Source organism: Xenopus laevis, chromosome 4L, assembly GCF_017654675.1.
Source record: "Xenopus laevis strain J_2021 chromosome 4L, Xenopus_laevis_v10.1, whole genome shotgun sequence".
NCBI lineage: Eukaryota > Metazoa > Chordata > Amphibia > Anura > Pipidae > Xenopus > Xenopus laevis.
Window position 1 is genome coordinate 54,876,828 of NC_054377.1, and position 72,089 is coordinate 54,948,916.

The 72,089-nt window shown below is 39.4% G+C and overlaps 2 protein-coding genes across 4 annotated transcripts in view; one reads left to right on the forward strand and one right to left on the reverse strand.

Moving 5' to 3' along the window:
* Positions 1-2,614: 2,614 nt before the first annotated feature.
* Positions 2,615-51,405, reverse strand: wwp2.L (WW domain containing E3 ubiquitin protein ligase 2 L homeolog). Of its 3 annotated transcripts, none has more exons than XM_018257926.2 (22): positions 51,255-51,405; positions 48,534-48,595; positions 30,851-30,976; positions 30,103-30,163; positions 23,824-23,903; positions 23,222-23,399; positions 18,466-18,555; positions 18,148-18,322; positions 16,906-16,960; positions 13,069-13,150; positions 12,277-12,405; positions 10,953-11,031; positions 9,543-9,614; positions 9,157-9,245; positions 8,314-8,473; positions 8,101-8,234; positions 6,859-6,999; positions 6,505-6,625; positions 6,186-6,290; positions 4,734-4,830; positions 3,442-3,514; positions 2,615-3,236 (listed from the first exon to the last, which is right to left on the reverse strand). In XM_018257926.2, exons 2-22 carry the CDS (start codon positions 48,583-48,585, stop codon positions 3,137-3,139), a joined length of 2,199 nt encoding a protein of 732 aa, XP_018113415.1. In that variant the 5' UTR covers positions 48,586-48,595; positions 51,255-51,405; the 3' UTR covers positions 2,615-3,136. The 3 variants fall into 3 exon arrangements, with proteins under 3 accessions (XP_018113415.1, XP_018113414.1, XP_018113416.1); XM_018257925.2 differs by lacking the exon at positions 51,255-51,405 and adding an exon at positions 50,941-51,212; XM_018257927.2 differs by lacking the exons at positions 18,466-18,555; positions 51,255-51,405 and adding an exon at positions 50,941-51,206.
* A 19,991-nt stretch (positions 51,406-71,396) lies between these two features.
* nqo1.L (NAD(P)H dehydrogenase, quinone 1 L homeolog) overlaps positions 71,397-72,089 on the forward strand; it is a 13,198-nt gene continuing 12,505 nt past the window's right edge. The window contains exon 1 of the mRNA XM_018256336.2: positions 71,397-71,430. Coding sequence (XP_018111825.1) covers positions 71,412-71,430 — 19 coding nt within the window. The 5' untranslated portion in view covers positions 71,397-71,411. The remainder of the gene's footprint in view (positions 71,431-72,089) is intronic.

Consider the following 72,089-nt stretch of genomic DNA (forward strand, 5'->3'; position numbering starts at 1 on the left):
AAACTTTTACAAACACAAATAAAACCTTTAAATATTGATGCCAGTATCCCCTAAGGGTCAGGCCACACTGGGCGTTTTGGGGAGATTTGGTCGCCTAGTGACTAATCGCCTCGTCTTTGCGGTGACCAATCTCCCCAAACGCCTTCCCTCACTCTGCGCGGCTAAGATGAAAAAATGCCGGCACTAATCACACGGTACGATTCGTTTTCCAAAGTCGTCCGAAGTTTCCTCCGGGCGACTTCAGAAAATGAATCGCCGCGTGTGATTAGCGCCAGTGTCTTTTCATTTTAGCCGGCGCAGAGTGAGGGAAGGCGTTTGGGGAGATTGGTGACTAGGCGACCAAATCTCCCCAAAACGCCCAGTGTGGCCTGACCCTTAAAGTCAAATTACCAGCAGCACACCAAGTCAGTTGTAATGATGTAAAAAAGTGATTTATTTAGCCCAAAAACACATACAAAACAGGCAACATTTTGGCCCTCAAGACCCTTTATCAAGTCTAAAGTGAAACAACATTATGGGGCACATTAACGAAGGATCAAATTTCGAAGTTATAAAAATTCCAAATTCGACCAACGAATTTGATACTTCGATAGTCAAAGTATTTTTGACGTTTTCGCTCAAAGTAAAAATCGTTCGATCGATCGATTAAATCGTTCGAATCAAACAATTCGAACGATTTTACAAAAAAATACTTTGACTACTCAAAAAGTTTATAGGAGGTCCCCCCATACACTAAACAGCAATTCGGCAGGTTTAAGGTGGTGATGTGTCGAATTCGAAGTTTTTTTTAAAGAGACAGTACTTTGATTTTCGAATGGTCGAATTTGTGAAGTATTTTCAATTCGAATCGAATTTTGGCCTATTCGATGGCCGAAGTACCCAAAAATTACTTCGAAATTCGACGTTTTTGAATTCGAAAATTCACCTCGACCCTTAGTAAATGGGCCCCTATGTGTTCAATGTATAATTTTGAACACATAATATTGAACACATAGGTCCATATTTACCAAGGGTCGAATTGAAAAAACTTCGAAATTCGAATTCAAAAAGACCAACCGAAATTAAGTTGAAGGTTCTTTTTTGGTCGAATAGGTCCTTATTCGGCCGAATTTGAATCATACGAATCAAAGGAATAGCGCATTCGATTGAATTCGATTAGAAGTTTTTCCCAAAAAAAACTTGGATTTTTTCAAAGTCCACCAATTGACTCCAAATAGGTTCTAGGAGGTCCCCCATAGGCTAAAACAGCAATTCTGCAAATTTTAGATGGCCAATGGTTGAATTCAAATTTTACTGTCTTGAGGGGCCAAAACGTTGCCCGTTTGATATGTGTTTTTGGGCTAAAAAAAAACAATCACTTTTTTGCATTATTACATCTGACTTGGTGTGCTGCTGGTAATTTGACTTGACATATTTATGACTCTGTGGCAGTCGTGGATCTTCCAGTTCAGCACCAGACACCACTGCTTGGATGTTATTTTCTAGGAGTTTGAGCTCTTCATTCCTATGACTAGTATCCCTTTAAAGGCGTTGGTCACCTTTGAGTTGATTTTTTTAGTATGATGTAGAGAGTGATATTTTGAGACACTTTGCAATTGGTTTTCATTTTTTATTATTTGTGGGTTTTGAGTTATTTAGCTTTTTACTCAGCAGTTTTCCACTTTGCAATTTCAGAAATCTGGTTGCTAGGGTCCAAACTACCCTAGCAACCATGCATTGATTTGAATAATAACGAATGTGAATAGGAGAGGCCTGAATTGAAAGATGAGCAATAAAAGGTAGCAATAACAATCAATTTGTAGGATTACAAGCATTTGTTTTTTTACATGGGGTCAGTGACCCCCATTTGAAAGCTGAAGAGTCAGAAGAAGGTAAATATTAAAAAAAACTATAATTTTGGTTAGGGATGCACCGAATCCACTATTTTGGATTCGGCCGAACCCCTGAATCCTTCACGAAAGATTCGGCCGAATACCGAACCGAATCCCAACCCTTATTTGCATATGCAAATTAAGGGTAGGAAGGGGAAAATTTTTTTACTTCCTTGTTTTCTGACAAAAAGTCACTCAAATTCCCTCCTGTCCCTAATTTGCATATGCAAATTAGGATTCGGTTCGGCCGGGCAGGAGGATTTGGCCAAATCCGAATCCTGTTGAAAAACTGAATCCTGGATTCGGTGCATCCCTAATTTTGGTCTTAACAGAGAATTTGTTTTTAGAATGGGGCCAGTGACCCCCATTTCAAAGCTGGAAAGAGTCAGAAGAAAAAGGCAAATAATTAAAAAGCTATAAAAAAAATCAAAACAATGAAGACCAGTTGAAAAATTGCTTAGAAATGCCCATTCTATAACATACTAAAATGGAATTTAAAGGTGAACTGACCCTTTAAATAATGGCTATGGAGCATGCCAAAAATTCAATATTGTTAAATGACTAGTTCCATCATCCTTTGCTAGTTATTTTGTCAACTAGAGACCAATCAAAAAGATTTCCTCTATATCAAAAGTTTAGGTTGACAGATTTGCTCCCTTCAGGGGCAGAATTATCTGAAGATAATTTTTTTGGTAAAACATCAGCTTTCTACTCATGTTTTTCTCTTTTATCATCTCTAGATATTTTCAGGCTGTCCCTGAACTGTGCTACACTGATTGGATTTGGTTGATCCAGTATTAAAATGTCCTCAGATCATATCTAGACTGGCAGTCTCAGGCAAAATGGAGAACAATACGTAACCATAAGCTGTAGAGAAAGCCAAAATGGAAGCATTGGTGCTGGATACAACAGAAGCTAATTGGCACAAGTAAAATATCGACATATAAGCAAAAGGTCAGGAACAGGCCTGAGGAAGAGAATTGCCTTCATTGGCCAAAATCCAAACGAAATCCAAATAACGCAACATTCACGAGTCCCTTGTGATTCCAAATATAATGGAACTTTTGATTTTGCAGAAACATTAGGAGCTGCTAATAAATGAAATGCATTGTGCTTCCAAGGGATCCGAGTGGTTAAACAGACATAATACACCTATAATATACAGAAATGTCTGTCTGAAATACTACACATCAAGGTGCACTTATGCAACCATTTAGGTAGGCTTCTTTTCCCCCAATTTCTTTCATCTTAGATGAGCAATTTGATCACTCCTGGCCAAATCCTTCTGTCTCTTCAATGGCAAAAAGCAACTTCTCTTTAAGCTGCTCGTAACTCTTGTAAGGAGGGAGATCCAAACGATTAAAGCTGAAAAGATATCAATGGCATATTGAGTGTGCATCATCTCTAGATGACATTGCAATACAAATGATCCATACTGTAAATAAAAAATTCAGTAAATCGATTTTCTTTTAAAATTGTTAAGTTTGTGCATTGCCTGGACTACAGTAATTCTACACGAGCCTTGTGTGGTGCTGTGCGCATTGCCAGTACTACATTGTGGAACTCTTACCATGTGTGACTCCGAGGCAGCCAAGTATCTTTACCAACTCTGTCAATGCAAAACTTCTGAGGTCCGTTGCTACCTGCCAGTTATGAAAAGGCAAAAGGGTGACACTTAGTGAAGGTTAGTGGGATGACAGGACTATTCATTAAAGGGATTCTGTAATGATTTTTATGGTGTAGTTTTTATTTCTAAATTACCCGGTTTACTCGGCAAATAATTCACTCTACCATGTAAAATGTAATTCCTAAACCAGCAAGTGTATTTTTTTTAGTTGTAATATTGGTATGTAGGCAGCCATCTCAGGTCATTTTGCCTGGTCATGTGCTTTCAGAAAGAGCCAGCACTTTAGGATGGAACTGCTTTCAGATAAGCTCAATGTAACTAAAGAGTCGCAGTGGGACCTGGATTTTACCATTGAGTGCTGTTCTTAGATCTACCAGGGAGCTGTTATCTTGTGTTAAGCTGGCCATAGACGCAAAGATCCGATCGTTCGAATCCTTGAACGATCGGATCGGACTTCCCCATCTCCAGACCTGCCACTAACCATTCAGATCAAATAAAGTAGTAAAAGAACAGATCAGCCAATGTTCTGCCCCTACAGCAATCGTACGAAAGTTATGCCTAACAAAAGCTAGTGACAGTCTCCAACTGAAAATCGTCCAATCGGCAATACATGCAGAGATATTATTGGCAGCCGACAGAAATATTTTAACCTGCCCAATCGAACGGGCAGATTAGGCAGTTGGGACGAAAAATGTCGGGACTCCACACGTTTCGAAAATCATACGAATCAAGGATTTGGACGATCGTATCTTTGCATCTATGGCTAGCTTAAGGGTGCTGCTATCTGGTTACCTTCCCATTGTTCTGCTAATGGGCTGCTGGGAGGGGGTGGTATCACTCCAACTTGTAGTACAGCAGTAAAAAGTGACTGAAGGTTATCAGAGCACAAGTCACATGACTGAGGGCAGCTGGGAAACTGACAATATGTCTAGCCCCATGTCAGATTTCAAAATTAAATATAAAAAAATCTGTTTGCTCTTTTGAGAAACAGATTTCAGTGCAGAATTCTGCTGGAGCAACACTATTAACTGGTACGTTTTAAAAAAAAAAAAAAAAAACAACTTTTTTTTCCCCATGACAGTATCCTTTTAACAGAACAAATGAGGGAACATAGTCAACAAGCTAGAATGAAGAGAAGTTTTTCCGAGGGTGGCCAAAATGTTGTGGAATGGTTTGCATCAAAGGTGAAATACATGTATCAGTTTCAGGGGAGATATCACATAATAAAGACTTGCCTATTAACTCTACAAATCCACCCACTGGAAGGCGACATGTTCCAGTTACAAACTGCAGCAGCCGGATCCTTTTTTCATTGTCCATCTCTTTCACCACCTGTGATAAGACAGATTTCACTTTAGGCTAGAATATCAACCTACAAGGTAAGAACTAACTTATGTTCCTGAGTTATATGAGGAATTCAACGTTTTGTTTTCATTTTCTAACCTATACAGCTATGGGGCCTGTCATCTAGAATGTTCGGGACCTGGGGTTTTCCAGATAAGGGATCTTTCCGTAATTTGGATCTTAATGCCCTAAGTCTACTAGAAAATCATGTAAACATTAAATACACCCAATAGGATTGTTTTGCTTCCAATAGGGGTTCATTCTATATTAGTTTGGATCAAGTACAAGGTACTATTTTATTATTACAGAGAAAAAGGTAATCACTTTTAAAAATTTGGATTTTTTGGATAAAATAAAGTCTATGGGAGACGACCTTCCCGTAATCTGGAGCTTTCTGGATAACGGGTGTTTTTGGATAGCAGATCCCATACCTGTATAAGAGTATCAAATTGAAGAGCTGATTGATTACTGTGTTTAACTGCACTATTGCAATGTAGAACCTATGTAAGCCTTGAGGTCTCATACCATTCTCAATGATTTAGACTTAGGTCTTACCACGTGAACATATTCAGAAAGCTTCATATTATTTACTTATATAAAATCGTTTTTTTACACTGTAGTTTCTGTTAAACTCCAGGTTTTGCTTGGACTGCAAACAGAACAGCACTCCAATATGTTCTGTGTGCTGTGCTTAAAATGGATTATGGATTACTACAGGCAAGACCAGGCAGTAGTTCTTAAAACTACTGTATTAATTGTTCTTCCTTCATATTTGCATTTTTTAGAATTCCTTTAAATTAACTTGATGGTTATGTTACAGCCTACAACTACAATATTTCATAATATAATAATATAATAATATAATAATATAATATGCCATCCACAAAATAAAGTAATTGCGATACTACAGGTATGGGATCTGTTATTTGGAAACACGTTATCCAGAAAGCTCCGAATTACGGAATGGCTGTCTCCCATAGAGTCCATTTTAATTTTTAAATATGATTTCCTTTTTCTCTGTAGTAATCAAACAGTACATTGTACTTTATCCAACTAAGATATAATTAATCCCAACTGGAAACAAAACCAGCCTATTGGTTTTATGTAATGTTTAAATGATTTTCTTGTAGATTTAAGGTATGAAGATCCAAATTCCGGAAAGATCCGTTATCAGGAAGACCCCAGGTCCCGTGCATTCACAGGTCCTATTCCTGTACTTTCTTCAATCCCTTACTCTTTATCATTTGTGTGTATTACTGCACCCATAAATTACCTAATGATGAGCAGTTACTTTTTAATTTTACAGGTCTAATTACGTTGACAAGTATTCATTCATTACTTACTTGCCAAAACCATTGAGCCAGCTTGCTGTTTTTGGTGTAGTGACGATATATTGTATTCTTCTGCCAATCCGCAATATCAATCTCTTGCATACCGCATAGCATTAGCTGCAAATAAACGGGGAAACACTGATTAACTACCACAGACACAAATTTGTGATGCTCATGTCCGAATCACTCAGACATTTAAGCTATGATTAATACTGGCATAATAAACCTAAAAGTTAAGATGGCCACGTATTATTTGGCAAGGTTGCCAAACGAGCAGAACTTTCCCCCAATATGCCCACCTAAGGTGGGCATAAATGTGCTGTAGGATTACCTCAAGTTCCTTCTCATCAAAGTAACGGAGCCACTCCAGGGGAACAACCTCTTTGAAGCCTTCTAGGAAAGCATTGGTCTGCTCCTCAACTCCTCGAGTGAAACGCCAGTCAGTAAGCAGCCTACAAAGGACAGAATTATAATCAGCCAGCAAAAAGGTATATTTGTTAAGCCTTCTCCAAAAGTAATAGCGATGCATGAGTAGAATGGCAATACTTGAATGAAAGCAGCCACTGAAGTGTGTGATAATCTTTGTGAGGTTTATGTTACGTAAATTAATCAGCCTATCTGCTGGCAAAAGGATGCCATTAAGGGAGATTACAGGTCACAGTTTATCTGTTGTCTGCACACTTACCCAATAAATTCCTCTTTGTTTTCTTCAGTCACACGGATGTTTTCACCTCCCTCCTTCAGCTTATGAGATGTCACTTCACCCAGAATCTCCATGTCCTGCACAAAGTAAAGCTCCAGATCACATTCCTCAAGGTTGTTATCCCTGTAATAAAATGATGGTAAGAAAACATCAACAAAGGTTATTTCACAGAAAACGTGTGGAATACTTTATGAATATGAAGAATGTAAGTAAAGCACAAAGGAAAATCTGCAAGTGAAGGGTGAGCACATAAGAAAAAGAAGACACATTGTGATTACATCAGAAGGCAGGATAGAAGGCTTAATATGTTGAATGTAAGGGGTACAGAACACACTGCTTAAAACACAGGAATTTACTAGCTTATACCTTATATACATTACTAGGTATATTTACTCAGTATACCTTATATACCTTATATCAGGTATAAAGTTAAGTAAGTTAAAGAAGAGGGAAGTTGGCTCTAGGTGTTTACACTGGGATAGTAGCAAGTACTAGGCAAGTATGAAAAAAAACAGAAGGAGACAGCAGGTAAGTACAAAGGAAAAGAACCCAGAGTTGAATTAGTACACAGCTAAACAGTTAGCTCCTTGTTATATACATGAGAGAGAACAGGCACGGAGTACAATAGGTGAATACAGGGAAAGGTTAATACATGGGAAGAGGCATACAATATAAGTGAACACAATGGAAGAGAACAGATGCTAAGGTTACACAAAAAGAGGTCTGATGAATGCACAGGCATAGAATCAAGCAGTATGTACATTTGTAGGCATAAGGTGAGTACGTGAAGAGAGAAGTGAGTACTAGATGAGTAGATTTAAAGGGAAACAAATACGTAGGGAGATAATCAAACACAGTAAGAGAGAGACATCTGGCAGATAAGTACACGGGGAGAACATGAAGCAAGAGTAAAGGAGTACACTGGGACAAATTGGATGATGTTAGTACATAGGAATGGGGTGGCAGCTAGGGAAGAAACTGGTAAAAAACAAGTCAGTATGTTTTTTTATAATTATATAAAGGAAAGGATTTCTATAAGAAATAAGTTGAGTGTATGGAAACTTGCATGCAAGGAAATAAACGGACATTCTCAGTGGATGAGGTCAATGTGTACAGACTGAAGAGTGTTGAACAAATTATGTCAAAGTAGTATCATTTAGTATAGCAAAAACTAAACTCAAAGTCGCTAGTCTCCCCTGTTGTCTTCATTCAGACTGAACTTACTTGATCCACATAATGGAGTTGTAAAATTCCGGATCGATGGATTCAAGGTCCCGCAAGGTTGGTTTCTTGTTTAACATCCTCTTATAGAATGGCAGGGTAAACCCTGTGTCAATAAACTTCCCATGGTAAAGAGCCTATAAGAAAAGACAGAAAATCACTCAAAGAAGGAACAGTGATGAAGAAACACCAAATCCGCACTGAGTTCCTACCTACCATAGCAATAAATCGACCAATGAACCGGAAGTAAGTAAGGTGATCAGGGTTAATGGATGAAGCAGGGTTGATCTGCAAACAGTAGTTGTTCTTGCCGGCGTATTCAAACAGACAGTACATGGGGTTCAATACCTCGTGTGACAACAGAAAGAACCACTCCCTGTAATGAGAACACGAGGAAAAGAAAGGGGTAGATAACGAAAGCATAGAAAAGACAGTGAAGACATAAAAAGTTTTGAGAAACAGTAGTGGGAAAAAGAATAAGTTAAGATAAAGCACAAACGTAAGGAAGACAAGACAAACAGAGGAGAGTTAGTGGATTTGCACAGTTATACTGACTTACAATATTTTATAAAGCAGCAATTGAATCATATATTCCGTACAGTAACAGACAGTATTATGTGGGATCTCTGTGGTATTATCAACAAGCTACAGAGGCAAATCATATCTGCTGTAAAGCTGCACAGTGGGTGGAGAGGTAACTGCTCCATGTTGAGAGCTCCCCATATCCTGTCCGTGGTTCTACCCTGTGGTAGAACAGCCTGACGTAACCTACCATAGGGTAAAACCACTGGGAGGACACAGAGAGAGAGGGATAGCAGCCAGGAGCACAGGGACCAGACAGTGAAACAGGAGGCAGACACTAGAGGAACCCAAAGACCATCAAACCAAAGAGGAATATAAGCTAACAGGCACATATGAAAAGAAAATGAAAAGCTAAACATATATAGAATCTGCACACTAATACTTCCTAAAGTCAGGGAAGTCTCCTGCATCCTACCATAACTGTATAAACCACTTAGTACAATTTCAGGGGTATCCTATGTACAAAAGCCTACGAACCTGGCAATTCCACCATAGTCCAGACCTTCCTCTCCACGCATTATGATGTAGAGACGTCTTCGGAGATCATATGGCTTCATATTCATTATCTGGTCATACAGTACGAAAGAAAGAAGGCATCATTTACAGATAACACGAAGCACAGAGTGCTTGTCAGTAACTTCACAGGTGAATTGAGAAATAGCTTTATGTAATATATAATTGGTTTTGGAGCGGACTAGGAAATCAAATCATTGTGCATTGGCTTGCCATCTAGGCCAGTGAATTATGCTGCATGTTAATGAGCATACTGTAGCAGCATTAGCTTTCAGTGTCTCTAACAGTCAGAGAGTAAATGGTGAAGCTGGAGGTTATACAACATGTGCTAAAAGGACCTTTTCAATTACCTGCTGGAAGGAATCCTCAAATAGCGTCTGCCGGGACACACTGATCTTTACATGGCTTGGGAGAGCATTTGACTAAAAGAAAGTAAATATATTTCAATTAGCAGATATTCAAATACAAAATAAGACGTTAGATCCAAGGTGTCACAAACAAGATGTGATGACTTCTAAAATGAAGACCTAAACTAGTTGTCCCTATAATCTTTAAAGTGCCCACCCTACCTATATGGTGGTTCCAGAAAAATGTAGCTACAGTATATGTTATGGATGTTTTAACGTAGGCTTTATAATGGCATTTACTCTTGCATCAGATGCATCAGCTATCAGGAGAAATCAGTATATTTCCTTTACACTCTTTATTTGGAAAAACAGATCCTTGACATATTATTAACATCATTAAACTTATATAACAGAATTGATTATATAGTGAATAAAGTACCCCCTTGTAAAATATAAGGATATTCTAGGTTACAGAGGAGTTCCATGACCATATAAGGCCGAAGGCCGAGTGTTTTATACAGGTCATTGAACTCCGAGGTAACTTCTAATATCCTCAATATTTTGCAACAGGGTGTACTTTATTTATTATAATACACAAGTTTCAGTGAGTCAAGTGAAATGACATCACTAAGCTCTGAATATAACCAATGACATCACTAAGCACCATTTATAAGGATATACTTTACAGGATATTCATGGCTCTTGTGTTTTATATGGAGATTCCGTGCAGAACTTTTATGGCACAGCCACTTCACACAGCAGGCACTTTATAATCGAAGATGAAAGTGTGTGGTTGGTTTAAAAACAGGTAATTGTAAAAAATATTTGCTGTTTGGTCTTTGTTACATTCTCTGTACTACCATAGTAATCTGTATTACTATTGTCTGGCACAAGAGGTACTGGAAGTTTGGCTTTCCAATAACCACAAATAAAATAAAAGGTATACAAGAAAATCAAACCAAAGGCATTTTTATTATGCTTTATGTATAAAGCACATGCATATTTTTCAGAGCTTTACAGAGATAAATGAGTCCCTGCCCCAGTGGAGATTGCAATAAAAAGTACCTATCAACTTTACACACGCTATAGTGAATATGTTTCAAGAGCCAATTGCCCTTCCTGTACTTGGAGGAAACCCATGTAGACATGGAGAGAACACACAAGCTTACTGCCATGGCTGGATGTGAACCAGGACAGTGATTCAAGGCAGCAATGTAAAAATGCTAAGCCAAGTAACTTAATTGAATCGCTACTATAAAGCAGCATAAAAGGAGACTATGACACCTATCCAACAGCAGAGGGATTATAATCATCTTTTTTTTTTGTAAAACAATTTAAATAAAAAAATATATAACTTCAGCTATATCATTTATATCGTTTTTTTTTACAACACAAGCTGATTAAAGAACTCACATGGCACAGGAAGCGGAACTGATGGTATTTCCAACGGAAACTTCGGTCATATGCTCCAGGTGAGTCGCCCTGCTTGACCCTGAAAGAATGAAGTGAGTAGTAAATATGGCTGAATATACCTCAGGTATATGAGTGCATAAACTATACATGGGTTTCAAAAGAACAATTGGCTGCCCATCCATTCTTTATGTGCATCTCAACACTACCAAGTTGTCTTCATAACTTGCTCCTCATTCCACATAAACATATATATATATATATATATATATATATATATATATATATATATATATATACACACATATATATATATATATATATATATATATCTATATATATATAGATATATATATATATATATATATATATATATATATATATGTGTGTATATATATATATATATATATATATATATACACACATATACATACACATATATATATGTGTATGTATACACATATATATATGAACCCAATTCATCTTTTACACTTCCTTATAATTATTACTTTCTCCTTATTTTCATCCACAATGTGGATGCCAAGCCAAGCCTGGTACTGGCACTATAGATAGAGCAGAGCTGCAATCCTCGTTCACAGTTGGTAGAATTATGTTGATTGAAATTTTACAAAATATGCACTAAATGTTGATTATCCCTTAGTGCCTATCTTTATCATTCATTGTTTTTTAAATTGGTCTGTAGGTCAAAACTCACTGTAATCACCCATGTATTGTGTCTTACTATACTGAGTACATAGGTTGAAGACCCTTTTAAATAGGGATGCACCGAATCCACTATTTTGAGAAAAGATTCGGACGAATACCGAACTGAATCCAAATCCTAATTTGCATATGCAAATAAGGGGTGGGAAGGGAAAGACATTTTTAACTTACTTGTTTTGTGACAAAAGTCACTTGATTTCCTTCCCCGCCCATAATTTGCATATGCAAATTCGGATTCCGGGCAGAAGGATTTTGGCGAATCCAAATCCTGCTGAAAAAGGCCGAATCCCGAACCGAATCCTGGATTCAGTCCATCCCTACTTTTAAATGTGTGTGACTCCTATTCCCAGTAATTTCTGTCGACTGATATCACGCCAGGCATCTAAGGACTTAACGTTCCACATGAAAACTGTTGTTGGAAAGTGTGTGGCAGAATTACACAGTATTTTTTCTTACTATCGCTGTTATTTAAAATAACCCTTATCACCCATTTCCCTGCACTAAACCACCTTTGTCTTGCAGCTTCCTTTTTCTTATTCATATACTGTATATTTGCTCCAACCAATTTTTATCATTTTTTTTTCCATCCTTCCTTCACACATACCCTGAGTCAAAACCTGGACGAGGGTCTTTGAAAGTTGTAGCATGCTTGTTATGATCAACAAAATAGCGTATGCCTTCACTTGTATATTTCATTTCCCAGCCCGGAGGTAGTGCTGGTTCCTGAATCATGCTAAAAAAAAGTTGGAAATAAGGCTGTTAGTGCAGACATAAATATATATTAATGTTTAATATTGCATGGAAATGTGATGATTCTTCTGTACACATACATATAGTCATTAGGGATGCACCGAATACAGGATTCTGGCTTTTTCAGCAAGATTCGGATTTGGCCGAATCCTTGTGCCTGGTCGAACCTAATCCTAATTTGTATATTATATTAGGGGAGGGAAGGGAAATCATTTGACTTTGTCGTCACAAAAGAAGATTTCTTTTCCACTTTTTCCTTTCCTGACCCTAATTTGCATATGCAAATCGGTTCGTATTCAGCCAAATCTTTCACAAAGGATTTGGGGATTCGGCCAAATCCCAAAATAGTGGATTCGGGGCATCCCTAATAGTCATATATTTGATATATAATATCTGTTAATATAGATTTTAATTTAAACTTTTGTCAGAGTAGCTATTTCAGTTGTATTATTGTTGCAATGTACTGTATATTGCTCAGACATTATATTAAACCAGGTAGCAGTGCAGTATAAATGAGCTTTTATTACTAGCAGCAAGTGTCTGGGGTGCAACACCCGCCTTTATTTTTGGAAGATGTGAGAATACTATTTCTAATTATTATTGCATATAATATTGTCCATAAATGCATGGTGTTCGTCTAACTCACCCCTGAGTCCTTGGATCTTCCCACTGCGTGGTTCGAGTATTGTGATTCACGTAATAAACCCGGCCATTATCCTGACGCTTCTCTGTTGTTTAAAAAAAAGAAAATTGAGATCAGTACCAAAGAAGCAACCAGCATAAAGTAGGCATTATGATCTATCCAAGAGTAGTGAATTACCAAGGAGCAGTCCATTTTTTCAAAAGAAAAAAAAAAAAGAAAAATCAGCAGTCAGTTGTATTGCTTCAACCTAAATTCCTTATTTGCAAGTGATTATTTGTCTAACCTGATTAAGTGTCTTGGGGGCACGCAACGCGTCTGGGGATGATTGTTTGAATAAAGATTTTTCTACTTTTTAAACCGACATTTTTTGGTCTGATCTATATGTGGCTTTCCAGAGTACCTTTCTTACATTGCATATGGATTATCCGCTCCCCTGAGCCGAGAGCCTGGGGCAGGAGCACTGGAGTCACTATTTTACTTTGGGGAGTGATTTTACTATCAGTGGATGTTTCTATGCTTAAATACATGCCTTAGATTATAATTTGTCTAACACCAATATATTCCTAAGAATTACCCAACTGTGTAACTGAGATAGAAATGATAGGGCTAAAAAGCTTTGTTTTCTCTTCCCAACTTCATGTCTAATTTGATGCATATGCCCAGATTGTCAGGCAGTATGTTTAAAATCAGCAATCTGCTCAGCCATATCTCAACAATAGAACTACACACAAAGAATCAGAAAAAGATTGCTGTAGTACAGTCCAGGGCAGGTATCTAATATAAAAGAACACTCGCTGGACATTAGAACGAACTCCACTCACAGGTCTACATGCATTGACCACAAAAACCCAAAAAAAACATAGGAAAAATAAATTCTCGCCATCACAGACAAATACCTTTCCTGCAGGACTAAATGATATTAAAATCTGTTATTTATATGTCAATAAAAAGAGAAACATACATGACACACGCATTGACATACAAAAAGCACACAAATCCCAGTTTCCTGCCCATTTGCCCCACATTCCTGGCTCTGACAGAGCAACATTTAAGCCAGGTGATGAGTGCTGACGCTCACAAGGGAGAAGAGAGATTTGGCAGAGTCCCAAACAGAAGCAGTTTATAACTGCTCAGACCTGTAACTTGCTACATGGACATTCTTTAGCATCATGAAGCAAGTCCTCTGTTACTCCCAATCCCTCTATCTGCACAGTGCAGACACTAATGATACAAATAAACAGCTTGGATTTCCCCTGACTCACACTATTCAGCTGCCTTTGGGAAGTATTGCTTTACATTTACATTTTAGTTAAAAAGAGAACATGAGGCAGCCATATGAGGCCACTCCTCTACAAATCAGCAAACCTACAATTATCTCCCTCCTACACTTCTGCTGATTTTCAGGCTTGTGCATTATAAAATATCAGGGGTACGATTTTAAATCAACTTTCTCAAAAAAAAAATGAGCTAGCCAACAGAAATGAGCGGTTTTCTTTTTGCAACGGATGAATACGAAAATAATTCTTTGTAACAGTTATTATACAGTATTAATAGAATGCATAGTGTGATTAAATATACACATTGTAACATACAATGGGGTTAATGAGGCAGCGGCCTTGGACAGCAGAAAATCGTCACAACAATTATAGTTGTACAGGTATGGGACCTTTTATCCAGAATGCTCGGGACCTGGGGGTTTCCACATAACGGATCTGTCCGTAATTTGGATCTTCATACCTTAAGTCTATTAGAAAATCATGTAAACATTAGAAAAACCAATAGGCTCGGTTGGCTTCCAATAAGAATACATTATATCTTAGTTTGGGTCAAGTACAAGGCACTGCTTTATTATTACAAAGCAAAATGTAATTGTTTTTTAAAAATTGGATTATTTGGATAAAATAGAGTCTATAGGATATGGCCTTTCTGTAATTTGGAGCTTTCTGGATAATGGGTTTCCAAAAAACGGACCCCCTACCTGTATTGCATGAAAAGATTTCTAGATTTCCAAGTAATTTTTTATAGACAGATGGATGGCTAGATAGACTGATCGACAGACAAAACACATGCAAACTCTTAACACATAATATATATTAGTACAGGTACGGGATCCGTTATCCAGAAACCCATTATCCAGAAAGCTCTGAATTACGTAAAGGACCATCTCCCATAGTCTCCATTTTATCCAAATAATCAAAATTGTAAATAATGATTTCCTTTATCTAGGTAATAATAAAACAGTAGCTTGTACTTGATCCAAACTAAAATAGAACTAATACTCACTGGAAGCAAAACCAGCCTATTGGGTTTATTAATGTTTACATGATTGTCTAGTAGACTTTAGGTATGAAGATCCAAATTATGGAAAGATCCGTTATCTGGAAAACCCAGGTCCCGAGCATTCTGGATAACAGGTCCCATACCTGTACAGATATGGGACCCGTTTTACAGTATGCTCGGGACCTGGGGTTTTCAGCTTTCCGTAATTTAGATCTACATACTTTAGTCTACTAAGAAATAATTTAAATATTAAATAAACCCAATAATATTGTTTTGGCTTTTATAAGGATTAATTATATTTAAGTTGGGGTGAAGTACAAGGTACTGTTTTGTTACAACAGCAGAAAAGAAAATCATTTTTTAAAATTAGAATTATTGCATTAAAATATAGGCTATGGGAGACGGCCTTCCTTGTAATTAGGAGCTTTCAGGATAACAGATCCCATACCTGTACAGCAAAGTCAACACCAAATAAACTGGGCATGTTGTTCATGCTGCACAATCTCAGCGTCTATTTTATTTAAAGTTTAGCAAAAAGTTAGAGGAACTCACTGAACAGTACAGTGCTGCATTCAGTTCATTAGGAAACCAGAGATAAAGTGGTCTGTCTGCTGAAACATTTCTCTTACTTGTGTGTAGGTACTCATTTATACAAAGTTTCAGTTAACTTCTAAAGTTACGCTATAAAAATGCATGCGATGGGGGTCAACATTTGTTGCCCTGGTACTTGAAATGACATCTATTCTGCATGGACCATCCTGATAAGTTACAAGCTTCATTCTATTGTCAGTTTGTCCCCCACGTGCTGCAGCAGCTATTCCTCGGATTACAAGGCTCCTTCAGCAAAGCTTGCTAATACCTTTCACTCTCACACAGACAGGAAGCATATCTGTGCAACCCGAAATACGTTTTTAAATTCTGTGAGCTGTTGATCTCTTATTAAAAAATTAAATAAATAACCATCTTATATACACTATATATTTTTTTTCTGGAAAAAATGTGGAGGCAGTTTACTGCAGATCATCACAACTGGAAGATAGTACGGTTGGGGAACTAACTATAAAATAAAACGGGTCATGTGGGTGAATATTTCCTTTAATAATGCTGTGATGTATTTTCATTCTAAAGGTTTTTATTTGAAGCCCCAAACTGTGGAAAATTCCACTTTAGAAAGTAATACCACCCCTCCCTCACGCCCACAGTGAATTGACATAGGCTGTAGAGACGTTCTGGCAGTAGTCAAGATAACTCCTCATTTTATCCTTTACAAACAACTATGAAAATGAAAAAATATATCCAATGAATCATGCCAGGAAACATTAAGCATGATCACTAAAAAAAAAAAAAAAAACAGGTTTCAGCAACATAACAGCACTTAGCCTTAGGCTAGCAAACTCCTTATCCAAGTTATGAGGACATAGCTGGAAACCTTATTAGGACCAAAATTTAGAGTCATTTTTTTTGAGAGACAGTTTCTAAAATTTTTTCAATATTCCTATATTGTATACAGCTGAAAAGAGTCACACAAACAGCTCAGTTCTAGAAGGCATTTCCACTTACCCCATCCGTTGGGTAGAGCTCCAAGCGGGTCATTGTCAGGAGCAGCAGATGAAGGCTACAGAGAAACATCAATGGATAGTGTGAGGTTGTGGGAAGGCAAACAGGTAAACAGGTAACTGCAAATTTCCCCCCCTAGTGATAGAATGGTTCAAGACACATGGCTGCTGGAGTGATAGTGAGCAGAGCAAGAGATGCCATGTGCTCATCAGATGTCCCCAGCTGGACTCAGCACTCACACGTCCGACTTGCTCCTAAACCAGAGGGGAAAATATTGCAGGCCTTTCAAATGAAATCATTCCCACAAGCCACCAGTAAACGCCCAGCTCTTCCCAGCTCTGGGCTTAGATCCTGACCCCCCCATCCCCACACAGACCCCCTCTCACCTCCTCCCCTCCCAATCAAGCCCGTCCCTTGGCAGAGCGGTGTGCAAGAATAACCCAAACTGAAGAACATTCAGCAACTTATAGGCAGAGTTGCACCCCCCTTCCCTTAGATCCTGGCTCACAATGTACCTTTCTTCTCCTGCAGTGAGGAGATGCTTAGTGGGAAGGAGGAGGTGTGTAAGGGGGGGGTGTGAAATTGCTGGGAGGTGCAAAAGGGGCGTGTGGCGTGCTAATGTTTATATAACACCCCCTCTCTGACCAGCTGAGGCCTCCAGGGAATGAGGACCAGGCTCCACTGTGGAGAGTTTGTATCAAACCCTAAAAATGTTCTCTTAAAGATAGTAAAACAATTAACTTAATAAAAACTCAAGCCGTCTGACGGAGGAGAAGTGGACAGATGCCACATGCTAAAAGAGTTATATGTTCCAGTGTCATTTTAAGAGCCCAACCAGTACAAATCCTGTGATTTCATCATTATGCCTAACAATACAAATATTGTCCTTCCATCGTCCCAGCAAGCTAACATGAAAACAACATTGTTGCTAGAATGAATGTCTCATGACAAATTCGCAGCTCTTTTTGCTAATGCAAAGCATTAAACAGCCTCTCTGCCAAAGAAAGGTTGGAATTCTCTTTAGAGACCAATTTCATGCCATTACAGCAGTAGTGTTTTCTATGTTTTCAGGCTTCTGAATCTGTTCTAAAAAAAAATCTGATCTTTATTACCAGACACAAGGCAATTATACTTGCACACAGAACACACAGGTAGCATTACCATCATGCAAGAGATGGCAACAAGTGTATTTTGTGTGGCCTGCCATTGCTTATCCCAAAGCTTTGGAGGCGTGTGTGGTCTCACCTGATATAGGAAACGCTGGCTCAGCTGTTGCATGGCCCCTTGCATCTGATTCCTCTGTGACTGCCATTGCTCATAGTTCCTGACATACTCTGCTGTGGGCCTCTGCCATGTGGTTGTTTGAGTATTGTGGTCAACATAATAGAACCGACCTCTGTTATCCACACGTTTCTCCCAGCTGCATAAAGAGACAGAAAGGATCGATTGGAGCAATACAGACATATTTTTAACTCTTAACAAGATTTTTTTATATAGATGTACCAAAAAGGCAATGACACAGCTCGGTGGGGTTTACATGAGCTAGTATGGTGGGGGTCTTACCCGAGGGGTAAGGGTCTCTCCCACGTAGTGCTCTTGGTGTTATGGTCTACGTAGTAAACCCGTCCATTGCTCAGTTCTCTCTGCTCCCACCTAAAACACAAAGCACAGGACTGACCACTGCACTGTATACAGTGAGTGTGTGGCAGGGGCAGGAAAGCAGCACCAGGCTTACAACAGAGTATTAATACATCCATAAATCTGTATTGTAATGGAAGGATGTATTTTGGTTCTAATAGAAAACAAAGAAAGACATTTCCTAGCCAAAGTCAAGTGGTGAATAATTGTTTAGGTGCAAATGTATCCAGGTCATGTTCATAATGATGTGTCTCCTATAGGGGAACATGTTTAAAGGGCATGGCGTGACAGTAAAGTTATCTTCTTTTAAAATGAACTGTTCTTAGCATCAGAGCCAATGAAAAAAAATAAAACAAACATGTTCTAAGGTAGCTGCCAAATGTGACCGTGCGTGTAATCTGTGGAGTGTCTGAAATTGAGGTTTTAACTGGAAGTGTCGTCAGACTAAAGTCTGTAGCACATCCAGCTCCAGTACAGAACTGGCAGCAACATCTGAGCCACTCCATACTCTGTCACAGACACTGCGAGTTCCTTGTCTACAGAAGCACTGCTCACTATCCCGATAAGACTTTTATTTACACTATTATTATTAGTATAGTGTAACAGCAAGCCTGCATCAGGTCTGGCCACGGCAGGTCACTAAACAGGCAACACACAACCAACCAATGCAGCAAGACACACAAACACAATGACACATTAAAGGGAAACTATCACCAAATGAAAATGTAATATAAGATTCATCATACTGAAATAAGACGTTTTCTAAATATAATCAATTAAAAATTCTGCACTGTTTCTGAAATAATCAAGTTTATCTTCACTATCCCTCCCTCAGCATCTGTTTCTCTTCATTTTCTCTTCATGCAGGAGTTGGGTGTCAGATAATCATTGAAAGTTAGATCCAAAATATCTCATAGGGGGCTCCTTTTGCCTAGAAGATGTATTAGAGCTCATTTTAATATTAAAATCACCAGACGTCATGTCTCTCTACATGCAGAATATGCTCAAAATGCAGTTATTTTGTTAGATTTTATTTGTACTGGAATCAGTTATTTGAATGAGCTCCAATTAATTTGCTAGGAAAGGAAGCCCCCCCCCATAAGAAGTATTGGATCTGAAGCTGGCCATAGACTTACAGATATAATCGTATGAATACTCGATTCGTACAATTTTCGGACCGTGTGTGGAGTGTCCCGACATTGTTCGGAAATTTCTTTCGGTTACAGATAATATCTCTGCATGTATTGCCGATCGTCTGATTTTCAGAGGGAGACTGTCACCAGCTTTTGTCGGACATAAACTTTCATACGATTGCTGTCAGGGCAGAACATCGTCTGACTAAAGGTTAGTGGCAGATCGGAGATAGAGACGTCCATTCATTTAATATTGCAGGTAAACCTGCACGTCTATGGCCACCTTAACTGTCAATGATTATCTGACACCCAACTGCATGAAGACAGAATGAAGAGAAACAAATGCTGAGAGAGGAATAGTGAAGTTAAACTTGATTTTAGTTTCTTATTTTATTCTCATTTTCGCGATAGTTCCCCTTTAACACACTCAGACCGAGGATTTACAGAGCACCATGGAAACTATGTATTGTAAGGACACAAGTTAATGGCAGATGAATGCAAGCATTTATGGTCACAGATACACACACAAACCCAAGGGTTGAAAGAAATACAGAACACGAATAGACAGCAACAGCACAAAACACAGAAAGAAAAAGCATGGTTTCTGTTGCCCTGCCGGTTCAAGGATTCGGGTTAGATCGTCCACTCTTAGAATCAGGCACAGTACTACAGATTGACTGCCAAGGAGCCGCTCCTAACTGCAGGAGGAAACCGCAGCCCCTGCGCCAGGGCGACAGACAGAGTCTCTTTGTGTGAGCTGGAGAAGTGAACAGCAGCCAAGACAGAGGAAGAAAGAATTACCTTGCACATAGCACCAGCCATGTACACCTCAATGACAGAGCTACAGACACACAATACAGAAAATCCACACCGCAACTTCCATTGCTTATTCCACAGACCAGAGAAATTCTTTATATCTATCAACTTTTGTTCTGTTTGTGTGTATATATTATTAATAGCCATGCTGCTGCTATCCAGGTGATGCTGGACTACAACTCCCAGCACTGCAGGTCATGCACTAGTCTGGAGGATGCAGTCACTGGTAGTTTAGCAGTAGCAGGATTTGTTCTTCTAGTATGTGCCATAAAATGTAAAGACAGGCCCTGTCTGCTGCTGTCTTTGTTTTGCAAACCAGCATTGCATCCGATTCCTTCTATATAACCACTTTGCAGCAGGGATTGTGTAGGTCTAGTATTTGTGTTGAAAGGAGAAGGAAAGGCTTGCAGCACTTGGGGGTGCCAAATGTTAGTACCCCCAAGTGATTGTAGTTAATTACCTGAAACCCCGGGCCGGTGCTCCTATCAGCAGAAAACTGCACCAGCCCGGGTTATACCAGTGAGCACCACGGAGCGTTTTTCTTCCAACTTCCTCCTTCTTCGAGCAACTGTGCATGCGCAGTAGAACGAAAAGCCGAACTTTAACTAAAAAAATCAGCTACTTCCTTCAACTGCACATGCGTTTGCCCCGGGAAATTTTAAGAAAGAAGAAGCCGGAAGAGGATCCCTCCGTGGTGCTCACTGGTATAACGCCGGGCCAGTGCAGTTTTCTGCTGATAGGAGCACCGGCCTGGGGTTTCAGGTAAGTCAGTACAATCACTTGGGGGTGCCTAACATTTGGCACTCCCAAGTGCTGCAAGCCTTTCCTTCTCCTTTAAGGGGGTTGTTCGCCTTTGAATTAACTTTTATTATAATGTAAAGAATGATATTCTGAGACAATTTGCAATTGGTTTTCATTTGTTATTATTTGTGGTTTTTGAGTTATTTCTGAGTTGGTAGTATTTTGTACATTGTTTTCTCCATGTTTTAAACCAAGTTATATGAGCATCATTGCCCTTATTATGTGTAATAATTCTTCTGAAGTGAAAGATCACTTTCACTTTAAAACCTTTTGAGTTATTTAGCTTTTTATTCAACAGCTTTGCAGTATGCAATATATAGCTATCCGGTTGCTAGGGTCCAATTAGCATGCACCGATATGAATAAGAGCCTGGAATATGAATAGGAGAGGCCTGAATAGAAAGAGAAGTATTAAAAAGTAGCAATAGCGATAATTATGTAGCTGTACAATTGCTTTTTAGATTTCCAAAGCTGGAAAGAGTCAGAAATAATTCAAAAACTATAAAAAAGAAAAATTGAAGGCCAGTTGAAAAGCTGCATTATATGAAATACTAAAAGGTGAATTAAAGGTGAACTATCCCTTTAAAGTTGTACAGATTTAAACAAATTCTTTATTTCGCTGGATACTAAGTACTTATTTCCATTGCTTGCAAAGTAGTCCCAAAAAGAGAGGGAAATATGCAGTGTACAATTGTGGCTTCCCAGTGGAACAAGTATGTAATTATACACAATAAATCCCAGTCCATGAGAACATAAAAAATACAAAGTAAATGACACAGGTACATACAAATTTGAGAAACAATATGGGATTATTAATAATTCATACTCGGATGACAAAATGTGCCATTCCAAAGAGGAAAACAGGGAGGTGACTGAAGAAAACAGAGGTATTCGCCCCCCAAACCTCTCATGTTCATCATACAGGAGCAGACACTCTGCTCACTTCTCTCCAATGTTCACATAAAGGGGGTTTTCAGAGTAAAAGCCTAAGTTTTCCAGCAGCTCTGAGCAGGAAGTGCTCAGTGAAAAGAACAGAGCCCCTCACACAGCTCACATAAAGAGCCAGTGAGAGCACAGCCCTAATTACCTGTGACTGACACTGCTCCCAGCCTCTGACCTCACCAATCAAATAAACAAGCACTCCTGGGCCTCTCTTAACCCTTCTTTGTATAAAAAGACATCACTGCAGGTTAACACCCAAGACACAGAACAGAGGCACAAACAAATAGACTGAGCTCGAACCTCAACAGCACTAGCCAATGCCAACCTCTGGTTTTCAAGAACTCCCTTAGCTAATAACTATGTGCAAAGGTAAGAACAGTGTTAAAAAAACAACACAGAGAGCATAATATAAATGAACTGATAATGAAATGGCATATATTGGTTTAGTCACTTATGTTAAGCACTTAGGAACTTAAATATAAAAGCTAAATTTCTTTAACATAATCATACTCTGCAAGGGCGTTACGTTTCTAAGTGCTAGAAGTGCATTAAAAACCTACTCTAATAATGAATACAATAATAAAGCTGATTCATTAGACTTTAAAAAAGCCACAGAGTGGGAAATTTTAGAAAAACTGGTCATGCCCGTATGATCCATAATCAGGAACCGCCCACAAAGGACTATACAGCAGCATTAAGTAGGATGGGGCTGCACTATAAACTGACCATTCCAATATAAGCTACACAAAATTGTCCCCCACCCTAGTGAGGCGAGTTATTGCACAGGATTGTCCCATTTCCACAAATAGCTTTACTGTGCTGAAGAGAAAGATGCCTTTCAGTCAGACACATAATGCTGCATTCATGGCTGAGCAGACTCCACCAAATCTATATGCCACAGTCTCCTTTACGCACCAAGACTGACGTATCAATAGTCCTATGCATTTCATTCCTCAAGGTGCACCCAAATATATACCCATTGCTTCTTACCCAGAGGGAAGGCCTTCTGCAGCGGGGGTCAGAGCAGAAGGCTGCAAGGAGTGCGTGTCCTCATTGTCTTCTGAGGGTATTTCTGACCCCAATGAAGGGCTGCTGACATTGTTGGATGCTTCATCTTGTGCAGACACCCCCAATTCTGATCTTGTGGCACAGGAACTTTCTCCATTGACTGGAAATAAAGAAAAACATACCCTATAGGAAAGCCTATTTGAATTCCAAAGACAGCTTCCTGTAGATTATATATTAGAGGGAATCACTTTGTCATATCCAACTAAAAAGAACAACAATAACAATAGATAAATCATGGTTACTGCTAAATCTAACTTTCAGTCCTTGTAGTCAAATCAGTGTTTTTCAATACAGACAGATATACTGCTAAACAAGCCTGCACACTTGTGGAAGGAAGTTGTAATCATTTTAAACAGGGGGATGAAGCTATTTAAGCTCTCTATTTCTTTATTTCTTTAGGCTATTGATGAGACTCACTCAGCATCTCCAGGGATCAAGTAGTGGGTACAATGTTACAGACATGAGTTGTGCCATGATAGGAGACCTCAACTAATGACACTTTAACAAATGTAAAACATACTTACCAAGCGCAGTGATGTTGCTCCTGTTATTCTGCTCCTGTATTGTCTGGCTGGGGTCACTGCTTGCACTTTGAGGTGGAGAGCTGTATGAGAATTCATTCTATTTATTACTACTTTTAAGAAGCTGACAAATGACCAGAACAATATAAGACTCACAGGCTTGCGGTCCATTGTCAAAGGTACGGCAGAATCAGCATACAGGCCTTGGCACTACTTGTTGAAATGACCCAATGAAGTCTGATGCAAATAACCCACTTAAACTTGTCCATGTGGAAGGTGCTTATAAAAAGTCGCCCATAAACCAGGAGCTACCCTTTAAAAGTGAAACTGAACTATGTATATAACAGCTTACCATTAAGCTATTTATTTTGCACATTATAATAACAATGCATGCGGTTTGTTGGTGCTTTGATCTAAGCTTAAGCCAAAGGATAGGTGCTGATAAAAACATAAAGATAGATACTTGAGGTGGCTCAGCTAGACAAATGCATCAAACCTATCATTGTCTACATAACCATTATATGTTACACAATGAGAGATTTGTAGATTTGGAAAAAGTTTTTTGCCCAGACAGCACAGGCTTTCCAATACATTAGCTGTGAAAATAAAATGAAATTTATAAGTGATCTTAACAAAAATGTTTTCTCCTTACATAGATATTAAGTTAGAGGGCAGGCATACATGCATTATACATTTGTGTATGAGAGACAGGGCCTCCATTAGGGGGGCAAAGGGGTACTGCTGTACCGGGCCTGGGCCTGGGCACGGCTGTGCTGCACTTTTAGATATAGCTGGGCCCCACTTGACAGCGCCAAAGCCGTGGAGCATCACCTCGCCTCTCCTGAAGTCCCAAACAGCCGAAGTGCCGAACAGCCGAAGTCCCGAAGCCGTGAAAAGACCTGAAGTCACGAAAGCAGCCGGAATTGAAGTCCCAAAGTGGCGAAAAGACCCAAAGTCACGAAAACAGTCGAAATTGAAGTCCCAAAGCAGCAAAAAAAGACCCGAAGTCATGAAAACAGCTGAAATTGAAGCACCGAAGAGGCGAAAAGACCCGAATTCACAAAAACAGCCGAAATTGAAGTGCTAAAGTGGCGAAAAGACCCAAACTCACGAAAACAGACGAAATTTAAGTCCTGAAGCGACAAAAAGACCCAAAGTAACGAAAACAGCTGAAATTTAAGTCCTGAAGCGGCGAAAAGACCCAAAGTCACTAAAGGAGGCGAAGTTGAAGTCCTGAAGCCAAGAGTTCAATTCTTCTCATTGTTTTGTTTTTTAATCCCCTGGCCACCAATGTATTATTTTAATAATCTATAGGCCCCTGCAACCAATGTTTTTTTATAAAAAATATTCTCTAGGGCCCCAATCTTTTTTTTTAACTTGTAAGGGGGGCCCTGGTCACCAATTATTTTTTTTAACTTGTAGGGAGGCCCTGACACCAATTTTTTTAAAAAAAATTTTTTATGGGGGCCCTGGCGCCACAGTTTTTTTTAACTTATAAGGGGGCCCTGACCATTAATAGCTTTTTAGAACTTGTGTGTGTTTGGGGGGGGGGTTACCATTTTTAGCGCTGATGTCTGTGTGGGCGGGATCTGGAGTGGGGCTTGGGGGATGGGGTGGGCATGGACCCGAAAATTTTGTTGTATGGGACCCCGTGATTTCTAATGGCGGCCCTGATGAGAGATGCTATGTCCTTCCAAAGACATGTTTGCACTGTGACAAATGATGCAAGCAAAACAGATCTAGTGTAATACAGTTTTGGTGGTAACTAAATACCTTTGCTAGGACAGCACTATACAGTATACCTTCCCAGGTTTGTGAATTGAGATGGGTGGTGAGAACAGCATGGTGCTCCTCTGTGTCTAAGGAAGACCATACACAACCTATTGGCAATCTCCTCTGCATGCGACAACATTGATTTATGGTAGGCTGCTTTTTTTTTTTTCACATGTTGTATATGGACCTCACTGAATTCACTGTTTGCAATTCCAAGCTACTTATATGTAAATAATACATGTGCTGCTGCTTTATCTTCATTTATAATGGAACAAATTCGAATAACCAGGAGGTGTCTGTTATCTATTTCTGTTGAGTCCTGATGTTTTAATTTAAAGGGGTGCTTCACCTTTAAGATACATTTTAGCATGTTATAGAATTTGATCTTCATTTTTTCCTTTTTTTTTTTAATAGTTTTTTAATTATTTGTCTTCTTCTTCTGATTCTTTCCAGCTATCAAAAGGGGGTCACTGACCACATCTAAAATCAAATGCTCAGTAAGGCTACAATGTATTGCTATTGCTACTTCTTATTATTCATCTTTCTATTCAAGCCATCGCCTTTTTATATACCAGTCAATTATACAAATCAATGCATGGTTGCTAGGGTAATTTGGACCCTGGCAAACAGATTTCTGAAATTGCAAACTGCAAAGCTGTTGATTAAAAAGCTAAATAACGCAAAAGGTTTTGAAAGTAATCTTTCAATTTAAAATAATGATTACAAATAATCACTGTAAAGGCCAATGAATGCTCACATAACTAGGGTTTAAAACATGGAGAAAACAATGAAGCAAATGCTAGCAACTCAGAAGCTCATGAAACATTCTGCAGAGGACTGTGAAAAGAGAGAGTGGGCACAAGTTAAGGTGGCCATATACGGAGTGATCCGCTCGTTTGGTAATGTCGCCAAACGAGCGGATCTCTCCCCGATATTCCCACATTGAGGTGGGCAATATAGGGCTGAACCGATCATGGGCCCTAGGCCCCGATTATTGGTTCCTAACTATGGCTAACGGGCGGTCGGATCGCAGGACCGCATCAACAAACAGATCCAGCCGCGATCCGACGAGACTTTTAGTCCCGTCCGATCGACATCTGGCCAATATCGATCGGGAAAGCCCATCAGAGCGCCCCATACACGGGCCAATAAGCTGCCGACTTGGTCTGTCGGCAGCTTTTATCGGCCCGTGTATGGCCACCTTTAGTCCATGATGTGTAAGGAGAAGAATGGCAAAAGGCAAAGTGTAATTAAGCACACAGTGAAATAAAAGTAAGAAGAAATGAGCACTGCAATTGTGTCTAGCCTAGAAAGTTTTGAAGAAAGGATGGGAGGAGAAATTCATCATTCAGAACAATAACTGCCTTCAAGGGGGCTATTTAGTGAAGGAGTAATTTTAAAAAGCCGCAGCTGGACATAATCAAGGGTACAATTATGGGGAAGAAAACATGTTGTACCCCCAGTCAGGTGGCATACATTTTGTCTTTGATGTGGAAACTCAGCTTGGCATGTCAGGGATCCCAGGGCTACTGACTGATTACAACAGCTTGTAATGGGTGTAATTGCATTCGTTCGTTAATGTGCGCACTTATGTTTTTTCTTTCCTTTAAGACAAATACTTAGGATATGAGGGAGAACTAAAGAGACATTAACATCAGAATCTAATGCATTTTTTTGTGCCTTATAACAGTGGAGTGGGGTGATTCACAAAAATGTTTACAAATAAGCTATATAGATAGAAGATGAATAAAAGACACAACACACCAGTTACACCACCAGCGTTACAAAACACCAGAATATACCCTACGATAGACAATACTGAGAATTGTCTCTGCTAAAACACTAAAAATGCAGAGACAACTCTCAGTACTATCTATGGTAGGATGTTTTCTGGCATTTGGAGTGTGGGCAACAAGACTGCATTAAATGCACCCTGAAAATGCATTGAACTCTATGCATGTATTTTGAATAAGGAAGGTATTGTGGATGCATGTTACATCTTAGTGAATGCACCTTTCAATGTACAGGAACCCAACCATGTGATAAAATTCCTGTGGTATGAGCCAAAGAGAACACGAGTACAATGAGCAAATACAGCATCTTGCAGTCTTACGTCTGCAAAAAATTAGTAAAAGGAGACGCTGAAGTGACAAATTCAGCATGGAAAATAATAATCCTAATATTTTATCCTTTAAAAACATGATGTTGTAGCATGAGTAAAGAGGGGACTTTACATTTGTGTTGTATGTAAATTAATAAAATATATATTTTTTGTGCAATTGTTTAATAATAAAAATATTTGGCCTAGTTAGTGAGGGATGTGCTGATATTTAAACATATATGATACAGAACAGGATCCTATATTTCTGCACCAGTACAATTTATACTTATGAATGGTTCCTTGAGTTGTGGCCAGTCGTTAGTGGTGCTTACAGGTTAAAGAAACAGTAACATCAAAAAATAAAAGTGTTTTAAGTAATAAAAATATAATGCAGTGTTGCCCTGCTCTGGTAAAATTGCTCAGAAACACTACTATTGTTTATATAAATAAGCTGCTGTGTAGAAATGGGGGCTGTCATTCAAAGGAGAAAAGGCTCAGGTTACACAGCAGATAAGCTCTGTAGAACAAAATGGCGTTATCTTTCATCTATGTACTATGTACTAAAACTCAGGTTTTACTTTCATTGTCCTTTAATGATATCACTTGCATTTCATGACTTTTTTGAAAATTTTGAACTACTTAAAGGGGACCTGTCACCCAAAAAAATTATTCCAAATCCTATTTTATCATGTTAGTCAAGAAAAATTAACTTTAATTAGACTGTGTAATTTATTTGAATCTTGTTTCCATCAATCTGGGAATTCATAATTATAGCAAGCAGGCAGGCGCCATTTTGTGGACACTGTTATTAAGGTAATCCTTGCATCGTCTCAGAATCTTGTTTGTGCACTAGTGGACCTGATTCCATCCCCATGCTCTGGCTACACAATTAAATGGGGGGATGTGGAGAGAGCAGTGACATCTAGAAAGTGCTAAAAGGAAAGTGAAAGTAATTGCTTGCCCCACCTCTATGCGTAAGACAGCCAGGGGCAGCCAATATTTGATTGACAGCCGAGTTCTATAAATGAGTTTACAACAGCTATGAATGCTTCAATAAAAAAAAGAATTTGGATTTCATGTTTAATTTGAAAAGGACTTTTATTATACAGCTTTTTATGTCTGGATAACAAGTCCACTTTAAGAAAAAAATATATATAGAGAGAAAAATAGAAGTCACCTTGGAGATCCATGATAAGCCTGTAACCATTTGCACTATATAATCTTCGGTGCCTTCTAATATGCTTATATTTACAACATGGCATATATTACTTTATGTATAAAGCAGAGGTTTCCAAAAATCTAAGATAAACTTCACAAGTGACCTTTCCGTTTTATAGTAGAGGCTAAATTATCCCATATACAATGTGCATAAGCAGTATTTTGGGCTAGTATGCATTTTGGAAAAGGTAAAGCAGTTATTAGAATGAACAGCTATGCCATCAAGTTGCGTTAAAGGCCTATGTTTCTTCCTGCATTCCCCAGAGCTAAAACACATGAAAGATCCACTGCAGGGGAACGTGGGCAGAAATGCCTGTGTGTAAGGGGCCTTAAGGTGTCAACTCCAGACTGTGGGTCGGACTGAGTGCTGGCATATGGGTCTTTCTAGCAGCTGGTCAATACCACAGTGTGGGTTAGACAGAGCGCTGGCAATTTCTTTGTGTGTTTCATGTATAAATTGTAGCTAAGCATTGCTTCTAGCTGCCATTCAGCTTTTAGAATAAGGAACTATTTACAGGTGTATATTAATTGGCTGGGGCTTAAAAGCTCCAATCTTTCTCACTAGAGCTCCTGAGTTGAGGGTAAGGGCCACATAGTCTTACTACTCAGTCACACGGTTGGTTGGGGGACATGATTTTAAATTCACTACAGGCTACAGAATGCAAATAGGCAGTGTAGGATTTACATTAAATAAGGGACCCTAGACGTGGCATATGAGCGTACATATTTTGGCCAGTGTGTGGTACTAACATTTTGTAACAATTATTTTTAAAGGCAAACTGTGCACTGGCAATCTTTCTGCTTCTTAAAAGATAAGTAAAGTTTTAAAATAAGTGAATGTAAAATTGATGAATATACATAGCAAAAGTGCTTAGAATAGTACCCTCATTAGTAATTAATGAATAAAACTGCCTTTGTTACAATTTTACATCTGGCACAGCAACGTTTCAGACCTCCCGGTCCTTTTTCAAGCTGACAAGATACTTTGCTGTGCCAGATGTAAAATTGTAATAAAGGTATTACTACTTGGGAGTGCTGCAATTTACTATGGATTTTGTCTAAAAGATGTGACGGTGAACACATTGCTTGGTGTGTACCCCTGAAAAGTAAGCTCCTATTACCAAAGTGCTGGATGACTGTTTGTATGCTAAAAGGGATACACAATGAAAATAACGACTGTGAGAACGAACCTCATTTTTTCCAGTGCATAATGACCATTCTCAAATACAATTTCAGAGTCTAGATCCTCCACTGAAAAGAGAAAACTTCTGTCAGATAGGCCTTGCACATGCTCCCCATAGTGTAACATTAATACTGCAATGCTTAACCATTGACACTAATACTGTAAATATTGTATTTAAAGGAACAGTAACCGCAAAACAGAATGACAATATAATGTACTGTTGCCCCACACTGGTACAACTGGTGTGTTTGCTTCAGAAAGACTACTATAGTTTATATAAACAAGCTGCTGTGTAGACATGGGGGCAGCCATTCAAGCACAGGCTACACAGTAGATAACAGATAACTTCTGAAGAATCCCATTTTAACCTACACAGCTTATCTGTTACCTGCTATGTAGCCTGTGCCTTTTCTCCTTTTTCAGCTTTGAATGGCTGCACAGTAGCTTGTTTATATAAACTATAATGGAGTTTCTGAAGCAAACATGTCAGTTTTAACAGTGCAGCACAACAGTACATTATATTTTCATTACTTTAATTTTTTGGTGTTACTGTTCCTTTAAAAGTAAAAGGGACTTGAGTACTTGAAGAATATGTTGCATTTATACATTTTCCTACACTAATTTACACTATTTATACTAATATTTCCTGGTCTCCTGATAAACATAAAATCGGGTTATACTGTATTTATTTCTGAGTTTATACAATGCAGTTCTAATGATGCAGAAGCCATTTCAGGTCTAATGAGTAAACTTACTCTCTGTATACATGGGAGCACTCCCTGCTTCCCTGTGCTCATCTGGAGCAATGGTCAGCTCATCCCCAGATGCCTTGCTTCCTCTGTGTGTTGCTTGAAGGTTAAGCTGCAACGGTACAGTATTTTCTGCATGGTAGAGGGACATTAAAGAAATTAAGTATTCCAAATATGACATTTGCCCTTGTACCTCCACATCACAATATGCTTGGCAAGATTATGAGCCTCATTCCCCCATACATTTCATTGGACACTGGTGAGATTTTAATCAATTAGCAATTTTTATCAATTATCAATACACATACACACTGGTCCAAAAGTCTTCAAGCAAGAACTGTACTGTACATATTTTTATTGATTTCAGTTCAGTTCTAACAGTTAGATAGTTGCTTCAAATTTTGCATTTCCTAGAAATACAGCAAGAATTTTGGAATATATTTTCCAGTTGCTTTTCCAGAGTGCTATTAGACTCCACACCGAACAGCAGGTAATTGAATGATGCAAGGGGGAATTCACAAAATTGGCATTAAACTGACAAAGATGAACAACAACTTTTTTCCTTTTATGCATCCTTAAAACACCAACTTCAACACGGTGTAAGCTCAGATTTGTATGGAGAAATATGTCTTTCTAGAATGACAAATTGAGCCGGTGCTCCTATCAGCAGAAAACTGCACCGGCCCGGGGTTATACCAGTGAGCACCACGGAGCGATCCTCTTCCGGCGTCTTCTTTCTTCAAATTTCCCGGGGCATGCGCAGTTGAACGGAATAGCCAACTTTTTAATTAAAGTTCGGAATTTCATTCTTCTGCACATGCGCGGCCGCGTAAAGGAAAGAGTAAGACGGAGGAGGATCGATCCGTGGTTCTCACTGGTATAACCCTGGGCCGGTGCGGTTTTCTGCTGATAGGAGCACCGGCCTGGGGTTTCAGGTAAGTATATAGAATCACTTGGGGGTGCCTAACATTTGGCACTCCCAAGTGTACAAAGCCTTTCCTTCTCCTTTAAGTACATTGTACAACACAAAAAGCTTTGGGGATTTGACTCTTTAACTCCAGCTTAAAGGGATTGTTCAAATTTCAGTTAACTTTTAGTTTGATGTAGAGAGTGATATTCTGAGACAATTTCCAATTGGATTTCATTTTTTATTATTTGAGATTTTTGCGTTATTTTGCTTTTTATTCAGCAGCCCTCCAAATAACCCTAGCAACCATGCATTGATTTAAATAAGAGCCTGGGATATGAAAAGGAGAGAACTGAATAAAAAAGATGAGAAATAAAATGTACCAATAACTATAAATTTGTCTTTGCAGAGTTTAGATGGGGTCAGTGACCCCCATTTCAAAGCTGGAAAGAGTCAGAAGAAAAGGCAAATAATTAAAAAACTATAAATAAATAAATAAATAATGAAGAACAAGTTGCTTAGAATCAGCCATTCTATAACATACTAAAAACTAACTTAAAGGAGAACCAACCCTTTAAGTACAATTATATTTATAACTAAAATTTCAGTTGTCAATCCCCCGAAGTAGTTTTATAGTTCATTGACTATTTATTGTTTATTGGCTACTTAAGCAGAACATTTCCCTTTACTAAAAGTGGTCATGTAGACCCACCATTAACAGCATGGGGACCCAATCTTGGGTACAACCTGTAGGTTTAGAATCACTATTAATAATTGGATGCAGTTTGTTGTCTTACTTTTGCTTAGCTTTATATTCCTTTATTTTAGCTTTATCTTCCATTAAGACTTCCAAACTACTACCTGGTTAGGGTAATTAAGACTTTGTAACCAGAAAGGAGTTAAAATTAAAAAAAATAAAATATGAAGACCACTTGTAAATTCTCTTAGAATCCCTCTTAAATTTACATTTAATGCGATCTACCCCTTTAATACAGACTTAAAATGACCAAAGCATCTTCAATATCTCAAAAACTCAGATGAACAAAACACTCAAAATTTCAATTAGAAAACGTATAGTCAAAAGATGAATGGTAATCTGAGGCCTTCATGGGACAGTAGATGTTTCCATACCACTTCTTAAACAACATTTAACATGGGTCACACAATTCCAACACTATAAAGACACATATATTTGCTCTTTCCATTTTCCACACACAGTTTTTTAGAACGTGTGAACAAAAGACATTTTATGCACATACAGCCTACACATCAGCTGCTTGTCTGTAACTTAGAACAGCCCCCACTAAAAATGTAGTGAGTCAAGGGTGGATTTATGAAAGAGTGAAGTTATAGAACGCCGCAGTCCTCTACGTGAAATTCCGCCTCTCTCCATTCATTTCTCTGGGATTTTTAAAAGAGTATTTATCAATGGGTGAAAATGAAAGTTTATCCTTTGATAAATACACCTTTCAAATTCCCATAAAAATGAATGGAGAGTGGCGGAATTTCACTCTAGTGGACTGGGCGATCTCTAACTTCACTCTTTGATAAATCCACCCCAAGTGATCTGAATTGGACCTAGGGTTGCCACCTGGCCAGTATTTGGATCTCCACAAATAATTGATATAGAATATAAATATAATATAAAACATTGCTAGTGACAAGCTCACTAAAACAAGGCATTCAGATACGGGAAGGCAACACAATTTTTATCTTTGCAACTGGGCACAGTTGTATGCAACATGGTACTCATTGGAATGCAAATTGCCCACCAGAGATGCCAACTTACAAATGTGTTGTTACAGGGGATCAGTGCATTGCGCAGCATGCCTCCAAAAATAAAAGTGTGGCCTACTCACTGGAAGGGCTCAGTGAATGCTCAATATGCATGTGCACAGGCACTTCTGACATCAATGAATGTTCACACTACATGCTCACAGGCCCTTCCACGTCGCAGAATGCTAATTGTATATGCACACAAGCCCTTCTATGTCACTGAATGTTCACTGCACATCTGCAAAGGCATACCATCCAACTGTCCTGTTTTCAGAGGGACAGCTCATCCCTCATTTGTGCTGTTCTCTGCACTGAACAGCCAGAATAGAAATAATGTTTCTAACTTAATTGGCTTTTGGAAGAGAGCCCAGTACAGCCACAGATGCAGATAAGATACTTTTGTAACAATTTTGAGATAAGCAAATAAGTAATTGTAACAATATAATATAACAGGTCCCTTGGGAGAAGTTAGACTCACTTTTTAAAAGGCAAGTCACCTTCATTAGCAAAACTGTAATAACTGGAAAAAAAACACAGAAATATGTTCAAACTTTCATAACCTGCCAAATTTTGTAAAATGAACATGGTAATCAGGGGGTGGGGCCATAAATACGGCCTGGTCAAAAAAATTTGGCCCTTCCACATCAGTAAATGCTCATCGCATATGCACGCAGGCCATGTCATGTAACTGAAGGCTCCCTGCGAATGTATACATCTAACTCAGAAGGGTAAATTGTAAAAACTGGGGGAATGGAATATAGTGACAAAAGTCAGGGGGGCCTAAATATAGTGACAAAAGGCAGGGGGGCCTAAACATATTTTAAATCTATGCATGGACCATCATCACAAATAATGGGTCCCACACAAGTATATGATCACACTACCCCCCCCCCCCCCAAAAACAGCAAGGTGGGCTTTTGTAAGCACAACAGGCAGGTGTTACTATATGAGAAACCCACTTTTATATAAAAGGGTCCCTCATGCCCTTGACATACTAAATACTTGTTTTCAGGGACCCCTACAATTGTACCACCTAATGGCTGCCTGGCTATGCATACGTGGAAGTGTTTAAAGTGTCCTTATTATATGTAAGGCAGCTTGCTATAAAGGATTCATGCAAATAGGTGCATAAACACTAAAGTGACTATAGTGTGTGTGTGTAGCATTGTGAGGTACAGAGGTGTGTCAGGAGGCTGTGAATGGCTCTTTCTCCAGTATTCCTACACAGAGTACATTGTGAGCTGCCCTCCTCTCTCTTAATGACACTAATGGTTTGGAGGAAGTTGTACTGCCCGAAGCAGACTGCTGCTTTTACAAGGTGTATCAAATTGGTGAAAGAAGCCCCCCTCCCCCTCGCTCTCACACACACACCTCTCTGTTCCAGAAGTTAAATAAACATAGCCTAGAAGGGGGCACCAGGCACTGAGGGGCTTTCTCTGCCCCCAGCACACAGTGATGCTCTGTGGCAACCATGCTGCTTTCTGTTTGTGGAGCTGAGAGGGGCTCCCACAGTAAAAAAAAAAGTAAAAACGGCCAGTTATGTTTTTATTTGGGAGGGGTACAAAGTTTCCTTCTCCTACTTCTTCATAACTCCTCAAACTCCAGAACAATTGGCAAAAAACAAGTATGTTTATTCCTGTAAACAATTCCTGTTTACACAACCCACAGCACAACTGCCAAGCCAGTATTAAGTTATTACATATCATGAAATAGAGTTAACATGTGTTGGTAAGGGAGAACAAGCAGAATGCTGAGTACACATGAGAGGTTGAACACTACCTGGTGCACGGACAACTGAGCAGGTGCCTTCTACATCTGTAAGTGTATGGGCCCCTAGGGATCAATGATCCCTGTAAACTTTGTTTATGAACATGGAAGAGAAGGCTTAAAGCAATTCAATCAGAAGATATCCACGATGTATACAGTACCGTTACAGAGACTGTGTTTTTGTGATTTTATATATATATAAATAAATATACATAGTCGCGGACTATTTGGCAGCCACACATGTATCTGCCAGGCCACAGGCTAAAGAACTGAAATTCCAAGGCAAAATACAGGAATGTGACATGAACATGTGGAAGTCGTGTGCCCCAGACTGACTCAGTAGTGTGACCTCAGGCTACCTGAAGAAGGCTAACAAAACCCCGTATTGTTCAGCGGGTCTGGGGAGAGATTCCTATGGGAGGCAGAAAGATACCGTTCACATTAAACAGAAACTACTGTGTGCATGTGTTTAGATTTGATGTATTCTTTACTTTGCACTTACACAATGAGTCTTCTGATTTGGCCGCTCCACCCATCAATCAGGCCTATGTGTTGGTTTAGTAAAAATAAATTCTGAAAAATGTTCAACTGATGGCAAATTATCAATGCAAGTCACAGACTTAGAGGGCCAGATGTATGAACTCATGGTGCAAAGACACAGAGCTGCAACAACTCCTAAACCAATAGAAAGCTGCTGCAATGGGCTGGTAATAATCTTCTGTCTTGGGTGCTAATTGATTGCCAAAGCCATTCTTAGAAATATTAAATATAATACCCTGTAAAATGTACTCCTAAGAAACACTCCCCAATGTTATTAATAAACAGTGCTTATTGATGTCCATTGCATGACATAATTAATTGAAACGTGTGTATTATAAGAATATGGGCATATCAGAGGTCTCCTTGGAGTTCCTTGGCCTATAGCTTTGTTCCTTTACAGGGTCATAAAACTCAACTGTGGCTTCTATTATGCTTCAGTATTTAAACTTTAAGGGCAGAGACACATGCTGCTATTTCAGATTAATCGCCCAGCGACAAATTGCTTCTTCTCCGGGGGATGTAAATTGCCGGCGGGATGGCACTTAGATCGCTCCAGCTTTCTGAAGTCGTCTGAAGTTTCCTCATGAGGCATCACGAGGAAACCATCCTCTTCGGGAAGGCAGTTCGGGGAGATTTCTTCACCCGAAGAAAAAGAAACGATTTGTCGATGGGCGACTAATCTCCCAAAATAGCTGCAGTGTGTTCCCTAAGAAAAAGAAAACCCTGCTGTGTATGCACATAAATATCACATATACCATACACTATGTCCACTGTATAGAGAGATTTAGTCATTTAACAGCTAGGACAAGTAGATGTGTGACCAACAAACCTATTTGTCTGGGTGGTAGTTTACAGATCTCAGTACAGATTGGAATTCAGCATGTCTATACATTATTTAATGGTTACCCATTTCTTTGCAACTGGGTGGCAGTGAAAGGGAAGGAGCCATGCACTGGCCTTATTATATCTGTGCACATTTCCTTCACGTGGAAGGGTGGTTTCATGTGTCTGAGGCAACTGTGCCCACTTTACGAAATGAAGCAAATAAAGACTGGTTTGAGAATTAAATGCAGTCATTTGAGGGGGGGGGACTAGCTAGGAAAGGCGCACACACACTCAGAATTATATAAGGCCTTTATGATACCAAAGATTGTTGACACTGACATTTCACTTATCAGATGCCTTCATGTTACACTGATTTTATTTGGTAGAAATGCTTGACTGGATACTATACACGTTACAATTGTGATTTTTCGCTTTCTCTACTAATGTTAAGAACTGAATCATTAGATATGTAGGTAGAAACAATAGAATTCTTCCTCAATCTGATGATTCAGCATTTACCTTTTACCTATGTTCATCTACCTTCAAAGGCACCAATAACATTTTTTCCATCCTGTATGATTGACAAGATGACCAATAGCCAAGATTTTATCTCCCACCATGCATGCACCAAATATCGTACAAAACATTTTTTTCGTACAACAATATCTGTGTATATATGGCCACCATGAAATTTCTACTACTAAAATAGTGTTATTGTTCCCTGCAGAGCTTTTCAGAATAAAAAAAATACAAGCCCAAACAGTTTACATATACAGACAAAATATTTTGACAAAATCGATTCACAGTTATGGTTGGATATCGTTACAAGACAGTAGGAGGCAGGTCCTGTTTCAGAGCTTACATTCTCAGAGGGAAGAGGATGTAAGACATATGGGGATGGTAACCGGCTTCATAACATAGTATGTTCTAGATCAGTGATCCACAACCAGTAGCTCGAGAGCAACATGTTGCTCTCCAACCCCTTGCTCCCAGTGGCCTCAAAGCAGGAGCTTATTTTTCAATTCCAAGCTTGGAAGAAAGTTTTGGTTGTATAAAAACCAGGTGTACTGCCAAACAGAGCCTCAATGTAGGTTGACAATCCACATACCGGCTACCAAATGGCCAATCACAGCACTTATATAGCACCCAAGAACACGGTTCATACGTGTGTTGCTCCCCAACTCCTTTTACTTCTGAATGTTGCTCATGGGTTCAAAAGGTTGGGGATCCCTGTTCTAGATCATAAGATGCAGACATTAGGCATAGGGATGCACCGAATCCAGGATTCGGTTCGGGATTCGGTTCGAGATTCGGCCTTCTTCAGCAGAATTTGGATATGCCTAGTTTGCATATGTAAATTAGGGGCGGAGAGGGAAATTGCGTGACTTTTTGTCACAAAACAAGGAAGTAAAAATGTTTCCCCTTCCCACCCCTAATTTGCATATGCAAATTAGGATTCGGATTTGGTTCGGTATTCGGCCGAATCTTTCGCAAAGGATTCGGAGGTTCGGCCGAATCCAAAATAATGGATATGGAATTAAACCTTGCCATTCTATACAATATGTTCTGTATACATTAACATATTTCTGCCAATACACTTTAATACGCATCAGAAATCTTTAGAGCCCAAAACAATGTTCCGAGCATAATTTGAAATGGTATTGTTTTGTTTTTAGCCACATGTAACACCAAGGTTAAGTTTCCATAGCATTAGAAGTCAGGATCCAGACTTAACGAACAGCAGGGGACAGAGATTTCAGTTATAAATATTAAATTATATTTACAATAAAGTTGGAACAGATTGGTCTGTGAACAAATGAGGCATTTTTATCAGCAAAGAAAATAAGCCACATAGTATCTAGGCTTCCCTCACAATTATTACTTTGTGTCCTTAGATGACAAATGCGAAGCATGCAAATTAAGTTAAATTAATTATTAATAAAATCTCTCCCACAGAATCCTATCTCATGGTGTTCTTATACACAGACTCTTCTTATGCGTTTGATGCGCGTTTGAGATGCTAGTTTGAACGCAGCTAATTGATTCCATTATATTCTGCCAGGTTGTACTCCTGAGTTTGAGGTGCATTTTACTCCATTCGTGTTTCATATTAACATGCTGCATTTTATTGTGTCCGACGCATGTTTAGACATCAATAGAATAGAGTTGCATTTAGAACTGACAAAAATGTGCATTATATGTACAATATATGCATTTTACACACTCCCCATGCATTTGTAAACACCCATGTTTAAAAACCCAACGGGATGCATTTCTGCAAACAAACAAAAAAGTAATAATAAAGGATATGAGCTGTTTTGACGCGAGCCACTGGCTCAGAAAGATTTGGGAGGGTAAAAATGATAATGACGACACATCACTATATTGCAAAAATACAGTATGTGCGTTGAAGGGAATATAAAAACCCTATAGTATTGTTCCTTCAACAATCTCGGTTTATGCAGGTTAGTTATCATCAAGTACAAGCTACTGTGTTACTATTACACAGGATTGGGGATCATTAAAAACATAAGAATTGCTTGCTTATAATAGACTATCTGGGAAATGGCAGTCATGTATTTTGGAGCATTCTAGACAAGGGGTTTCCATATAATAGATCCCATACCTGTACTAAAAACTGACACGAACACAGTCTGAATCAATATGATACTGCATAGTGACACTGCCACAGCCTGGATATATGCGATACTACATAGTGACACTGACACAGCCTAGATATATGTTGTGCTGTATAGAGACACTGCAATACTGTATAGGGTAACTTATACAGCGGTATTACAATGATACAGTATCATTTTACAATGACATTACAATGATACAATGTTTTGTATACAAATTGTAGCCAAATATTGTTTCTAGCTGCCATCCAGCCTTTAGGACAGGGATCCCCAACCTTTTTTACCCATGAGCCACATTCAAATGTAAAAAGAGTTGGGGAGCAACACAAGCATGACAAAATCTCATAGGGAGTATAGGGAGTGCTAAATTAGGAAACTGATTGGCTATGTGGTAGCACCATGTGGACTGGCAGCCTGCAGAAGGCTCTGTTTGGTAGTGTACCTTGTTTTTGTGCCTTAAAAACTTGCGCACAAGCCAGAAATTCACCTCAATTTTTGCAACAATTAAATTTGAAGGCAAACTTAGTGCTGGCAATTTCCTCCTTCTAATGATACCATATTACTCTTAGTTACTACTTATAGGAAAAGTGCTGCACAATACCAATTTTCATTCACCATGATACCCCTCTATTACATTGTGCAGAGTGAGACGTTACATTTCCAAATTGCTTTATGGAGGCACAATTCCCTTTTGATTAGGGTCTGGTGGTCACACTACAGACAGCAAGCCATCTCATGGCAGTTTGTGCAGACAGCATGACCGTTTTGCATACCTAACTTATTTAATGTATATTTTTGGCTAAAATAAATCTAATACAGCAGGATAGTTTGGGTTTACTCAAATATTGTCTTGGTCTATTTTGTCATTATCCTATGCTTCAGTTGTTATTTCATCATCAATTAACATCATTTTATACGTGCTAAAACTACAGGGACTTGAAGCTCCATATTCCAACTTGGCCAGCTCTACCCAAATATAGTTTTCATTCCCCCTACTATTTTATCACCAGATCTATTTGCTAAATAATTAGCTCACTGTATCTGAAAATCCCAATGCAGAGTAGTAACCCTAATTTTCAACAGCTAAGTACTGTACACTATAGTCTCTACAGAACTAAAGGGCAACTAAGGGCAAAAGCATACCTCCCAACATTTTGGAAATAAAAAGAGGGACAAAAAAAGTTGCCGTGGCGTAATTTTCTGATCACACCCATTTTTGTGGCCACACCCCCTAATTACCATATTCATTTTGCAGGTTATAAAAGTTTGAATATTTTCTATGTTTTTTTTCCAGTTATTACAGTTTTGCTAATGAAGGTGAATTGCCCTTTAACTGTGTGAGTAAAGCCACATTGTAAAAAATTCAGCGCGTCTACTCCTGCACTCCCCTGCGGCTAAACGCATAAAAGGGCTCTAAGTCATGAGTAGAACGGAGCAAAGCACTTTTGTAAAAATAATCAACTTTGAACATGAAGTTAATAATAATATTCAAAGTTTTTATTCTTTCTTTTTTTTTGTTCATTTTTTTAGAAGTTCTCTTGTCTGGCAATGCCTCTGCATTGTGGTTTGTTAAAGGGATTGTTCACATTTGAGTTAACTCTTAGTATGATTTAAAGAGTGATATTCTGAGACAATTTACAAATGGCTTTCACTTTCTGTTATTTATGGTTTTTGAGCTATTTAGCTTTTTTAATCAAAAGCAATCCAGTTTGCAATTTCAGCAATCTGGTTGCTATGATCCAAATTACCCTAGCAACCATGCATTGATTTGAATAAGAGAATGAAATATGACTAGGAGATGGTTAGAATAGAAATGAATGAGTAATAAAATGTAACAATAACAATACATTTGGAGCCTTACAGGGCATTTGTTTTTAGATGGGGTCAGTGACCCCCCATTTGAAAGCTTGAAAGAGTCAGAAGAAGAAGGCAAATAATTCAAAAACTATAAAAAAATATAATAATGAAGACCAATTGAAAAGTTGCTTAGGCTTGGCCATTCTATAACATACTTAAAGTTAACTTAAAGGTGAACCACCCCTTTAGAAACTAGAAAATGTTTATGGTGAGAATTATATAATAGAATAGCACAAAACAAAGATAATTTGCAATGATACCCATTTTTATTGTAGGAAGAAATGGCACTGACTTAAAAGAAGGATAAGTATATGACTAGAAACTTATTTTTATAGATTGAACTTACTGCACCAGCCTACAGTTTCATGAATGAACTTTGATTGATTCAGCAACTTGATGAAATGCATTGGGCTATACACTTCATTTTGGCAGTAGAGCACAGCCCTCTATTTTTATTTATCAGAAATGATTTTGTGCACAGGAGATTACCATTTTAGATTTTGTTAGGAGTGTCCCTTCAGTGTGCTGGGCAGTTGCTGAGAAGTCAAGCTTAGGGGTCATCACAAATCATCGAGCAGAAAATTAGGTTCATGTGTCATAGAAGATCCATTTCTGGGCCCCAACTAATAGGTTAAAATAAACCTTGCTTGGAGGTGAACTTCCCCTAACTGCAAGATACCTAAAAAAAGGGAACACTGCATCCGAGAACCTTGGAACAGACAGTAAGGGGCAGATTTATCAAAGTGTTAGATTAGTGCTAACCACAGAAAAAATGCTTTTTTATAATTTACCTATGGGATTTTTAGAAGCATATTTACCAATGGGTACCAATGTAAATTCACCATTTGATAAATACGCTTCTAAAAACTCACCTAGGAACAATTCATTTCTATGGGATTTTTAAAAGAGTATTTAGCAAAGGATGAACTTTCACTTTCACCCATTGATAAAAACTCTTTTAAAAATCCCTTAGAAATGAATGGAGAGTGGCAAAATTTCACTCTAGAGGACTGTGGCGACCTCTAACTTCACTCTTTCATAAATATACCCTTTTGTGTTGTTATGCATTGGAACACTGTGAATTCCACCACATGTCAAAGTCAAGTGGAAACACCCATGGATACATAGCCTTAAAGGAAAATAGATGTGCAAAATAAAAAATGGTAAATAGATGTGGAAAATAAAAAATGTTTTCAAAATAGTTAGTTAGAACACTACTCCCTGCTTTGCAGCTGTCTTGGTTTCCACTGATTGGTTACCAGGCAGTAACTAATCAGTGACTTGAGGAGCGGGGGCATATGGATCATCATTGTTTGCTTTTGAACCCGACCTGTATGCGAAGGATCAATTGAAAACCCACTGAACAGTTATGTCCCATGTGTGGGCCCCCTTTAATAAGACTTCCCTTCCAGATTCTGGTTCTTACAGTCTTTCTCTAAACTTCCAGTGAAATCCATCCTGGAGTGCAAAATACCAGAAACATGCAAGTACCCTGCTGCACTGCCAAGTGTAAAGAAGGTAATTCCTGTTAAAAGAAGATATTATCAATTAAGCAATGAGAACAAAACCATTACAATCAAAGTCAGATCCTTATATCATGGGTCAGCATTGCAAACGGATGTTTATCTTCCATCTATTGGCCCACCTTAGTGGTGTGATAATTGTGTAATGAGTCATGATGATGATGTGAGTTAGCTCTATGACTTACAGTAGATCACAATGAACATTATGATTGTGTGGACTGGATACACTTGTATTTCCCAGTGCAATCTTATTTGCCTTGTCACACATTTTGTTACATTTTGTTGCATTTTGTTGCAAAACATATTTCATGTAAAAAAGCTTTCAGGTTGAGTATCAAACAAATTTGATGCATCCTGTGGAAACCTGGTCATGACTATAACCGACATTGTTTTGCACTGGGGGCTTAGAAAGCAAAGATTTAGTTCAAAATGATGTACCTCCTATTGGCTACTACTATTGGCAAAAAAGCTAGGGATGCACCAAATCCACTTTCTAATCGGCCGAACCACTGAGTCCTTTGCAAAAGATTTGGCCGAATACCGAACCAAATCCAAATCCTAATTTGCATATGCAAATTGGGATGGGAAGGGCAAAACATGTTTTACTTCCTTGTTTTGTGACAAAAAGTAATGCGATTTACCTCCCCGCTGCTAATTTGCATATGAAAATAAGGTTTCTGATTCGGTTCGGCCGGGCAGAATGATTCGGCCGAATCCTGCTGAAAAAGGCCTGGCTGAATCCTGAAACCGGATCCTGGATTCGGTGCATCCCTAAAAAAAACTAAATATATTCCATTGTTGTAGGCGGCAATAACATTGTATAGCACTAGCCTATGCCGGACTCCTAAGCCCTAATTATTGCAATGGGTAAATCAGCCATAAGACTGAAAAGGGGTAGCAAGCATTGCAAGGCAATGCTGACATAGTCATTTGTAAATGGTAGGCAAACTAAGGAAACCAATCCAGTGACTGCTGCTAGTAAAAAGCAGGGAGTTTGGGGAATGTACTGATGTGATGTGTAACATGTAGAATGAGAATCGTCATCCACATATACTGTCAGCAAATTAACCACTTAATTCACATCCTAACAAACAATGATCACAAAGGGAAACAAGAGGATTACTGGTCCTTGCTTGCAATTGCTTGTAAAATAACCAAAGTAATGGGAAACTGTCAGTCAGGTTGTGCAGAAGGCTCCCTAGGCTTCAGCCAAAGGATAGAGGAAGCAATAAACAATAGAAGCAGAAACGTAAACTTATTGGCCACCTGTAGAGCACCAGCTTCAATCTACAGAGATCTTTATCTGTAAAATGAATCTACATTTTAAGACTGGCAAAGCCTGCTTCCATCCAATATATGTGTTACTTTTACACAGCAGAATTTATTCAATATTCCTGTACTATACTGACACATTCTGACTCAACCCGGTATTGCAGTATTACAATAACAGTCTGTTTCTTTCAGACTTTCATGCACACTAATATCTAGCACTGCAGTGATGCACTGATGCTGAACTAACAGGTTTATACCATTATTTCTCATGATGATTGGCTGCAGATCTGTTAGAGCCGCAGTGGACTCACAGGTGCTTATTTACTAACACTGGGCAAAACTGTTTCAGTGCAGTTACCTAGAGCAACCAACTGGCTATTTGCTTTCAATATTCTTTCCGAAGAATGAAAAAATCTAAATGCTGACTGGTTGCTATTGAAATATTTACTAACACTCAGTGTTAATAAATATGGTCCCCTATGGGTCATTTATGAAGGAAAGAGCAGAGCGCAAAGTGTAGTTTTGGAATCAAATTATTTTTACCCATAATGCATGCTTTTTCCCTATAATTCCAGGGTTTGGAATTTGAGTTGCAACCAAGGCAATTGCACCTGATGGGTCAAAACAGACCAACTGTGCTTGCTTTTTTACCATGATTTAATCTGCACTAGACTGCTGTACCTACTGATGCAACCCACTGTGAGAATTCTTGAGCTACAGCCAGGTCCAGAGTGATGGAAGCTCCAGAGCTCCCAATAGATTAAAAGTAACGTGTCAGTATGCACTCATCCATTTTAAATTACCCCTTCTGTCTCGTAGAGGTTGTTGGCCTATTTAAAGTATTACTGACACAACATTGTTGGATTTTCAACAAATGCAAAAGTACCAACCCCAGTACCGCCTATTCTGAGGATGGAATTTTGTTTTGTCGAGATTACTGTATTTTCAGAGCAGCAGCCAAGAAACACAGAACAGACCCCCCAAAAAGCACCAGAAGATGAGTTTTTGCTAGTCATTCTATATAGAATTGATCCATTTCCCCAAACAATGTGCCATCTCCAAGTCATAATAATAGAACTTCTGTATTAGTTACAAGCTAAAACTTTTTATGGTAGCAAAGTAAAAATGTATACATTAGTAAGGATGCACAGACCTTTCTAAACCTAAATGCATTTAAGGCAATTGAGTCCTGGGTTAAAAAAAGGAACATCTAGGTTTTCTTTGAAACAGCAGGCTTCCAATCAGAACTGCTGTGCTAAACTGACACTGCCTCTTTTTACCCAGTAGTGCAGTTTTATGTGCAACAAACTGCATCTTGAAGAACTATCGCAAACATGAAAATTTTATATAAATGACATCATAATGCAATAAGACACTTTGTAAATACAATCAATTAAATCTTCGGTCATTGACAGTTAGAACTAATATATCTTATGGGGGGGGCTTGCTTTCCTAGCGGATGTATTAGAGCTCACTCAAATAACTGGTTCCAGTACAAACAAAATCAAGTGCTGAAGCTTATATTAAATTTTCATTTGCGCGATAATTCCCCTTTAAAGGAGAATTCAACCTAAAAAATAAAAAAACCCTACCCTACATAGACCCCCCTCAGTCCACCCCCCCATCCTAGCTGTTACCCCGGGCAAATGCCCCTAACTCTTTACTCACCCCTCCGTGCAGATTCTATCCAGCGGAGTTTACGGCAGCCATCTTATTTTCTTTGGTTCTACGGAATGACGCCGGCATAGCGGCGCATGCACAGTTGGAGCAATTTTCTGTTTAGCGACAACTGTGCATTCGCCGAAACTCAAGAAAATTGCCAAAGCACCGGTAAAATTCCGAAAATTACCAAATCGACTGATGATGGCTGCTATGAACTCCGCAGGACAGAATCTGCATGGAGGGTTAAGTAAAGACTTAGAGGCATTTGCCCGGGGTAGCAGCTAGGCTGGAGGGAGAAGGGAGGGGGGTTTATGTAGGGTAAGGGGGTAGGGGCTTTTTCAATTTAGGGTATAGTTCTCCTTTAAGGAAGGGTTATACTGCCACTTTCTGCTGGTATTTAATACTGCCCTCCTAAACTCACACTGCCTGCATATATCAAGTAGTGTAGCTTAACACTGCAAATGTCTGCTACTATCAGCCAGTGTACAGTTACAATGATGCTGTATGGTTCAATTCAGTAGTGTAGATTTACACTGCTGCTTCAGGTCACTGGTTCCCAAACTGTGGTGTTGGTTCCCCTAGAGAGGCCAAGACCAATGACTTAACTAGAGTTGCAGGAGCTTGGTGCAGTATTAGCCCCCATCCTCTGGACAGATCCTGCACGCCCCACCTCATCCTCTGCACGTGCACCTGTGTGTACAGTTTACCTTCTATCCTCGCTCCATTGTACCCCCAGCATCACCAGCAAGGCACTGGTGATTAGGAGGGCACTATACAGGCCAAAGAGATGACTGAACAATGATGCAAAATACAATCCTTGACCTATTATTTTTTTTCTGTCTTAGCTTGTTCTCTTTTTTAGGCCATTTGAAAGCCTCATCATGTATAAATAACCTGAGAGTATGGATATTTCTGATTTTCTGATTTCATCAAGCCCTAGGAATAACTTCCCAATGGGGCTGAAATAATTCTCTTGATCAATCTTTTTATGGTGTTGCCTAAAAATCCATTGCATGTTACATTGGTAACAGATTTTTTTTATGTATTATTCTAATTTGGAGATTATACTGTGACAACTGTGACAAGTATGACAAGTATGACAAGTATGACAAGTATGACAAAGCAGAAAAATAAGCAAGTCAATCACAGTTGGAGCTATCTCTTTTAAAAATGAAGATGAGTACTCAGTATCTACTCAATGACATATAACAATGTATTTTTTTAATATGTAATAAGAATGTTAGCAATATTTAAAGCAGAATTTTTACGACCAGTATGGAGTTAGCTCAATGGCAAAGAGACCCTACACATACTGCCCAAGACTCAACTGCTGTCCACTACTGATATACTAACTAGCAATGAGCACATTTTTTTGCCAGCCATGGATTTGTGGCGAAATTCTGCAGTTCACCATCTGCAAATTTTTTTGTGAAACAGCAAAAATATTTAGAGACAAAAAGTGGCCAAGACATAAATGTCGCAGAGATAAAAAAAAGTTGCCATGAGAAAAAAATGCCCATGGACTTTAATGCATTTGGACAAAAAAGTCGCTGAGACAAAAGTCATCAAAAGAAAAAAATTCTGATTGACTTTAATGCATTTGGAACGGGAAAAATTGTCCCTTAAAAATGCTATTGTCGCCTATTGACTTCAATGCATTTCACAAATTTTCCGCTGTTTCCAGAAGTTTTAAAGGGGACCCGTCACCCAAAAAAACGTATTCAAAATCCTATTTCATCACATTAGTCAAGCAAAATGAACTTTAATGACACTATAAAAACGATTTAATTTTTGCTTCCTTCAGTCTGGGAATTCATAATTATAACAAGCAGGCAGCAGCCATTTTGTGGACACTGTTATTAAGACAAGCCTTGTATCATCTCAGAATCTTGTTTGTGCACCAGAATGGGGGACCCGATTTCCATCCCGATGTCCTGGCTACACAATTAAATGTTAAAGAGAACTGGGGGAATGTGGGGAGAGCAGTGACATGTAGGGAGTGCTGAATGGAAAGTGAAAGTAATTGTCTGCCCCGCCTCTATGCCACTGGCATAGAGGAGTGGCAGACAATATTTGATTGACAGCTGAGATTTTTAAATGAGCTTACAACAGCTATGAATGCTTTAATAAAAAATTGAAATTGGATTTCATGTTTAATTTGAAAAGGACTTTTATTATACAAATTTGTGTGTCTGGGTGACAGGTCCACTTTAAGCAGTTTCGCAAATTTTTCTGCAAAATGGGACAAATTTGCTCAACACTAATACTGACACCACCACCTTCTAACAATTACTGCATTGTAACATGGACTCAGACTGTTTCTAACCAGCAGTACAGTATTCTATTACACCAATCAGCATCTATACATAAGTATAATGTACTGACATAGTGAAAATAGAGATACTCTGCAGTGACATTTCCATCTTACCTGTTCTGTACTGGAGGGTATCCCTTTGGGCTGCATCTCTAGTGTGGAGAGCGCAATTGAAGAGCCAAATTCCCAGTTTAAAAAAAACAGAAATCCAGCTTTTAAAGTTACATGGGGCGGCTTTTTTGCTGCCCCTGTTAACGCTGTCTGAGCCGAGTTTTTCAACTCAATGCACAGCACTCCTGATACTCAACGAAACCAATTTTACAATGCACTCTGAAGTCCCTTGGATTAATATCATGGGACCATCTCTCCAGGGGCAAACCTTGCCCCTCTGCGTCCCTGAGGCAGCTTCTTGCTGCAGCTCCCCCGCAATCACCTATTTGGTGCCAGAGAGGGTACACAATGCGGCATTTTTGTCGCTGCTGTCTGATATGAGTTTCTCAACACTCCTCATTAGCGCAGCACTCCTGCATCTCCCATGCAACAACTAGTAACCCTCCTCTTGAGACATCTACCAGATTCAGTGACAAAGGCCTTTTTTACTACTTACCTTTTTCTTCGGTAAATTCATCACTAGTTTGAGTAGAACCTGATGATGCCATTATATAAAACCTGCAAAAAAGAAAATAGGTATAATCCATCATCATCATATGTATTACCTATACTGTCACTTCTTACTACAGGCTTATCCAACCTTCTTTTTGTCTTAAACAAGTGAACAAGACAAGGGCCTAGTGGATTTTGGGCACTTCCACCCTAATTCATAGGCCTTAAATGCACAGGGCCCTTCCATTATTCACAAGATGTCCTATTATCAGCTCTTTTTCTATGAGACACTGGGCAGAAAGCTGGGAGCGGCAAATGGGCATGCATTTTCTATTTATTTAAATCTCTTGCAATTAATATCTGGGAGCTACAGAGAGATGGTGGTGCCACCCCTCTCCAGTGAAAATCCCTGGACCTGTGAATTTTTATAGAAGATCCAATTAAAGCCTCTTTTTTTATCTAGTCTTGCACGTGTGTGTTCTGTGCTTTTTTACCATGGGAGATGGTAAAAACATCTACTTTATATTTCTCCTGTACATTTGGATCATGGATCGAATGAATCGTGCAAAGAGCACAAACTATTGGAACAGCATGAAGTGGAGTGGATGCACCATGAACTGGCCAGAATAGTGCATCTGCAAATTTCCAGTTGTTTTCCATTCCTTATTTTCTACCATTTATACAAAATTGGAAAACCGATTATCCTGTTTATCCAGGTCTTATGTCTTCCTTAGGTCTTAGAGAAGGACAAAACACAAATAGGAGATACGTCTGTTTGAATAGGGACTGTAACTTCCCGTTCCAAACACGTCTTTCAGTTCAGTTGTTTCCAGATTGTTCTCCAGAAATAAAGATTTTTTTCAATTGCTTTCCATTTTTTATTGTTTACTGTTTTTCCAAAATTGGAGTTTAAAGTTGAATGTTCCTGTCTCTGGTGTTTCAGTCTGACAGCTCAATAATTCAGGTGCAGATTCTGAACTGTTACAGTTTGCTACATTAGTTGATACATTTCTCCACCACAACTGTGAAATATTAGCAACTATTGTATCAATTATAACTAGTGATGGGAGAATTTATTCGGCAGGCACGAATTCGCTGCAAATTTCCATGTTTCACCGCTGGCGAATAAATTCACAAAGTTGAGTTCAGTTCTGTACTGGCCCAAACTTTTGTGGAGGGATATGGTACATGGCAAATCCAAAAATAACTGATCTGGTGCATCCGTACAACAAAGCAAAAATGAAATGCTGGAGAAACATTTAATACAGTGGATCTGATTCGAACGTGGCAGATAGGCAGGAATATACAGAAACCAGAGTGAAAACAAATGAAGGAGTAAAGGGAAGGTCAGCAGAAGGATTTTGTATTCTATCCATTACCTAACAGGGCATCATAATAACGTTTTCAACAAGGAATGAACATATTCTCTTTTTGGATAGAGCAAGAGGAATCTAGCAGCTGAGTTTAAGTCAGGGGCGAGAGAGAGTCTGGGAGAATGACATGTATGAGTGTTTTAGCAGTTGCTTGAGAAAGAAAAGAAGGGAACATTCAACATGACAATATTGCACTGTGGAAGGAAGAAGGTTTTGGAAATTTCATTAATATGATATGGGAAGGATACAAATGGTTACAGATAAGCCCCAGGTAGCATGCCAAATCAACAATGTTAAAGGGATTGTTCACCGTTAAATAAATTTTAGCAATCTGGTTGCTAAGGTCCAAATTACCCTAGCAACCATGCATTGATATGAATAAGAGAATAGGAGTATGAATAGGAGAGGGCCTGAATAGAAAGTTGAGTAATACAAAGTAGCAATAACAATACATTTTCAGCCTTAAAGAGCATTTGTTTTTAGAAAAGCTGAAAGCTGGAAAGAGTCAGAAGAAGGCAAATAACTCAAAAACTATGAAAAAGAAAAAAAATAATACACTGTGCGGACCAATTGAAAAATTGCTTAGAATTGGTCATTCTATAACATACTAAAAGTTAACCTAAAGGAGAACCACCCCTTTATTAAGCATGGAATTAGCACTACTGGTAACAAGATGAGATGGGTCAGACATGGATGGATAGACTACAGTATGTGTTTTTGTTAGTTCTGGATTGAGGTAGCACAGATTCATCCAGGAGGAGATACCTAGGAGTCAGAGATCTGCATGTCATTGGTTATTGAAAAGGTTTCTAAATATATCAGGGTGACAAAATATATCTGGGTATCATCTACATGCAAGTGATGTTTCAAGCCTAATTCATTCATTCTCCTAAAGAGAGTAAAGATCATTTCTAAACACTGGGCAAATATGCACCTGGGCACTAACCAATCAGATACTGGCTTTCATAGTTCTATCTGAAGCTGGCAGGGTATTTTAAGATACGGTACTTATACCTCTAACTTAATTGGGGACCTTACCAAATATTCATCTTCCAGGTACAACACTGCACGCCATTACTGAATGCTTGCCTGCCCACCACAATCCCTCCTCAAGCACAAAGAGTGTCTGCCTAATGCCATTTTATCAATTCCACTCATACACCATTCCCAGGGGCTTCTCCCCAATCAAAGCAAACGTTCTCTGTACTTTTAATGTACTTTTCCCACCCCCTTTCTTTGCAAATGCATAATATATCTCTGCCTGCTTCCTTCTCCTCCGCTCTCCCAAATTATATCTATTTTACTGTCGCCGATCGTATGCTATCCCACCGAATTGCTATATTGGTATTTACCTGCTACACCACTCTCTTCTTCACTTCCGCCTTCAGCACTTTCGGTCATGTGATCATTGGCCTTGTCACGTGACCCGGAAGAAAAGTTTAGGCAGCACCGGATACAGGGGATGCAGACGTTCTGCAGCGAACAGCCACGTTACTATGGAAACGGTGTCCTGTACGTCCTGTTGCAGCCTCTTCTTAAAAAACAATTGTGGGTTCCCTATATGTTAATATGGCATTACCACCAATAATTACATATAAATAAGTGGCTATTTGGATAGATGGCAACTAAGCTCAATTCCTGCACTGCCCTAGGAATCTTACAACTCTCCACTGGAACATGATACATCATTTATTCACACTTTTTCAGTTCAGTTGTTTTCACATTGTTCATAAATAGCTTTTTTTTTCAATTGCTTTCCATTTTTGCCATTTCCCCCCCCCCCCCAAAAAAAAAAGTTTAATGTGCCTGTCTCTGGTGTTTCAGTCTGGCAGCTCAGTAATTCGGGAGCAAATTCTGAACTGTTTTTTTAGTTAATAAATATTTCAGCAGTATTGGCAGAGTATTAGCAACTATTGTATCAATTCTAAGAGCTGCCTTTAAAGGGGACCTGTCACTACAGTTGCCACCTGGCCGTAGGGTTGCCACCATGGACGGTATTTTACCAGCCTGGCCGGTAAAAATGATGGATGATCCCAATGTTATTAATAGGGAAAAAAGATAAACATATAGAAAGGCCGGTATTTTTTTTCCAGAAAAGGTGGTCGGTATTTTAATGATGGTTGATCAAAATAAACTTTAATTACAATATAATAAATTATTTGAATCTTGTTTCCATCGGTCTCGGAATTCATAATTATAGCAAGCAGACGAGAGTCATTTTGTGGACACTGTTATTAAGGCAAGCCTTGTATCATCTCAAAATCTTGTTTGTACACCAGAATGGAGGACCTGATGTCCATCCCCATGCCCTGGTTACACAATTAAATGGTAAAAGAACGGGGGAATGTGAGGAGGGCAGTGACATCTAGTAAGCGCTGAATATAAAGTGAAAGTAATTGCCTTCCCTGTCTCTATGCCTAAGGCATAGAGGAGGGGTAGGCAATATTTGATTGACAGCTGAGAATTTTAAATGAGTTTACAACAGTAAAAAAAATTTGGATTTCACGTTTAATTTAAAAAGGACTTTTATTATACATCTTTTTATATGACAGGTCCGGATACTCAGGGATTCTGCTCAGCAGGGACAAAGAAATTAATAAACTAAATGTATCAATTCAGAACAGTGACAGAGTCGGCGACCCCCCCCCTTCTTGCTTTACAAAGACAAGAGAAGGAAAAATTAAACTTCACACTTCAATATTAGAAAAACAGTCACACATTGAAAATATAGTAATTGGAAAAAGTCTTCCTGGTGAACTATCTGAAACCAGCTGAACTGAAAAAAGTTTTGGTAGATTAACAGCTCATTTAATAACTATTCTATGCAGGCACTGGTCGAGGGCATCACAAGGAATCAGGGAGAAGTTCAAAGAAGATGGTTGTGCAGCATTCTAATGGAAATTACCCTGGGCCAGTGTGTTTTTTAGGGGAAAGTAGCACGAACTCAGGGTTCCAGGTTAGTGACCAAAGTCTTAACAAATTGGGACCCTACAGTGAATTGGGGGTTTGTTGTACTTAAGGAGTCATGCAAAACAGGGTAGAAGATGATTAGGTTAAATTTATTTAGTTGATGTTGTCGTGTAATAAATACATTTTCCATAGTATGGGCCTGTATGTATTGGAATATAGCTAAGAATATAACTGATGTGCAGTGCTTGTTTATAAGAAGGACTGTTGGGACGACATCTCAAGAACAGGACACCATCAACACAGCCTAAAGTGGGCCAAATGTAAGTCTGGTTTCAGAAGCTTTTATGAATTTGTTCTATTGTATTATTAAGAGGTATGAGTGACCTTTAATAAGTTTACTCCAAAATCTAATTTGTTATTGCTAACTATCTGAATCATTTTGAGAAAAAAGGATGATTTTATTTAAATATGACTGCAAATTTTTTGACAGGGCTTTTAGGGACAGCTTAATTATAGGCTTCATAAAAAACAATAGACTGGCCAGGGCTTCATTTATACCACATCTTCTTGGTGAATGGGTGTTTTGTCATATAGCCACACACCTTTCCATGCAGCCCTATTTTAAAATCTTCTTGAATCCTGTTACCCAATTTACTCTCTTCTGTTTCTCCCTTTTTTCCCTCCTGATCTCTCTTTTTCCGATTTCTATTTTGCATGTTATCGTTTGCTCTCTTCTTACTTCTATTGCCATCTACTCTTTCACTCATTCCTTTACCTTTTTATGTGTTTGTTCATTCAAAACAGACAAGTGGTTTTCATTATTTGAGGTTTTTGATTAATTTAGCATTTTATTCAGTACCCCCCCAAAACCCAATTAAAAGTTGCTTAGAATTGGCCACTCTATAACATACCAAAAATTAACTTAAAGGTAATCTAATAATTAAATTAAAGGTCAAGTTAACCCCAAAATAAAAATTTGCCTAATAAAAGATAAAATACATTATTCTAAGCAACTTTGGTATATATACACTCATTACACATTTTCTATGGTTTATAAATTATTTGTATATGTATTGCTATTGAAAGCAGTGTTTGTCTGTCCCTTTCTATTATCTGCCCTGATGTCTAAGACATGATGTTGATACAATGTAAGACAAGGCAGCTGGTTAACAGATCTGTCTTTGCTGGGGCACCAAGACATTGTTCAAAAAGTAACAGCTGGTAGTTAAGCCAATGCTGCTTTCAATATCAATTGTTTTTACAAATAACTCTAAAAGCACTGAATATTTGTAATGATAGTATATTGGAAAGTTGCTTAGACTTATGTTTTCTTTTATTAGGCAAACTTTTATTTTGGGGTTGACTTGCCCTTTAAGTACTATAATTTTGTAATTTGTGTATTTTTCTTATGATCATATAATGTAAAAATGCACATTTATTATATATATGTTATTTATGTTTTTCCATTATGGCCTCTTTTTTCTTAAATTGTATATGAATTACAAATAAAAAGCTTTTAATTTCATTGCTTTTAATCATTTTGTGTTTTAAGGGTTTAAGGATCATTAGTTTTTGTGTCACTGATGTTAATGATGTACTTTAGGACAATTTGTGGACTGGGGTATCCAGATGCCCATTAGGCCCTTTGCACAATTTCTGATGCCAAAGCTGGGGGTAAGGGTGGCCATAAACCGGCAGATTAAGGCTGCAGATATCAGTCCTTTAGATCAATTTGGCATCTTATCTGTCGTATAGGGGGTGTTCCGACTGGTCTCCCAGATTGACATCAGACCAAAAATTGTTCAGATATTGACTGAGCAGTTTTGGCTTTTTTGGCTACCGAGGACCGCATTGGCTAGTTGATGTGGTCCTCGTCCCGTTGGCACCCATTTCCTTTGTTGTAATCTGATTGTTTGGCCCTAGGGCCGAACGATCGGATTAACCCGGTATCGCCCTGCCTTTGGTGGGCATATCGGATCAAGATCCGCTTGTTTGGCGACCTTGCCAAACAAGCGGATATTATCGTGTATGGCCAACTTAAGGAGTCATCATGAGATTCCCTGTAGCTCACACTGATGTGCCTGTGACGTCACTTCCACAGACTTGGGGGATTCTGTGTCTGGTGCCACCCTAAATATTGCACTGGTTACCTCCTGTCCGGTTTTTGATCAGATTTTGTATTTTGAAGGGGTTGTCCAGTTCAAAAATTCCTGCCCTACCCCAGATGCCATTATGCTATCTGAAACACTATCACATGTAGGGATGCACCGAATCCACTATTTGAGATTTGGAACAATTTACGAACCTTCATTTTAAATCTTTTCTTGGAACAGCCAGTTTCAGCACCTGCTGCATTGTGTGATGCACAGAATCCAGGATTCAGTTAAGGTTTCGGCCAGGATTCAGTCTTTTGCAGCAGGATTCTGATTCGGCCGAATCCTTGTGCCTGGCCGAACCGAATCCTAATTTGCATTTGCAAATCTGGGTCAGGAAAGGAAAAAGTGGAAAAAAAAAATCTTCCTTTGTGTGGAAAAGTCACATGATTTTTCCTACCTGCCCCTAATTTACATATACAAATTAGGATTCGGTTCGGCTGAATCTGAATCCTGCTAAAAAAAGGCCGAATCCTGGCAGAATCCCGAACTGAATCCTGGATTTTTGCATCCCTCATCACATCACTACCTGCCACTGACTCCATCACACACTGCAGCAGGTGCTGAACCTGCCGTTCCAAGAAAAGATTTAAAACAAAAGTTTATAACTTGTCCCATCATTTACTCTAACACTTGTTAGATCTCACTCCAAAAAAATTAATATGGACTGTTGAAAATAAACATGTTTTGGCTCTCAAAAACATCAAACATTCTGTATGTGGGGCAGACTACCGGCATGATCAGAGATAGGATACAGGAGCATAAGTCTGCTATAAGACTGAAGAAAACGGATCAGGCGGTTGCATGTCACTTTGTGGGAAAAGGCCATGGGGTCCAACAATTAAGGTTCCAGGTTATATATAATGTACCCAAATTCCGATGGGGAGGGGACAGAAATAAAGAACTACTAAAGAAAGAAGCATGGAGGATACGTTCCCTAGAAACTTTGGAACCCCATGGCCTTAACCAAGATTACGATTTACACTCTATATTTCGCTAAGTGTTTTTAACTGGATTTTTTATTTATGTTTTTAATATTACAGATATTTGAACAAGGGAGCATCAGCATATATGTGGAGAAAAGGGACTCCACCGACAAAATGTAGATATGACTAAAATCCTTTGATCTGAATTTTATGATGTGTTTAATGATTGAGCCACAAGATGGCGCTATACGAAGCAATATAAAAATGTGTAACCATGTGTAAAACATTAACTTGACAAAGGGCCATGCGGCTTGAAACGTTGTTATATTTGTCCAGATGATAAAGCCATGAAGTTACAATAAATGTTTTTTAAATAATATCCATGATTGGTGCTGTCTACTACAAATTCCTGGATTAAATGACTGCACCCATATTATGCAGAAAATAAACTAGTCATTTCTTAATCTCTCTTACTGTATTAATGAAATCGTATAAAACTGCACAGGAGTCATATTCCCAAGCATTCAACCTAAAGCCATGTAATGGCTAGCCATGAAAAAGGTATGGAGTACAAGTCTGCAAACTCTGTTAGTCTGTTTCATTTTCTTCTACAACCTGTGCATAGAGCACAACAGATGAAATCAATAAAGTATGATAATCTAGATTTATTTATTTACTAGTAATACAATACCTCCTCTTTATACTACCTCTGTTTATGTTGGCACCAACATTTTAGTCTGTGTTCTAAACAGAAGTTAGATGAAGGGTGCGACCAGTTGAAGCTGTCCCAATTTCTGGTAATTTTTTGAATTCCACAGGAATTTGGAGCTTTGACAGCTGGGTTGTGCTTCATACCTTAAGTATAACAAAATAACATATACCTTAAATGAACAGATCCATGGATTGCATTATATGTAAACATTTACAGACCTGTCATATAATGTGTAATGTGTCACATTCCACACTGGACATATGTAAAGTGCTCATAACAGCTCTAGAAAAACCCCAAATTAAAGGGGCAGTATGCCTGCTTGTTCTGCAAGAGTTCATTGAATAGGGCTTGTGCTGAAAATCCCTTTTACGTTCTGTTTCCCCTAAGAATTATCTATGGTGTTTATTATTTCTTGCTCTAAATAAGGCAAGCTGAAACCGAATGTCATTTTGGGAGGAGGAGAAGGTAGCTCTTCAAAATAACTAATCCATCATTAAACATTGTGCAAAATGAACTGCTCCCTATCTGTAAACCTGTGATGCATCTGGCGAAATTAAGGTATTAGTTTATATAGGATTAAGGTATTAGTTTATATATAGGATACTCTTTAAAGGGATACTGTCGTGGGAAAAAAATGTTTTTTTCAAAACAAATCAGACAGATGTTTTTATATTTTATTTTGAAATCTGACATGGGGCTAGACATATTATCAGTTTCCCAGCTGCCCCCAGTCATGTGCTTTGATAAACTTCAGTCACTCCTTACTGCTGTACTTCTATTGGAGTGATATCACCCCCTTTTCCCTCCAGCAGGTCATCCTCAGAACAATGGGAAGGTAACCAGATAAGTCTCCCTAACACAAGATAACAGCTGCCTGGTAGATCTAAGAACAGCACTCAATAGAAAAATCCAGGTCCCACTGCGACACATTCAGTTACATTTAGTAGTAGTAACAACAGCCTGCCAGAAAGCAGTTGAGATGGCTGCATACACACCAATATTACAACTAAAAAGGTACACTTGCTAGTTCAGGAATGAAATTTTAAATTGTAGAGTAAATTATTTGCAGTGTAAACAGTGTAATTTAGAAATAAAAATCATAACAGAATCCCTTTAATATAGAAGAAAAGGAAAATATAGATATTTTAATTAAAATTCGTTGGCTTCATTTTCTTCAATATATTTTCTTCAAGTCCTGTGTATCTCACTCATATGAGTGAAAACAGGAGAAATTGCCAGTATATTTTTTGATAAGAGGACACTGTATTTGATTTGTAGTAATTTAATACCTATAGTCCTTGAGTAAAACATCACCAAAATATTCCTCAGAAGGATGTATCATGCATACAAATGACTTGCAAATACTGACGAGGGTCCTGATTACTAGAGATTACAGTCCCATTGCTTGAATTTTCTATTTTATTTATCTAACTCATCTTCCATACCTTTTTTTCAGTATTCTCTGCCAGCCCCATAAGGTGGAAACATGCTAAAAATCCATATCTAGTGGTGGACCAGCGTTTTCCACAGGAAAACAGTCTAAGAAGGCTGTTGTATTTAACCCAGATTACATAGCAGGGGTATCGCCCTTTGCGGAGAATGACATTTACAGCCTTGCTGCTAATCTTCAAATCCGGGATGGAGCCTTGGGAGCCGGCCGCAGGTGCGTCAATCCCAACTCTCCTAGGAAAAAGGGTGTAAAGAAAAGATAAACCACTCGGATGGTCTGGAGGCTTCTTTCTTATGCAAAGAGAAGAAACGTATTTATTGGAAAAACTCTTCGGTGCTGCCTGTGATTCCGTGTCCAACATCAGGAGTGCCAATTTTTGTAAATGCAGCAATAAGGCAGTTGGTAACGGCAAGATTTATTGCAGCAGTTGAGTTCACATCTTGGCTGTTTTATTATTGAATATTAAATCTTCAGACTATATTCCAGCACCCCTATATCTTCATCTTTTGCTAAGATTTTTACATTTAATGGCAACTGACTTTTTCTTTTTTATAAGAGATTAGCAGAGGTTGCTGTCCTAACATCCTTTCTGGCACACACAGCTAAAAAAGCTAATAAGGGTTTCAACAGAGAAAACCAGCTGGGATAGAGCCCAGAAACTTTCCTCATAGCCTATACTAATTAAAGCACAAATATTTTCCTATATCAAACACACATTGACTAGTATTAATGGTTCTTAAATCATATAATCTTTGATACTCAAGCAGTTTCTGTCACAAAAGCCTTATACTTTGAGTATAAGAGATACTTTGGGTATCAGAGAAATTGTATTCTTTGTGGAACAAATTCATTCTCTATTATTTCCATATAAAGATGTGGCACATATTAGCCAGAACATAAGGAACATTTAAAAAAAAGGGGTGTTTTCTTAATGTGGATCACCATTCCTTAAAGCACTTGTTGCAAAACTGTGGTTCTCCCAACCTCAAAGCTGGTTAGGGTAAGATTTGGGGAAAATGGCAGTTGTTTTTTCAGGTACTTTTGGAAGCTTAGCTCAAAGGTCATTTAAGGGGAAATCCCCTCCCCCCACATACACATATAATGAAAAACAACTTGTATTTCATTTTTTTAATACGACCATGTTCAATCAAAAAAACGATATTCTTCATTGTCTTCCATTAAAGACTGACAGTTAACAAGCCTACTCTAGAAACATAATAAACATCCATGATTGAAATCTTCAATATTTCTATTTTTCAGTATTTTATACAGTCCATGACAATACTGTATTTATATACCGTCATGAAAAAAATGAAGGTATTATCTCGCTCAGTTGGGCTTATTTAGAAAAGCGGCATAATTTTATTTGAAATTCTGAAATAAATTGTCTGTCTGCTCCCTGGAGAACTAAAGGAGAACTAAACCCTAAAAATGAATATGGCTAAAAATGCCATATTTTATGCACTGAATGTATTGCACCAGCCTACAGTTTCAGCTTGTCAATAGCAGCAATGATCCAGGACTTCAAACGTGTCACAGGGGGTCACCATCTTGGAAAGTGTCTGCAAAACTCGCATGATCAGTGGACTCTGAGCAGCTGTCAAGCAGAAGATGAGGTTGGTCTTTAATAATGTATAAGCTGCTGCTACAAGGCTGATTATTACATTTTGATGCTAATTGCACTGGATTCTGTGCTCCCATGTAGTAATTATCTGTATTAATTCTAATCAGCCTTATATTGTGACATTTATATTCTATATATACAGTTTTATTGTGAGTCGGTCCCTAAGCTCAGTAAGTAACCTACCTGGTCCCTGTACTCCTGTATGTGTCTTTTGTTTATCCTTTGCCAGAAGCTTTCTATGCGAGGATCCACAGCCTGTTTTTCCAGATGCTCTGGGAGAACAGGCTAAACCATGTAAAAAGAATGATTACTTACCTGCGGACAAAAGAGGGAGGGTTGGAGATGTTGTGTCCAGTGACCTTCTTTGGCACCATCTTCCTAAAGGTTAACTTTGGGCATCTGGGTCAAAGAACTGATGTTCGTTGGGAAGGCAGTATCAGGGCCTGAGTATTCCCTTTTGTAGGTAAATGGTTACAGGGCGATAGGGTGAAGCGGGTGCGGCAAGGTCATCTTCCATCATACTTTGTCCTTGCGCTGAAGCATTTGAGGAGATGGGATATCGGAGTAGATGATCTTGGTACAACCTCCCGGCGTGCTCTTTACATGAGGGTGCTAAATGTCTACTTTACTATTCCTCTCGCTTTTTAATTTAGAGGGTTTTAACTTGATAGACCATCCCTTTTTTTCATCCCAAAGTAGCTATGCGGTTTTGGGATGAAAATGCTTTGTGTCTACTTCTACTATTTACCTTCATGGACAGCAGTATAGTTGAATATGACAGAGTTTCTATTTTACCAGGTTATAAAATATTTTAGATGTAAATATCCCACATTTGTTAGTGAGAGTAAAAAACTATATTGTCATGTTTATTTGTGTGCATATAATCCCTTTGATAATGGAAACATGCTCCTGAGGGAATTAAGTTTTATGTCACATGGGGAGATTATTAATAAATGCCGGTAACTATCTAGGAATGGTTTCTTTTCTCTCTTATGTCCCATGACTGTGATTCACATTTCAGAAAATCCAGCTTTGATTTAATGATGATTCAGATGCAAAGGTTAAGCTCAAGGCAGTCATTGCCCTTTAACTTTTGTGAAGATCAGATTTAGCAGGTCAAAGCCTTGGGGGTTGTTGGGGGGCTCTAAGAGTTTAACAATTATCACAAGACTAAGAATAAACAATCAATTTTAGCCTGCTAAATTGTTTTACAGCTCTTACCCTGCATCTCTTCCCCACAAGTAATCCAAAAATTGGGAATTTTGACAGAAGGCAGATGTCATGTGTTATTGGATTAAATTGGAAATTAAAAAAGTAAACATTTGTAATTGCTGCAACAGAAATAATTTCAGATTAACTGAATCCAAATGATTGTAGTAATAAATAAGGAAGAAAAGGCTGCAAATAAATGCAATGTTGCTTAAAAGATGTGCCAACCACCTTTGTTAGTATTAATTCAGATTAGATCACAGTTTGCATACAAAGCTTTTTTTTTTTACAGTGAAGATTATATTTGTGCACATGCCGTTTAGAGAGAACATTTACTGACTGGCGGTCAGGTTGTGTTTGGTTTCTGTTGACAGCCATAAACATACCGTTGGGAAAGCAATGTAGTATACACAGCATTATTACGATCTGAAGGAAGTGGCAAGAGCTTACTGAACGTTTTAGGAACTACTCTTGTGTTGCTATGAGCAGTGCAGCATTATAAAGAGATTTGCCCATACCAGCACTGGAAGATAGAGCCATAGCATGAAAATTGTTTCCACCACCAAAGATGCAGGCTAACAGCCTATAGAAAATGCTACGTGCATGCAAGTACCCCAATATGACTGCCTGCTCTGGCAGCTCCCACACAGTGTGGGGCCAGTACGCTCAATAGGGCTTTTCTTATAAAAAATATTGTTTCCCCTATACAGAGTGCAGACCTGGCTATCCTGCATCTTCAGTGAGGGAAATAATATTAAAGTTGCTTCTTTCTTCCAGTGCTTGTATGTGCAAATACATTTCTTATGGTCATAGTCAAAGAACCTAACTTCACCCTTTTCATTTTCTATACTTCATTTGTTTGCTGATATAAATGTGTGTATGCCAAATGGCTCATAGCCAGAGGAAGAAAGAGTTTATACATCTAAAAAAAAAAACCCCTGTTGGTTTAATATGTTATCAAAGAACTCATATAAGCAATTATCACGTGATATACAAACCGCAGTAAGCATTATATACACGCGTGACTTACAGGGTACAATGTGTGTGAGTGTATATATATATATATATATATATATATATATATATATATATATATATATATATAAATGCATTAAAAGTTTTGTCAAGTCCAAGTCGGAAAAAATAAATCCAAATACTGAAAATATAGAACAATTGAAATAATGGCAAACTACTAGTTAATAATTGGCAGGAGGTTATTGGATTCTGTAAATAGATCAAACCTAAGAATCTGAGAGAGCAGCCTGGGTACTGGAGGCAAATAGTCACTATGACTCAGCACTGAGACAAAGCTGCTAATGTTTCTGTAGTCATGCCCAGATTCCTTCACTGCACACGTTAATACAATGGGATAAACCCAGTCATGCAAACAGTGCACATAAAGCCTCAGTATCCAGCTGGGTATTCTTTTATTGCTGACTCATTATTACTCTCATGCATGCATTCCCTTATCAGAAGCCAATTAACCTGCCTGTTTGATTTTGGAGGGTGTGAGGAAACCAGAGTACCCAAAGGAAACCCATGCAAACTCCTTGCACATCGTTCCTGGATTCAAACTCCGAGACATACACAGAGTCCTTCCTACTTGTATCACCCCCACACTAAGGGGTCCATTTATCATGCTGTGTAAAAAGTGGAGTGAATGTTTCCCAGAGCAACCAATCAACAATTAGTTTTCAACAGTTAGAAAACAAAAGCAAAGATCTGATTGGTTGCTACGATTAACAGTGCGGGTAATGTTTCACTGCGCATTTAACACAGCATGATAAACAGTCCCCTAAATCTTCTCAGTGAAGCATAAACTGCTCTCTCTACTTATCCTAACTCATGCCTCCTAAAAGGGGTCACTTACAGTGACTCTTTCAACTTTCCTTATGTTCCAACCAAGTGTAATGGAAATAGAAGTTACTACTCACATCCAAGACGGCGTCCAAGATGGCGACGGCGTCCAAGATGGCGACGGCGTCCAAGATGGCGACTCCTTGCCCCTCCATGTGGATCCTGCTGGTCGCAGCACTATGACGCCAGCGTCTTCCCGCTTGCCGATTGGTCGCCGGCGACGGAATGGTCGCCGGCGTCAGAACGTGCGTCGGCGTATTGACGCCAGCGTCATGACGTCATTGCACCCAAACTTTTGGCGCCAAGACTGGCCTATTTTAAACATTGCCCAAGTATAGGTCTAACTTCGTGTATTCCTGGGTGTATTTTTATTCATCGATTCCTTTGTTCCAACCTTTGCCTGTTATTTCGGATTGACCCTTCGCTGCCTGGATTGAACTTTTGCCTGGACTTTGACTACTCTCTTGCCTCATCCTTTTGATACCACGAACTTTGGTTAGCTACCTGCCTCCTCCTTGGTCCGTACTCCTACTGTGCCGTCGGGCCCTTACATTATACTTGGGCCATGGACCCCTCTGAAGAGGCCTCAGCCAAGCCTGACTTCGGAAGAGCTTTCCGTGGCTTATGAAGCTCGGCAGACTCACTTTGACCAAGCTCTTGAAGCTATTTTGGAGAAATTGTCTGCCCTCACACCCACGATCCAGGTTCCTGCCTCTGCTTCGGCCACTATTCCTGTGGCACCGGTTCATGTTTCCGAGCCTCGTATTCCGGCACCTCCACTCTTCAGTGGTGATTCTGTGGCTTGTAGAGGGTTCATTAACCAATGTGAGATCCAGTTCACGCTGCTACCCCATCAATAGGTCTCGGAACGTGCCAAGGTGGGGTACATCATTACTCGCCTGACTGGTAAAGCCTTGGAATGGGCATCACCTCTGTGGGAGAAAGAGGATCCCTTAAATCGATGACTCCAAGGCCTTTATCCGAGATTTGCGCACTGTGTTTGATGCTCCCGGCTGGGCAGCGTCCGCCTCTTCATGCCTGTTCCAGATTCATCAGGTAACGCGTTCAGTGCCTGAATACGCTATTGAATTCCGCACATTGGTTGCCGAGACTGGCTGGAACAATGACAGCTACCATGCCGCTTTCTACAATGGGCTCTCTATGCGCCTTAAGGATGATCTAGTCTCCCGTGAGTTGCCTACACGCTGGGAGGATCTAATTGCCCTGGCAGTCAAGGTGGATACTCGACAAAGAGAGCACCAAGCTGTTAAAGAACGAGTAAGGAAGTTTCAACCCACCCTGGCTCCTCGCTTCCAGAGACCTTTTCTCCCCAGCACTGCTGCATCTTCTTCCTCGACTCCTGCTTCTTCTCCCACTCCCACTGAAGAGCCTATGCAGATTGGACGTGCTCGTCTTTCCGAACAGGAAAAATTGCGGAGAAGGGCTGCAGGACTTTGCTTATATTGTGGGGGCAAATCCCACTTTGCCCATGAGTGCCCTGTGAAGTCGGGAAACGCCTAGGTAAGTTTGGGGAAACTTGCCTGGGCGGAATTGATCACCTTCCCCAATACTCTGCTCATGGTTTTCTTCTTCCGGTACAGATCTAGTTTGCATTCAAGACCATTTCTACTCAAGCATTCCTTGACTCCGGCACAGCTGGAAACTTCTTGGACAAAGCATTTGTGGAATGTCATTCCATTCCTCTACAAACCTTGGCTGTACCACTCCGAGTCCTAGCCATTGATCATCGGCCTCTTTCTTCTGCCTTCATCTTCAAGTCATCGCAAGAATTATCTCTCAAAGTGGGCACCTTGCATACTGAAAGACTTTCGTTTCTGCTGATTGATTGTCCATCAACTCCAGTAGTCCTAGGACTTCCCTGGTTGCGCACCCATAATCCTGTCATTGACTGGTCCGCAACTCAAATTTGTCCCTGGAGTTTCTTTTGTCAACAGAACTGTCTTCCAGCTCAGCCCCTCGTCAAGATATCTTCCGTGGTTCCTAATCCCTCCATACCTCCTGCTTACCAAGACTTCTCTGATGTCTTCAACAAAAAGTCTGCAGAAACTCTTCCTCCTCATCGGTCTTACGACTGCCCTGTCGAACTTCTTCCTGGCACTATGCCTCCTCGAGGACGTACTTATCCACTCTCTCTATCTGAAACTGCAGCGATGAAAGAGTACATCCAGGCTTCATTCGTCCTTCTTCTTCTCCTGCTGGTGCGGGGTTCTTCTTTGTTGAAAAAAAGGATGGCAGTCTACGACCGTGCATCGACTACCGTGGCTTGAACAAGATCACTGTAAAAAAACGCTACCCTCTACCTCTCATATCCGAGTTATTTGATCAGCTCAAGGGTGCCAGCATTTTCACTAAGCTAGATCTTCGTGGGGCCTATAACCTCATCCGGATCAGAGAGGGTGATGAATGGAAGACCGCGTTTAATACTCGTGATGGGCACTACGAGTATCTCGTGATGCCTTTTGGACTTTGTAACCCTCCTGCGGTTTTTCAAGAGCTGGTTAACGACATCTTCCGGGACTTGTTGGGTCAAAGTGTAGTCGTTTACTTGGACGATATTCTAATTTTTTCCTCTAATCTCATTGAACATCGGATCCAGGTGCGGGAGGTCTTATCTCGATTGAGGAAGAATAATCTTTTCGCCAAACTTGAAAAGTGCTCCTTTGAAGTTTCCTCTATCCCCTTTCTGGGGTATATTATTTCCCAACAAGGCTTCAAGATGGACCCAGCAAAGGTTTCGGCGATCCAGGATTGGCCCCTCCCCACCAGCACCAAAGCTATCCAGAGGTTTATTGGTTTCGCCAATTATTACAGACAATTCATCAAAGGCTTTTCGTCCAAGATCTCTCCTATTCTGTCCCTCAACCGGAAAGGTGGGAAGCCTCAATGTTGGTCCTCTGAAGCTTTGGAAGCATTCAAAACCCTCAAAGATTCCTTTTCTTCTGCTCCTATCCTCAGACACCCTGACCCTCTTCTACCATTCTTCGTTGAAGTTGATGCTTCCGATGTCGGGGCTGGAGCAGTATTATCCCAAAGGTCTTCGTCTGATGGGAAATTGCATCCTTGTGCTTTCTTTTCTAAAAAGTTTTCTGCCCCTGAGCAGAACTATGACGTGGGAAACCGTGAGCTGTTGGCTGTCAAGTTAGCGTTAGAAGAGTGGAGACATCTGTTGGAAGGTTCCTCTGTATCTGTGTCTATCTTCACGGATCACAAAAACCTTGAATACATCCAGTCTCTCAAACGCCTTAATCCCAGGCAAGCTAGTTTAACTTTGTTATCACGTTCCGTCCTAGTTCCAGAAACAAGAAGGCTGACGCTCTCTCTAGAAGCTTCATTCCTGAAGACACTTGTTCTGAGGATCCTGACCCCATTGTGCCTCCTACCAAAATCATTGCTGCTTTATTTCCCACCATGGCGTACCAGTTGCTGTCTGCACAATCTTCTTCTCCTGACGATACTCCTTTGGGAGTCGCATTCGTCCCTCCAGAACTTCACCACTCCATCCTGTCTCAGTCCCATAACTCCAAACAGGCCGGCCATCCTGGAATTAAGAAGACTACCGAACTTCTGTCTCGCCTGGTGTGGTGGCCTTCACTCCGGAAGGATGTTAAGAACTTTGTTTCTTCCTGTTCCACTTGTGCTACCTTTAAGTCTGGTCACTCCCCTCCTAAGGGACTACTTCTGCCTTTACCCATTCCTTCCCGACCATGGACTCATCTGGCGATGGATTTCATTGTGGATTTACCTGTCTCCCTTGGGCATACGGTCATCTGGGTCGTGGTCGACAGGTTCAGCAAGATGGCCCACTTCATTCCTCTGCGCAAATTGCCTTCTGCTCAAGAACTTTCTAAATTGTTTATTCAGCATATCTTTCGCCTTCATGGGTTCCCGGTTGAAGTGGTGTCCGACAGAGGTTCCCAATTCGTTTCCAAATTTTGGAGATCCTTATGTAAAGCACTTCACATTTCTCTTCAGTTTTCCTCTGCCTACCACCCTCAATCCAATAGAGCTGCAGAAAGAGTCAACCAAGCATTAGAGCAATTTCTTCGTTGTCATGTGTCTTTGTGTCAGGATGACTGGGCAGATCTACTCCCTTGGGCCGAATTTGCTCATAACAACGCTATGCATGCTTCCTCCGAGAGGTCTCCATTCTTTTGCGTTTACGGTCAGAATCCTCTAGCATTCCCTCAAGATCTCCTTCTCACAAACGTTCCTGCTGCCAATGATCAAGCCGCTCACATGCTCGCTATCTGGCTCGCCACCAAAGCCAATCTGGAAAAGAGTTCCCGTTCTCAAAAGAAATTTGCCGATAAGAGAAGAATTTCTTCCCCTCAATATAATCTTGGTGACAAAGTCTGGTTATCTACACGAAACATTCGTCTCAAAGTACCTACTCCCAAACTCTGTCCCAAGTTCATCGGTCCTTTTCCAATTGTCGAGATTATTAATCCTGTGGCGGTTCGTCTTCAGCTTCCCCCAGAGATGCAGGTTCCTAATGTCTTCCATGTGTCTCTTCTCAAGCCTGCAATACCTTCTTCTTCTTCTTCTTCCTCTTCATCCTCTCCCACTCCTGTTCTTGTTGATGGGCACCTGGAGTTTGAAGTCAAGAGGATTCTGGATTCCCGGATTTCCAGGGGTGTGTTGCAGTACCTGATTGAGTGGAAGGGGTTCGGTCCCGAGGAGTGCTCCTGGGTGACAGATTCTGACGTCCATGCTCCCCTTCTTATCCGAAGATTTCACAAACAGTTTCCATCCAGTCCTAGTCATGGCGGTCCTGAGGCCCCCCCTAAGGAAGGGGGTACTGTAATAGAAATGGAAGTCACTACTCACATCCAAGATGGCGACGGCGTCCAAGATGGCGACTCCTTGCCCCTCCATGTGGATCCTGCTGGTCGCAGCACTATGACGCCAGCGTCTTCCCGCTTGCCGATTGGTCGCCGGCGACGGAATGGTCGCCGGCGTCAGAACGTGCGTCGGCGTATTGACGCCGGCGTCAGGACTCCATTGTCATAACGTCATTGCGCCCAAACTTTTGGCGCCAAGACTGGCCTATTTTAAACATTGCCCAAGTATAGGTCTAACTTCGTGTATTCCTGGGTGTATTTTTATTGATTGATTCCTGTGTACCAACCTTTGCCTGTTATTTCGGATTGACCCTTCGCTGCCTGGATTGAACTTTTGCCTGGACTTTGACTACTCTCTTGCCTCATCCTTTTGATACCACGAACTTTGGTTAGCTACCTGCCTCCTCCTTGGTCCGTACTCCTACTGTGCCTTCGGGCCCTTACACCAAGATCCCTAGCACATCCAGCTAGAGGCCAAAGAAGATGAATCATGTGCTCCCTCATGATGTGCTATGGACAGGAACTACTTACACTACCCTGAGCCCATGCAAATATATCTTTCCCCAGAATTTCCCAGAGAATTAACCCCATGGGTGCCATATTTAGAGAGAGAGAGAGAGAGAGAGAGAGAGAGAGAGAGAGAGAGAGAGAGAGAGAGAGAGAGAGAGAGAGAGGAGGGAGTGCACAAAATACATTCACATTAAATAAAAGGTAGTAGCAGCTAAATAAGAAAGTAGTGGCTAAATAACATTAATACATCAATATTGGATCTTTGTACACAATGTAGTTAGTACATTGTTGGAATAACAGAAAATGATATATAGTATAGTATTGCTATATGATCTGTAAATTTGTATTGTACGTTTGATGCCCCGAATACACGACTTTGTCGAATAGCTGCCACGAAAACCTCGATTTATTTGATTATCCAGGGCAGATCACTAAGTCAAGGAACGACTTCAGGGACATCTGCCATTGACTTCTACATGACCTTGACAGGTTTGAGGATTCAGATTTTTAGCAGCTTTGGGGTATAAAAAAAATCTCTAAAAGGGGGTTATTTTTCCACGAAAAATTAAAATTTTCCCCATAAAAACCTCGACCAGATAAATGATAGTTTTAACAAATGGGCCCCTAAATGTTCCCAAAGCCATGGTGTCTTTTCCAAAGTCCTGAACAGCCGAAGTCCTGAAGCGGCGAAAAGACCCAAAGCCGCAAAAATAGACAAAGTTGAAATCCTGAAGTGGCGAAAAGACCCGAAGCCACGAAAATAGCCAAAGTTGAAGTCCTGAAGCCACAAGTTCAATTCTAATGAACACCAATGTGTGGTTTTTTTTTTTTGTTTTGTTTTTTAAAACCCCTAGCCACCAATGTATTATTTTAATACTCTATAGGCTCCTGCCACCAATGTTTTTTTTTTAAACTTGTAGGGGACCCAACCACCAATGTTTTTGTAAAAACTTTTTTGGTGGACCATGGTGCCACTAGTTTTTTTTTATACTTATGGGGGGGGGCCTGACCACCAATGTTTTTTTTAGAAACTTTTATGGGGGCCCTGGTGCCAATAGTTTTTTTTTTTTTAACATAAAGTGGGGGCCTGACCACCAATGATTTTTTTTTTACCATGTAGGGAGGCCTTGACTACCAATGTTTTTTTAAAAACTTTTATGTGGGACCCTGGCCGCCAATTTTTTTTTTTTATAAAGGGGCCCTGACCACCAGTGGCTTTTGATAACCTGTGAGTGAGGGGGTTTACCGTTTTTAGCGCTGGTGTGGACTTTTTACTGTGGTGTGGGATGGGATCTGAGGGGGATGCTTGAGTTAGAATCTGGGGTGGATGGGGACCAGGGGGCCCAGAAAATTTTGCTGTACGGGGCCCCGTGATTTCTGATGGTGGCCCTGTGTGTCAGTCCCCAAATGGGAGTGGTTCATTCCAGTCCTATAAATACAATACAACCCTGCTAGGTACTAACAGGGTTCAGAATCCCTTCAATTCCCTCAGTTATTTCCCTGATGGAATTATGTTGCCGATTCTGAGTACTTCCTAAAGGCAACAGAGTTTAATCTCCACTGGGGCAAGAACTAACGAATGATGTGTATTCTCTGTAAAAGTGTTGCCTAATATTTTATCTTGCTGAATACAGACGCATCATGCAGTGTTCCCTTCTGAAAGGTGTATGTGAGACGGCAACATTTCTGTGTAGTTTATATTGCAGGTTAGTCTATCGGTCCCATTATTTTTTTATCAGTACAACTACATCCAACTTGCCCAACTGCTGTCCTGTCACCGTCCTACAAAGTCTCCCATATAGGGTAGCCCTTTAGTTCTTGCACAAGCCACACCAAATTGGCCACTATGACAGTTTCCCAAAATTACTTGTGCAAATGCAAATGACTGAATAGGTGCATAATGTTGCTAAATCATGAGTATGAGTATAATAAGCATTGTGAATCTCTTTCAATAATTATATAAATGGCTTGTTCAGGCAGACAGGGACTTGTCTTGTTGTGATTAATGTAATAATAGGTTGTTCTTTGTAATTATTGATTGACAACAAAATAAGAAGCTGCCTACCTTGTTTGCTTTACGCTTATTTAGTATATTATTCTGTATATTCAGATTTCTGAGACCCAGTGTACTTACCTGGCTTGTATTAGCTACTATAACTATATTTAATGTTAATAGGGCAGAATACAGATATGAGGGTCTGCATTCTTTTTTACAATCCTACCTAAACACTGGAAATCTGTCAAACCACCAACTATAGAGGAGTGGATCACAGAAATGGGCCACATTAAACAGCTTTTGTCTCTACTTGGTCTCTCTGGGTAACACTCATGGAATCAGATATTGTAACCGGACGGGAGCATCTTAAAAACACGCACCTTGTCAATTGGCAATACTTTAGATCTACATACTTATCCTTCAGAGTAGTTAGAGCAGTCGAGTACTTCTTTCCCCCCCATTTATCCCTTCCTTTTTTCCCTTTTTTCTTCCCTTTTCATTTTCTTTTTGCCTTGGTTATATAGGTAATGTTATTGTTTATTTTACTGGAATATTGTTTCTATGTGACCATATGTATATGCTTTGATTGTTCTGATCGGGTTCCCTGTTTGTAAACCTGCATTTATGAATACAGTAAAATGCAAAATAAAGAATATACAAAAAAAATCCTACCCAAACTCCAGTGCTAGTAATATTTTTTTTAACATTATTTCAACCCAATGAGAGGCAGTGGCAAGTATAGCTGCCTCCAGTATCTTGATATGCAAAGGCAAGTATGTTGTCTCTTTTCAACCCACCCTTTCCATTCAAACACTGTAGCTGGTAGAACACATTGAATATATTTACTATATACAATTCGCTAAGGATCAAAAAGAGCAGTGAATCAATCCTGTCTTATCTTGTCTGACTCTTTTCATGGCTTTTCACCCTTCTAGTCCCGGGCATAGGAAGGCAAGTTTTTAGGGGTGGCATGCTGTTTGTCACCCACATAGTTGATGGAATGCATATCTGAAAGACATTGGCATGAAGTCCCAAGGGCAACTACCATCTATCTAATAAAAACAGTATAGAGTGCATGGCAGGGTGCTCACCATAATAAGGGAAAATTCAACACCAACTTACCGGAATTTTCCTTTCCTGGCTATCCATGGCAGCATTCGAGTTTTCCCACCCCATGTTGGGTTAACTGCTAAGATACAAAGGCACTCTTGAGGGGAAGGGGTGGATCTATATATAGGTGTGTTAGGGTGATTACTTAATTATTCTCAGTGGTGGGAATAACCCATGAGTGAATGCTGCCATGGATAGCCAGGGAAAAGGTACATGCTTGCCTATATCTACATTACTGCCTATGCTTTCCAAAACTGCAAGAGCACAGGACACTAATAATCATTGGGAAATGAAAGATAAACTCAAGGGCAGACAGGTAGCATGGGTAGGTGGCAAACTTATTGGATGCCTTGAGGTCATCATTAATAGTGCAGAGTTCTACAGTGCCTTCTTAGCTTGTTGTTACTTTTTATGATAATTGGCCACAGATGCAAAGATTTGATCGTACGAATCTCAGTTTTTTGGGCCGTGTGTGGAGTGTCCCGACATTTTTCGGGAGATGGCGATCAGTCGTTCAGTTGATCGGAAAATTTCTGTCGTCTACCGATAATATCTCTGAATGTATTGCCAATCTGGCGATATCAGTGGGACATAAACTTCATACGATTGCCGTCAGGGGCAGAACATCATCTGATCTGTTCTTTTACTACTTTATTTGATCTGAATGGTTAGTGGCAGGTCGGGAGATGGCACTGAACGATCGTTCGTCTGATAGGAAGGTAAATCTGCACATCTATGGCCAGCTTAACTGCTTTATTTCACAAAGGAACCAACTTGCCCCAAATCCCAGTGGCGGAGCTAAACACCCATTGGCCCAAGTACAACTTGTGCATCTGTACCCCTCCATAGCGCACCACACCCTTACTGA

What these genes read in the sequence shown, in the direction of transcription:
- wwp2.L (XM_018257925.2), bottom strand. An exon ending in GCAGAAGGCCTTCCCTCTGG is followed by an intron (nt 18,556 to 23,221) that starts GTAAGAAGCAAT and finishes TTTGTGTTTTAG; the next exon opens with GTGGGAGCAGAGAGAACTGA. An exon ending in AACAAAGAGGAATTTATTGG is followed by an intron (nt 6,626 to 6,858) that starts GTAAGTGTGCAG and finishes TGTCCTTTGTAG; the next exon opens with GCTGCTTACTGACTGGCGTT.